Genomic DNA, 72,089 nt, shown 5'->3' on the forward strand with positions numbered 1-72,089 from the left:
ATAGATCAAAAGGGTCCTCCAACTGTGGAAGAGAAAGGTAGAAGATTTGGAGTCACATAGAGATTTTGAGATGTTAAGTTGCTGACTTTGAAGATAAAGGGAGGGCACATGAGTCAGGGTTTAAAGGTGGCTCTACAGCTGGGACAGGTGAGAAAACCTCTTCTCCCCAGACCTCCAGAATGAACTCTTCTCTACAGACAGAGTGATTTTAGCCCAGGGAGACCTATTTCAGACTTGTGAGTTTCAGAACTATCAGAAAATAAACAAATTGTTTTCAATCAGCAACATGGTCATTTGTTACAAGCACAATAAAAATCTAATCCAGACATAAATCCAATAACACTTTGTTCAAGGGAAATAATTCAGCCTTGGTTTTATTTATTTATATTCTCTTGGATAAGGATATACCATGTTGATGTCCTACTTTGAGTAAAAAAAGGAATCTGAGATCACTTTCAAGTTGTTCAACCCCAGGAGCTGGTGCAGAAAATTTCCCATGCCATGAGCCATGCTGACTTGCAGCTATTAACATAGAAAAAGTGAATCCTTAAGGCAATTTGTTCTATCTTAAATCTTGGTGTCTAACTTTTTACATACTTTAGCTTTCACACTAATTTAAATGTTCATTATTTTCATTCATATCCTCTCCCAATTTCTCTCAAGTTTACCTGTGACAGAAAAGATCACCAATAATGGGTCTGTGTGTATGTGTGCAGATGAGTGCCCATATGTATAAAAATGCACATTACATACACCTCCCATGGAAGATTTTTGTAGGGATCTGCAAAATATGAACACACCATTGTTTATTAGTCACAATATCTCTCTGAAATTAGTTTTACTATCCCCATATTATCTTCAGAAATAAGAAAACTGAGGCTCAGAGGCATTAAATTTTAATTAGTTATGGAACAAAGCAGTTAAAGCTTATTGTGCACTCTCTGGAGTTATATAGACACAGAATTATTTAGTATTTCCTCTATGCATAAAATGGTATACTTTTTTAAGTTAATTAATTAATTTATTTATTTTTAGTGTAACAGTATTCATTGTTTTTGCACCCCACCCAGTGCTCCATGCAATCCGTGCCCTCTCTAATACCCACCACCTGGTTCCCCCAACCTCCCACCCCTGCCCCTTCAAAACACTCAGATTGTTTTTCAGAGTCCATAGTCTCTCATGGTTCACCTCCCCTTCCAATTTACCTCAACTCCCTTCTCCTCTCCATCTCCCCTTGTCCTCCATGCTATTTGTTATGCTCCACAAATAAGTGAAACAATATGATAATCAACTCTCTCTGCTTGACTTATTTCATTCAGCACAATCTCTTCCAGTCCTGTCCATGTTGCTACAAAAGTTGGGTATTCATCTTTTCTGATGGAGGCATAATACTGCATAGTGTATATGGACCACATCTTCCTTATCCATTCGTCCGTTGAAGGGCATCTTGGTTCTTTCCACAGTTTGGCAACCATGGCCATTGCTGCTATAAACATTGGGGTACAGATGGCCCTCCTTTTCACTACATCTGTATCTTTGGGGTAAATACCCAAGAGTGCAATGGCAGGGTCATAGGGAAGCTCTAATTTGAATTTCTTGAGCAATCTCCACACTGTTTTTCAAAGTGGCTGCACCAACTTGCATTCCCACCAACAGTGTAAGAGGCTTCCCCTTTCTCCACATCCTCTCCAAAACACATTGTTTCCTGTCTTGCTAATTTTGGCCATTCTAACTGGTGTAAATTGGTATCTCAATGTGGTAAAATGGTATACTTTTTTTTTAATTTTTTATTTTTTATAAACATATATTTTTATCCCCAGGGGTACAGGTCTGTGAATCACCAGGTTTACACACTTCACAGCACTCACCAAATCACATACCCTCCCCAATGTCCATAATCCCACCCCCTTCTCCCAAACCCCCTCCCCCCAGCAACCCTCAGTTTGTTTTGTGAGATTAAGACTTTTAAAAAATATTTTTTACTGAAGTGTAGTTGACAAAAATTTACATTTGTTTCTGGTGTGCAACTTAGTGTTCCAACAGACAACTCTTTATGTTACACTGTGTTCACCACAAATGTCAAGCTTATACTTTAAATAGGTGCTGCTTGTTATATACTATTAGACTTCAGTGATGTAGTTTAAAGGTAGGAGTCTAGAAAAGCATGGCTGATGGTAGGATCTAGAGCACTGGTATAGCTGATTCACACTGAACAGGGATGGACAATATCCTTACTAACAAGAAAGAAAGCAAAGTGTCTATAAGGATATGGGAAAAATGAAATTAAATTAAGGCAATTCACCTTGGGTATGCCTGCTCTAAATCAATATCTGGTGTTAATTGTATATTCAAAGTTGGGCATTGAACAATGCCCAACGTGAGTAGAAGATAGGAAATCATTAAAAAAAAAAAAGAAGTGTTTGTGTTGTAATAAGAAGAAGGTTTTGAAATTTTGCTTCATTGTATTTATGGTTATCCTGACACCAACAATATACCTGGTCCATCTGTTTGTTCAAACTTGGAGATACAAGTTGGGTATCGGGCTTCACCAGGAGATACAAACTTGCTCATCAGTGTTTGTAGTTGCTGTGGTAGGCTTTCTGGACAGGAAGCTGACTGACAGAATAAAAGCAGGAAACAGGTTCAAAAACACAAGTTTCTTTGTTGAGTAACTGCCTGACTTTAAGCTTTTTGGTTGTAATGTAACTGCCTGACCTGAAGCTTTTAATTTCTGAGGCATGCATTTCAAAGGCAGTCAGTTTGAGTAACCACACTATCCTGTGTGGGACACAATTAGCAGATAAGCCCTCATGCTGCCCAGTCCCAAAGGACCTCTTCAAAAAGCCCTGGGTAACCTCCACACTGACACATGATTGACCCTGATTTTACACATTTAGCACCCAAATTCTAATCATATAAAAATCTCCAATAAAGTATGAACCCACAAACCCTCACCAATATGGCCATGGATCCTAATAAATGTTGATCCCTCAGAGGGTCTCTGCCTCTCCCTGTCAAAGCATCTGTCCACCTCTGAGACCTCCCTGAATGGGCTTTGAGATCCCTCGTGCCCTCTAGGACCTGTGATTAATAAACCTGGTTTTGTTAGAGTTATCTGATGGGTGTTGCTGGGGTGTGTCTTGCAGTCACAGTAAGAACCCAAGGTCTGGTCCAGCGAGAGCAGAGGGTCTGGTCAGGAAAGCATCTGTGGGAATGTCCACAAGCGCAGGGGTGTGGGAGAGTGCCTGGGCTTTCCTAGCCTGAGCATCCCTGCCAGGATCCTGACACTTAAACCAAACAGTGTTAAAATCTACATTATCAGGAAGAGGATTGAGGATAGTGATGTAAAAAGCCTGACAGACTCAAGATGAAAACTATGGTTTTGTATTTTCATCTACAAAAATGCTATGAGAAGGGCTTAGTGGCCAAGTGAAGTTATTTCCAGATGAAGAATGTAACTCATGATTATTCTTGAGGGAAATCTAGGGAAAATTTACTTGGCATGACATAAGTCATTTGAAATAGAATTACTTTTAAGAAATCCAACTTGTACCATGTAAGATACAGAAATTTCCAGGCATTTGTGACCAAGGTTCAGGAAAATATTGGGATTGTATAAAAATGGAAAAATTATGGATGCCTGGGTAGCTCAGTGGGTTAAGCCTCTGCCTTTCGCTCTGATCATGATCCCAGGGTCCTGGGATCTAGCCTCACATCGGGCTTTCTGCTCAGTGGGGACCCTGCTTCCCCCTCTCTCTATGCCTGCCTCTCTGCTCAGTCTCTCGTATAAATAAATAAAATCTTTAAGAAAAAATGGACAAAGTGGAATACTGTCTACATCAGACAGAACAGAAAGTTAATAAGTGAGTTACTTAAATGTATGGAAAAGTTGAATTCAAATAATTAGAAATTCCAAGAAACAAACAGAAGGTGAAGAATCAACTTTCCTAGTCAGATAAAAGAATATCAGTTCCTGGCTATGAGATATGAGGCCTGAAATCATGGGCACTGCTTCAACACAAGGACCATTGGCCTTTACATCACTGGAATCCCAGTGATTCTTTTCAGAGCCCTCTTTATGTCTCTGTTCCTCAGGCTGTAGATGAAGGGGTTCAGCATGGGTGTGACCACTGTGTACATCACTGAGGCTACTGCACCTGAGTGTGAGCTCTGGGTTGCAGCAGAGTTAAGGTATACTCCTAGGCTTGTACAATAAAATAAGGAGACAACAGAGAGGTGAGATGTACAGGTGGAAAATGCTTTATACTTGCCCTGAGCTGATGATATTCTAAGTATGGAAGAAACAATCTTAGAGTAAGAATAAAGGATCCCAGCAAGGGGAGCACCACCCAGCAGGAGTGTTGCAAAATTCATCACCATGTCATTAAGAAAGGTATCAGAACAGGCATGCCCGACTACCTGGTTGAGTTCACAGAAAAAATGGGGGATTTCCACCTCTGTACAGAAGGACAGCCGCAACACGATTAAGCTCTGCAATGTGGAATTGAGAACACTCAGGATCCAGGACATGAGAACCAGCAGTCCACAGAACTGGGGGTTCATGATGACCTTGTAGTGTAGGGGGTGACAGATGGCCACAAAGCGGTCATAAGCCATCACAGCCAGGAGAAAGTCATCCCAGCCTGCAAAGATTATGAAAAAGTACATCTGCGTGATGCAGCCTGCATAAGTTATGACTTTGTTCTGAGTCTGGATATTCCACAGCATCTTGGGGATGGTGGTAGAGGTGAAACAGATGTCTACAAAGGACAGGTTGACCAGGAAGAAGTACATGGGAGTGTGGAGGTGGGAGTCAGAGCTGACAGCCAGGATGATGAGCAGGTTTCCAAACACAGTGATCAAGTACATGGAGAGGAAAAGCCCAAATATTAGGGGCTGCAGTTCTGGGTCCTCTGAAAATCCCAGGAGAATAAATTCTGAAATTCCTGTATCATTGCCTGTTTCCATGTGTTAAAGGTAACTACAAGGAAAGAAACAACAACAAAAAAAGAACATAAAATTATCCAAGTAAATAGGCTTCATTTATTTATTCTATACTTTTTTTTTCATTTTCTAAACGTGTACTTTAAATGTCAGTTAGTTAAGCTACAGTGTAAATTTTGTTTCAACTGGACAATAGAGTGATTCAACACTTCCTTGCATCACCCAATTCTCATCACAAATGCAGTCCTTAATCTCCATCATCTACTTCACCCACCCATCCCCACCATCTCCCTTCTGATAAACATCAGTGTGTTCTCTGTAGTTAAGATTCTGTTTCTTGGTTTGTCTCTCTTTCTCTCTTTTTTTCCCAATGCTTATTTGTTTTGTTTCTTAAATTCTACATATTACTGAAATCATATGGCACTTGTTTTTCTCCGACTTATTTTATTAGTCTAAAACTCTCTAGCTCCACCCATGTCATTGCAAATAGCACTACTTCATTTTGTTTTATGAATTATACACACACACACACACACACACACACACACACCACATCATATATATATATATATATATATATATGCACATATATATATATATATATATATATATATATATATGCACACACCACATCTTATTTATCCATTCATGTATTGCCAGAAGCCCGGGCTGTTTCTGTAGTTTGGCTATTGTAGATAATGCTGTTAAAATCATCCCAATGCATGTATCCCTTTAAATTAATAGTTTTGTATTCTTTGGGTAAATACCCTGGCAGTGAAATTGCTGGATCGTAGGCCAGTTGTTTTTTTGTTTTGTTTGCTTTTTTTTTTTTACTTTTTGAGGAAACTCCATGGTATTTTCCAGCGTGGCTGCTCCTTTTTGTATTCCCACCAATAAGGCACGAGTGTTCCCTTTCTCCATATCCTCACCAATGACTCTTGTTTCTTTTTCTTTTTCTTTTTTTTAATTTTGTTATGTTAGTCACCATAAAATACATCATTAGTTTATGATGTAGTTTTCCCATGCATTGCTTAGGTATAACCCCCAGTGCTTCATGCAATATCTGACTTATTGTATACCCACCTCTTGTTTTTTGTGTTGCTTTTAGCCATTCTGACAGGTGTGAGGTAATACTGCATTATACTTTTGATTAGGAGCAAATGGGCATTATTAACAGAATGACATGGTACAATTTATATTTTGCCATCAAGAAAGAAATACTTTTTGTATAGATCTGATCCCATTTAAGAGAAGCTACTTGACATCTCTGATTAGGAATTCCCATCCATTCAGTCCCATCCCTAAGAGGACAGGTGTTACAGTTTTTTATTTTTAATAATTTTATTTATTTGACAGATATTACAAGGAGGCAGAGAGGCAGGCAGGGAGAGAGGGGTAAGCAAGCTCCCTGCTGAGCAGAGAGCCCCATGCAGTGCTCTATCCCAGAATCCTGGGATCATGACTGAGCAGAAGAAAGAGGATTTAAGCCACTGAGCCACCCAGGCACCCCATGGTGTTACAGTTTTTTTTTTTTTTTTGATTTCTTGTTTTTATTAAGATGAGTTTTCTAATTATTATATAACACATTTAGGCACATTCTTGTTCTAATGCAACATTTTTTTAACTTAGTTTTTTTTTTTTAATTTTTTCAGCATAACAGTATTTACTATTTTTGCACCATACCCAATGCTCCATGCAATCCATGCCCTCTCTTATACCCACCACCTGATTCCCCCAACCTCCCACCTCCCCACCACTTCTAACCCCTCAGATTGTTTTTCAGAGTCCATAGTCTCTCATGGTTCACCTCCCCTTCCAATTTCCCCCAACTCCCTTGTCCTCTCCATCTCCCCATGTCCTCCATGCTATTTGTTATGTTCCACGAATAAGTGAAAACATATGATAATTGACTCTCTCTGCTTGACTTATTTCACTCAGCATAATCTCTTTCAGTACCGTCCATGTTGCCACAAAAGTTGGTATTCATCCTTTCTTATGGAGGCATAATTGATGTTACAGTTTTAATGAGAAATGCTTTCCTGCATTTGGGTAATATATGTTGAGTACTGACCTCTAGACAAAGATCGTAGTGTTCCAAGATACAAAAGTCCATACATCTTTTGGGTAAATATATAGTAGCTCATTTTCTGGGTTGTAGGGTAGCTCTATTTTTAACATTTAAAGGAACTTTTATATTGTTTTCCACAGTGGCAGGACGAGTGTACATTCCCAACAAAAATGGAAGAGGTTTCCCTTTCCTCCATATGCCCAATAATAGTTATTTTTTTCTTGTGTTTTAATTTTAGCTATTCTGACCTCTGTATGGTTGTATCTCATTGTAGTTTTTTTTTTGAAGAATAAAATAATTTTAATAATAAACCACTTTTTAAAAAAGTTTTTTGTTTCAAGTTCTTTTTTTTAATAAATTTATTTATTTTCAGCATACCAGTATTCATTATTTTTTCACCACACCCAGGGCTCCATGCAATCCGTGCCCTCTCCAATACCCACCACCTGGTACCCCAGCCTCCCATGCCCCATCCCTTCAAAACCCTCAGATTGTTTTTCAGAGTCTATAGTCTCTCACGATTCACCTCCCCTTCCAATTTCCCCCAAGTCCCTTATCCTCTCTAACTCCCCATGTTCTCCATGTTATTTGTTATGCTCCACAAATAAGTGAAACCATATGATAACTGACTCTCTCTGCTTGACTTATTTCACTCAGCATAATCTCTTCCAGTCCGTCCATGTTGCTACAAAAGTTGGGTATTCCTCCTTTCTGATGGAGGCATAATACTCCATAGTGTATATGGACCACATCTTCCTTTTCAAACTCCAGTTAGTTAATATACATTATAATATTAGTTTCAGGAGTATAATTTAATGATTCATCACTCAAATATAATGCCCAATGCTCATCACAAGTTGCCCCTCTTTTTTAAAATTTATTTAATTTATTTCCAGCATAACAGTATTCATTGTTTTTATACCACACCTAGTGCTCCATGCAATCCGTGCCCTCTCCAATACCCACCACCTGGTTCCCCCAACCTCCCACCTCCCCACCACTTAAAACCCCTCAGATTGTTTTTCTCATTGTAGTTTTGATGTGTATTGCCTTGATGATGAGTGATGCTGAACAATTTTTCACGTGTCTCTTGTCCGTATGCCTTCTTTGGAAAAATGCCTATTCATGTCTTTGCCCTTTTATTAACTGGTTTGTTTTGGGGGGGTGTTGAGTTTGATAAGTTCTTTATAGATTTTGGATGCTAATTCTCTATGAGATATGTCACTTGAAAATATCTTCTTCCATGCTATAGGTTGCACTACTAGGTATTTACCCAAAGAATAGAAAAATAATACTAATACTAATACTAATACTAATACTAATACTAATTTGAAAGAGTAATGCACCCTAAGGTTTGTAGCAGCAATATCAACAATAGCCAAGCTATGGTGAGAGCCCAAATATCCAATGACTAATAAAAGAAGAGTGGTATGTACATGATGAAATACTACTCAGCTGTCAAAAGGAATGTAATTCTGTCAGTTGCAATGACCTACATGGAGGTAGAGTGTATTATGCTAAGTGAAATAAGTCAGTCAGAGAAAGATAATTGCCATATGATTTCAGTCATTGTGGAATATAAGAAACTTAACAAACAGACTAGGAGGAAAAAACTGAGGTAAACCTGGAAACAGATTCTTGGGTATAGAGCACAAACTGAGGGTTGTTGGAGGGAGGTGGATGGGGGATGGGTGAATAGAAGATGGGGATTAAGGAGAGCACTTGTGATGAGCATCCAGTGTTTATGGAGGTGTTAAGTTACTAAATTCTACAATTGAAACTAATATTGCACTGTATGTTAACTAATTGGAATTTAAATAGAAACACGGAGGGAAAAAATTTCCATACAATGCACGGATGGAGAAAGAATATATATATGATAACACATAAAAATAATATACTAATGTTAGACAGTTACAGCTATGAAGGGAAAAAAGCTAGGTTAGGTATAAAATGGAGTGGTTGGAGAGGGGGCTACTTTTTTGTTGTTGTTTGTTTTTAGATTTTATTTATTTATTTGACAGAGAGAGAGGGATCACAAGTAGGCAGAGATGGAGGCAGAGGGAGAGGGAGAAGCAGGCCTCCTGCAGAGCAGAGAGCCTCATGTGGGGCTTGATTCCAGGACCCTGAGATCATGACCTGAGCCAAAGGCAGAGGCTTAACCCACTAAGCCAGCCAGGTGTCCCAGGAGGGTACATTTTAAAGAGAATTCAGGAGGACCTGTCAAGAAGGTGAGATTTTTAGCAAAGACTTCCAGAAAGACTAAGCAGGAGGCAGAAGGATATCTGGGGCAGGTGTGTACCCAGCAGGGAAAACATAGCAGAAGACGTTTATTTCAGCTATGAAACTCTCAAAATGAAGTCAGTGTGGTGAGAGAATGAATAAGAGGGAGACAGATGAGAGGTGGTGGCAAAGAATATTGAGGAAGGAGGTGTTTTTCTTGCCACTGATGGGACTTTAAGGTGTAGGGAGTCTTTCTTTCACATGGCGTTCTTTGCATCTTATTGTGTTCTAAGATATTCTGTGAATAGAGCTAGATCCCTTCATTACTTCTATCTGTTGGTTAACATTCTGGATTTTAAAGGTCATGTATTAGAGTATATGAACTCAGGTACCATTGCTCTGAGGAGTGTTCATGTCCCACGAGACACACGCATACACACACACACAGAGCACTCTGGCCTTCTGGCACTGCATTACTGCCATGCTTGTCTTATTCTCAGCCACAATAATGCTGAAAGAAATGGTACAAGGCAAGCTGTCAACATCAGATTATCTTCACCCTGAGTAATGTGTAAATGGTACTTAAATTCTAGTTAGTAAGTCTCCCATAGTCAAGGAAACATGTGGTTCCATCTTAATATGATCGCACTGTGTCCTATATTTACATAAACATAAGAAAAGAGTTTCATAGAACACAGGAAAGAAATGGACAGAAGGGGTAAAGGAGATCTAATAAGTTCAGGGGGTTCCTGAGAGACTGTGATGAGCAGAAATCATCCTTGGTTCTGGCAGCATTCCAGTCCCAGGCCACATGCCCTGATGCCCAGAATATTTAACAAAGCTGGAAAATAACAATGTATCTAAACAAGAAAGGAGTGGTATTTTTATGATGTCAAGATATTTTCCTGATTACCTATCCCTTTAGAAAAATGTGCAAGGTGGGCACCTGGGTGGCTCAGTGGGTTAAGCCGTTGCCTTCGGCTCAAGTCATGATCTCAGGGTCCTGGGATCCAGTCCCGCATTGGGTTCTCTGCTCAGTGGGGAGCCTGCTTCCCTCTATCTCTATCTCTCTGCCTGCCTCTCCGTCTACTTGTGATCTCTCTCTGTCAAATAAATAAATAAAATCTTAAAAAAAAAAAGAGAGAAAAATGTGCATGGGAATAAACCTGCAATTTACAAGAGAAAATATACAATGTAGGACAATAGAAGGGGATTTTTAAAGATGAAATAATAAAATACTTTTCTGAATGAATTTAAGTGCAAAAATTTTGGAATCAGAAAACAGGTTTAAACATCAGATCTATCACATATAAGACGTTTGAACTTGGGAGAGACAACCAATCCATTCCAAATGTGAATGTGCTCACTCAAATAGTGGGGATAGCAGTATCCGTCCCCCTAGGGTGGCAGACAGCATTAGTCACTACATGCAAGAAGCCTACAGTACAGTTCCTCCCTGAGAGTAAATGAGTTATTTTCACCAATGAACAGATCTGGCCACGCTTTCTCTTCTTTTCACGAATGTCTACATCATGTGCACTCCTCTTGGTAATGAAATAATACAAAGTAAAGCTAGTGAGCATACCCCTTTTTGCATACGAAGTGCACATTTTTCATGTAAATACTCAGATTGAGAGAAGATTCTGAGAAATGTGTGTCTCCAGAACAGCTGTTGCAAGGGAATAGTTACCTGCATGGTTCTGGGTCTTTCTATAAATACAGAACACATTCAAAATCACCTCATCTTAAAAGTTCTCCACACACATGTCCAATCCTAATACTCTGTTTCTTGCTCCCCTCAACTGCAAAACTCCTTGGTTATGTTCTAATTTCAATGGAACCACATTAGGCTCCCCAGTCTCTTCCCCAATTTCATCCAACGAGTCTTCCACTCCCACCACATATTGTCAACAATGTCTGTATTGCTGAGTCCAATGGACACTTCTCTTTTGAACACACTACATAAATTCATCACAAATGAGTCTACCAAGTCTCAGGTGACCTCAAGTAAGAGTTCTCAGATTCCATTTTCTCAGATCCTTTCTTGAAATACCTACTGACTCACCTGGTGTGGTCTACAAGATGAAGGTCTGTGTGGAGGCCTGAATTCCTCTCTGGAAAGTTGATGATGGACACCCAAGCTCTGTTCCCAGACAGGACAGCAGGAAGCAGTGAAGCATGAGTCTGCCAGCCAGACTGAGGAACACAAAAGCAATAACCATGTCCCGGCCAGTCCAAGGCTTTGCTTGCTAAAGTTCTGCTGCAGAGGAAATACTTGGAACTCTCTATATCTGCTCATTAGGCACCGTTTCCATTGTTATTCCCACCTCTGAGCACTTCATTCCCAGTGGACCACTGGTCTGGACATAAAGGAAACTTTTCCTGCTGAGACTTTGTTCCTGAGAGATCAGATTAAAAGTCAGGTGAATCCAGTTCTGTATTCCTTTTCTCATGACCTTCCAGTGTTCTAACCTCCTGGCACTTTCCCTTAACTTTGGGATGATACTGAATTTTTTTGGTTAAGGGTTTGCTTTACATTTTATAGCTTTGGGGTGATGTTAATGAATGAGCCATGTGTACCTCTTCATGTGTAGTTTGGAGAGAAATGTCTAAGGACTCACCCTACAGTCTGAAGTAAATTTCCTGTTTGATTCTCCAGAGTGTGGGCCCCTGAGTTGACATCACATACACCTCTGAAAAAGACTTTAAGGAGGCAGATTAAAATCACCAAAATATTTCCACATTTTAATCTACAGAATCTTTGGATATGTCTTGTGTCATGGCAAGGGATAATTAAAGTTGCAAATGGTATTAACATTGCTAGTCAGCTGACCTTAGGATATAGTTATTCTGATTATTCAGGTGGTCCTGATAGATCACAAGGGTCCTCCAATGTGTGAAGAGGGAGATAGAAGACTCAGAGTCAGAGAGAGATTTTGAGATGCTATTTTGCTGGCTTGAAGATAAAGGGAGGAAACATGAGCCAGAGAATTTAGGTGTGTTTCTAAAGCTGGAATAGTCAAGAACAAACCTATTCCTCCCAGACCTCCAGAATGAAATTTTATAGGCAGACAGAGTGATTTTAGTCCAAGGAAACCTATTTCAGACTTCTGACCTCCAGAACTATCAGAAAATAAATAGGTTTATTTTAAAGCAGCAGCACTGTCATGTGTTACAACTGCAATAAAAATCTAATCCAGGTATTAATCCAATAACACTGTTCAAGGGAAATTAATTCAGCCTTGGATTTTGTTTATTTATATTCTCATGGATAATGATATACTGTGTTGGTGCCCTACTTCAAGTAGAAAAGGGAATCTGAAGTAACTTTGGAGTTGTTCAGCCTCTATAGCTGGTACAGAAACTCTTCCATACCACGAGCCATGCTGACTTGCATGTACTAACATAGAAAAAGTGAATCCTTAAGGCGATTTGTTTTATCTTAAATCTTTGTGTCCAAATGTTTACATATTTAACTTTCACGCTGATCTAAATATTCATTATTTTCATTCTTATCCTCTCCAGCTTACTCTCAAGTCTATTTGTGACAGGAAAGATTGTCTAATAATGATTCTGTGTGGGTGCATGTGAATACTGATGTTTACTTCAGAGAAAAATGTGTATGAACACGCATACACACATATCATACCCATCACTCTCCTTTGAATATTTTAGGGTCCTACAAAATATGATCACAACTTTGTTTATTAGCCACAATGTCTCCCTGAAATTAGTTTTATTATCTCCATGCTATATATATATTTTTAAAGATTCTATTTATTTATTTGACAGAGAGAAATCACAAGTAGTCAGAGAGACAGAGAGAGGAGGAAACAGGCCCCCTGCGGAGCAGAGAGCCCAATGGGGGACTCAATCCCAGAACCTTGATATCATGACCTGAGCTGAAGACAGAGGCTTAACCCACTGAGCTACCCAGGCACCCACTTCCATGTGGAAATAAGAAAATTGAAGCTCAGGGGCATTACATTTTAATAAATTACAGAACAAAGTAGTTAAAGGTTATTGTGCACTTTCTGGAACTGTATAGAAGCAGAATCATTCAGAATGTCCTCCTAAACTTTGTACAAATCCTTTATGCAGCAAACTATATACTTTTTAAAAAAATTTTTTTTATTGCAGTGTAGCTGACACACAAAGTTACATTTGTTTCTGGTATGAAACATAACTCTTTATGTTATGCTGTGTTTACCACAAATATCAAGCTTATACTTTTAAAAAATATTTTATTTATTTATTTGACAGGCAGAGATTACAAGTAGACAGAGAGGCAGGCAGAGAGAGAGAGAGGAGGAGGAAGCAGGCTATCCACTGAGAAGAGAGCCCGACATGGGGCTCGACCTCAGGACCCTGGGATCATGACCTGAGCTGAAGGCAGAGGCTTTAACCCACTAAGCCACTCAGAGGCCCCAAGCTTATACTTTAATAGGTGCTATTTGTTATATAAAGTTATACTTCATTGATACAGTTGAAAGGAAGGAGTCTAGCAGAGCATGATTGATGGTCGGATCTAGAGCACTGGTATAGCTGATTCACACTGAACAGAGATGGACAGTATCTTTCCTAACAAGAAAGAAAGCAGAGTGTCTATAAGGATATGGGAAAAATGAAATTAAATTAAGACAATTCACCTTGGGCATGTCTGCTCTAAAATAGAAAATGGAATACTGTCTACATTAGACAGAGTAGAAGATTAATAAGTGAGTTACCTAAATGTGTGGAAAAGTTAAATTCAGACAATTGGAAATTCAAGGAAACAAACAGAAGACACAGATTCCACTTTCCTGGTCAGATAGAAAAATAGTTCCTGGCTATGAGACTGTGAACCCTGAAATCATGGGCACTTCTTCAACACAAGGACCATTGGCCTTTACATCACTGGAATCCCAGTGATTCTTCTCAGAGCCCTCTTTATGTCTCTGTTCCTCAGGCTGTAGATGAAGGGGTTCAGCATGGGTGTGACCACTGTGTACATCACTGAGGCTACTGCACCTGATTGTGAGCTCTGGGTTGCAGCAGAGCTAAGGTATACTCCTAGGCTCGTACAATAAAATAAGGAGACAACGGAGAGGTGAGATGTACAGGTGGAAAATGCTTTATACTTGCCCTGAGCTGATGATATTCTAAGTATGGAAGAAACAATCTTAGAGTAAGAATAAAGGATCCCAGCAAGGGGAGCACCACCCAGCAGGAAAGTTGCAAAATTCATCACCATGTCATTAAGAAAGGTATCAGAACAGGCATGCCCGACTACCTGGTTGAGTTCACAGAAAAAATGGGGGATTTCCACCTCTGTACAGAAGGACAGCCGCAACACGATTAAGCTCTGCAATGTGGAATTGAGAACACTCAGGATCCAGGACATGAGAACCAGCAGTCCACAGAACTGGGGGTTCATGATGACCTTGTAGTGTAGGGGGTGACAGATGGCCACAAAGCGGTCATAAGCCATCACAGCCAGGAGAAAGTCATCCCAGTCTATAAAGAGTATGAAAAAATACATCTGAATGATGCAGCCTGCATAAGTTATGACTTTGTTCTGAGTCTGGATGTTCCACAGCATCTTGGGGATGGTGGTAGAGGTGAAGCAGATGTCTACAAAGGACAGGTTGGCCAGGAAGTAATACATGGGTGTGTGGAGGTGGGAGTCAGAGCTGACAGCCAGAATGATGAGCAGGTTTCCAACTACAGTGGTCAGGTACATGGAGAGGAAAAGTCCAAATATTAGGGGCTGCAGTTCTGGGTCCTCTGATAATCCCAGAAGAAGAAAATCTGAAATTCCTGTATCATTGCCTGCTTCCATGTAGTGGTGGTAACTACAAGAAAAGAAGGAAGAAAAAAAAAAAAAAAGAAGCATAAAATTTTTCAAGTAAATTGGCGTCTTTTATGTATTTATTAAACTTTATTTTTCATTTTCAAAATTTTTCTTTAAGTGTAAGTTAGTTAACCAGAAATGTAGCATTTGTTTCAAGTGGGCAATACAGTGATTCAGCACTTTCATACCATGCCAGGTGTTCATCACAAGTCCCCTCTTCAATGCCCATCTCCCATGTTACCCATGCACCCCCCCTCCCCTCTGGTAACCAGAAGGGTGTTCTCTATAGTTAAGAATTTATTTCTTGCTTTTTCTCCTTTCTTTTATTTCCCCTATTCTTATTTGTTTTGTGTCTTAAATTCCACATATGACCAAAACCTTGTGGCACTTATCTTTCTCTGACTGACTCCTTTCACTTAGCATAAGACTCCCTAACTTCATCCATGTCCTTGCAAATGGCAAGATTTCATTTTGTTTCATGAATGAGTAGTATTGCAAGGATGTTTATATCTCCCACATCTTCTTCATCATTCATCTACTGACTAACACCTGGGTTGTTTCTGTAATTTGGCTATTGTAGATACTGCTGCTAAAAACATTCCATGCATGTTTCCCTTTGAATTAGTATTTTGTATTCTTTGGATAAATACCTGGCATTGAAAGTGCTAGATCATAGGGCAGTTCTATTTGTAACGATTTGTATTTGCATGCTGTTTTCTTGAATGGCTACACCTTTTTGCATTCCCAAAAAAAGGCAAGAGTGTTCCCTTTTTCTATATTCTCACCAATGACTCTTATCTCTTGTTGTTGATTTTAGCCATTCTGACAGGTGTGAGGTGATACTGCATTGTAGTTTTCATTAGTAGAAAATGGGAATAATTAACAGTGACATGCTACAATTTATATTTTGCTATTAAAAAAGAAATATAATTTTTTGAATAGATTTCATCCCATTTAAGTGAAGTTGTTACCTGACATCTCTGATTAGGAACTCCTGTCCATTCAGCCCTTTCCCTAAGAGGATATGTATTACAGTGTTAAGTGCTTTCCTACATTTGAGGAATATATTTTGAGAACTTATGTCTTTTATGCAAAGACCAGAGGGTTCTGAGATACAAAAGGGCCTACAACCTTCAGGAAAATACATAGTAGCACATTTGCTGGGTTGTAGGGTAGCTCTACTTTTAACATTTTGTGCAACTTCCATACTGTTTTCCAGAGTGGCTGCATAAGTTTACATTCCCACCACTAATGCAAGAGGATTCCCCTTTCTTCACATCCTCAACAGCCTCTGTTGCTTCTTGTGGTGTTAATTTTAGCCATTCTGACTGGTGTGAGGATTTATCTCATTGTGGTTTTGATGTGCATTTGCATTTCCCTGATGATGAGTGATGTTGAATATCTCTTCCTGTGTCTGTAGGCCATCTGCATCTCTTCTTTAGAAAAGTGTCTATTCATGTCTTCAGCCCATATCTTAACTGGTTTATTTTGGGGGGGGGGGGATGTTGTGATTGATAAGTTCTTTTTAGATTTCGGACATTAATTCTTTATGAGACATGTGACTTGCGAATATCTTCTCCCACAGTGTATGTTGTACTTCTAGGTATTTACTCATTCATAAAATTATGAATGAAAGGGGAGATATGATGATTACTAACACCAAGGAAATAGAACAATTATTAGAAATTATTATCAACAAGTATATGCCAAAAAATTAACCAACCTGGAAGAAACTGATGCTTTCCTAGAAATCTATAAAGTACTTTCAAGTCTGAAACAGGAGGAAATCAACAACCTGAATAGACCAATAATCAGCAATGAAATTGAAACAGTGATCCAAAACATCCCAAATCTCCCAGGGTCAGATGGCTTCCCAGGGGAATTCTTCCAAACATTTGGGGAAGAAATCTTGCCAGTTCTACTGAAGCTGTTTCAAAAAATATAAACAGAAGGAAAACTTCTAGACTCTTCCTATTGAGGTCAGGATTACTCTGACCCCCAAACCAGACAAAGATCTCATTAAAAAGGAGAATTACAGACCAATATCCCTTATTAACATGGATGCCAAAATACTCAACAAGATCCCAGCTAATAAGATCCAACTATATTAAAAAAAAAAAAAAAAAAGGATTATTCAATGACCAGTGGGATTTATTCCTGGAATACAAGGGTGGTTTAACATCAGAAAATCAATCCATATGGATAGAGCACATCAATACAAGAGAAAACAAGAACCAAGTGACCCTCTCAATAAATGCAGATAAAACATTTCAGAAAATACGGCATGCTTTCCTGATTAAAACTCTTTAGAGTATAGGGATAGAGGGAACATACTACAATATCATAAGAGCCATCTATGAAAAGCCCAAAGTGAATGTCATTCTCAATGGGAAAAAGCTGAGAGCCTTCTGATTGAGATCAGAAACATGGCAGGAATCCCCACTCTCACCATTATTGTTCAAAGCAAAGCAAAAACTGGCATTCAAATTCGCAAAGAAGAAATCTAACTCTGCGCAGTTGACATGACACTTTATGTGGAAAACCCAAAAGACTCCACCCCAAGGTATTAGAACTCATACAGCAATTCAGCAAGGTGGCAGGATAAAAAAATCAATGCACAGGGGCACCTGGGTGGCTCAGTGAGTTAAAGCCTCTGCCTTTGGCTCAGGTCATGATCCCAGGGTCCTGGGATCGAACCTCGTATTGGGCTCTCTCCTCAGTGTGAAGCCTGCTTCTCCCACTCTCTCTCTGCCTGCCTCTCTGCCTGCTTGTGATCTCTGTCTGTCAAATAAATAAATAAAATTAGAAAAAAATCAATGCACAGAAATCAGTTGTACTTCTATACACTAACAATGTACCTGAAGAAGGAGAAATTAAAGAATCAATTCCATTTACAACAGCTCCAAACCATAAGATACCTAAGAATAAACCTAACAAAAGAGATAAAGGGTCTATACTCTAGGAACACTTATGAAAGAAATTGAAGAAGACAGAAAAAGATGGAAAAAATAATCCAAGCTCATAGTTTGGAAGAATAAGCATTGTGAAAATGTCTATGCTGCCCAGAGAAATTTATACTTTCATTGCCATCCCTATTAAAATACCATTTTCATTTTTCAAAAATCTGGAACAAACAATCCTAAAATTTGTATGAAACCAGAAAAGATACTTAATTGCCAAGGGAATGATGAAAAAGAAAAACAAAGCAGGGGGCATCATGTTGCCTGATTTAAAGCTACATTCCAAAGCTTTGATCAACAATACAGCATGGTGCTGGCACAAAAACAGACACAGAGACCAATGGAATAGAATAGACAGCCCAGGAATGGACCCTTAACTTTATGTTCAGATAATCTTCAACAAAGAAGGAAAAAATATACAGTGGGAAAAAGACAGTCTCTTTAATAAATGGTGTTGGGAAAATTGGACAGCTATATACAGAATAATGAAACCAGACCATTCTCTTACACCATACACAAAGATAAATTCTAAATGGATAAAAGACTCCAGTGTCAGATAGGAATCTGTTAAAATCCTAGAGGAGAACTTAGGCCATAACCTCTTTGACCTTGGCCACAGCAACTTCTTTCAAGACACGTCTCTAAAAGCAAGGGAAACAAAAGCAAAAATGAACTTTTGGGATTTCCTCAAGATCAAAAGCTTTTGCACAGGAAAGGAAACAGTCAACAAACCTAAGAGGCAATTCACAGAATGTGAAAAGTTATTTGCAGATGACATTTCAGATAAAGGGCTGGTGTCTAAGATCTAGATCTCTACAGAGAATGTTGAGGAAGGAAGTGGCTTTTCTGCCACTGATGGGACTTCAAGACCAGGAGTCCTTCCTTCATATGTTGTTCTTAGCATCTTATTAATTGTGTTCCAAGGTATTCTGTGAATACACCTGTTGGTGAACATTCTGGCATTTAAGGTTCACATATTTGGGTATAAGAACTCAAGTATCATTGCCCTGAGCACTGTTCATACCCCCAGAACACACAGGCACACACAAATGTACACATAAACCACACACACACACACACACACACACACACACACACACACACACACTATGGTTGCCTGGCACTGCATTATTATGCTTTTCTAGCCCCTAGCAGCAATATTGTTGAAAGAAATGGTAAAGGCAAGCTGTCAATATCATATTACCTTCACCCTGAGGAATGTGTAACTCATACTTAAATTCTAATTAGTAATTCCATGGACATGGAAACATAGGCCTCCATTTTAATAAGATAACCTTGTATCCTGTATTTAAAGAAAGACAAAAAGCAGTTCAAAAATCAGAGAAGAAAGCAATGGACACAAGGGGTAAAAGAGATCTAATGAGCTCAGGCATCCCTGCGAGACTGTCATGAGCAGAAATCTTCCCTGGTTCTGGCAGCATTCTAGCCCCAGCTCATATTCCCTGATGCCCAGAATAATTAAAAACGCAGAAAACAAATAAGAGTGGAGTGATATTTTTATGATGTCAAGACATTTTACTGGTTGAATATTCCTCCAGAAAAATGAGTGAAGGGATTAAACCTGCAATTTTTAAAAATATTTTATTTATTGGTTTGACAGAGAAAGATCACAAATAGGCAGAGGGGCAGGCAGAGAGAGAGAAAGACACGGGCTTCCCACTGAACAAGGAGCTCAATTCAGGGCTTGATCCCAGGGCCATGATATCAAAACCTGAGCTGAAGGCAGCAACTTAACCCACTGAGCCTCCCAGGTACCCCATAAACCTGCAGTTTACAACGAAAATATACAATGTATGACAATAGAATTTTTATTTTTTACAATTTTTAAAAGTATTTTATTTGGGGCACCTGGGTGGCTCAGTGGTTAAAGCCTCTACCTTCAGCTCAGGTCATGATTCTAGGGTCCTGGGATCGAGCCACACATTGGGCTCTCTGCTCAGCAGGGAGGCTGTTTCCTCCTCTCTCTCTCTGCCTGCTTCTCTGCCTACTTGTGATATATATTTGTCAGATAAATAAACAAATTTTTAAATAAATATATATATATATATATATATACATATATATATATATATATATATATATATATATAATTTATTTGTGTATTTGAGAGTGAGTGAGAGATAGAGAGAGAGCAAGCATCAGAGTGCAAGCTCCAGAGAGCACCAGCAGCAGGGTGGGGAGAGGGAGAGGGAGAATCATGTTCCCAGCAGAGTAGGGAGTCTGACATGAGGCTAGATCCCAGGACCTTGGGATCATGACCTGGATTGAAGGCAGATGCTTAGCCTACTGAACCATCCAGACACCCCAAGAGGATTTTTAAAGATTAAATAATGAAAGACTTTTTTGAATGATTTTAAATGCAAAATGTTTGGATACAGAAAACCAGGCTTTGAATATCAGATCTACCAAAACACAATGTTTGAAACTTGGGAGAGACAACTAGTCCATTCCAAATGTGAATACCCTTACTCAAATAGTGGGGATAGCAATATCCACCTTCCTAGGGTGGCTGACAGTGTTAGTCACTACATGTAAGAAGCTTAAAGTACAGTTCCTCCCTGTGAGTAAATGAATTACTTTCACCATTGAACAGATTGATCTGAGTTTTCTCTTCTACCTCATTGATGGCATCATCATTTACACACCTCTTTGTAATGAAGTATTACAGAGTAAAGCTAGTTAGCTGACCCCTTTTTACTATGAAACACAAGATTTTTATTCGAATCTCACTTTGAGAGAAGATGCTGAGAAATGTATGTCTCAAGAACAGCTTCTGCAACAGATCAATAAGAGAAGAGAGAAAAACCACATGGTCCTCTCAATTGATGCAGAAAAAGCATTTGACAAAATCCAGCATCTGCTCCTGATTAAAATGCCTCAAAGTATAGGGATAGAGGGAACATACCTGAACTTCATAAAATCTATCTAGAAAAACCCAGAGCAAATATCATCCTCAATGGGAAAAAGCTCACAGCCTTCCCATTGAGATCAGGAACACGACAAGGATGCCCACTCTCACCACTCTTGTTCAATATAGTATTAGAAGTCCTAGCAACAGCAATCAAACATCAAAGAGAAATAAAATGTATCCACATTGGCCATGAAAAAGTCAAACTCTCTCTTCACAGATGACATGATGCTTTATAGGGAATACCCAAAAGACTCCACCCCCAAACTATGTCGTTCTCGGCCCGCAAGGACGACAAGAAGCCTGGTTCGGTGTTAATGCTTCATTCCGTTTATTTCATCAACTTCCTTAGTTTATATGCAGCAGGGTGATTAATAAGGGGCCAAGCAATGGGGAGAGCCAATGAGAGTCTTGTTACTATGCTGATTAAATTTGAAACAGCCAATGACTATGTCCTCCTTTAGGCGGGCTTCACCAGAAAGTTCGTTGTTTACTTGCAGTGTATTTTGCTGGCAGGGAGACAAGCGCCATCTTGTAATGGTGGGGACTTTCCCGACTGGAGGCGGTCCCCGACAAAAGTATTAGAACTCATACAGCAATTCAGTAACGTGGCAGGATACAAAATCAATGTACAGAAATCAGTGGTTTTCTTATACACTAACAATGAAAATACTGAAAGGGAAATTAGAGAATCGATTCCATTTACTATAGCACCAAGAACCGTAAGATACCTGGGAATAAACCTAACCAAAGAGGTAAAGGATCTGTACTTGAGGAACTACAGAATGCTCATGAAAGAAACTGAAGAAGACACAAAAAGATGGAAGACCATTCCATGCTCTTGGATTGGAAGAATAAACATTGCTAAAATGTCTATACTGCCTAGAGCAATCTATACTTTTAATGCCATTCCAATCAAAATTCCACCGGTATTCTTCAAAGACCTGGAGCAAATTATCCTAAAATTTGTATGGAATCAGAAGAGACCCTGAATCGCTAAGGAAATGTTGAAAAACAAAAATAAAACTGGCTGCATCATTTTACCTGATTTCAAGCTTTGTTACAAAGCTGTGATCACCAAGACAGCACGGTACTGGCATAAAAACAGACACATAGACCAGTGGAACAGAGTAGAGAGCCCAGATATGGACCCTCAACTCTATGGTCAATTTATCTTCGACAAAACAGGAAAAAAAATATATAGTGGAAAAAAGACAGTCTCTTCAATAAATGGTGGTGGGAAAATTGGACAGATATATGAAGAAAAATGAAACTGGATCATTCTCTTACACCGTACACAAAGATCAACTCAAAATGGATAAAAGACCTCAACATGAGACAGAAATCCATCAGAATCCTAGAGGAGAACATAGGCAGTAACCTCTTTGACATCAGCCACAGCAACTTTTTTCAAGATATGTCTCCAAAGGCAAAGGAAACAAAAGTGAAAATGAACTTTTGTGATTCATCAAGATCAAAAGCTTCTGCACAGCAAAGGAAACAGTCAAGAAAACAAAGAGGCAACCCACAGAATGGGAGAAGATATTTGCAAATAACAGTACAGACAAAAGGTTGATCTCTAGGATCTATCAAGAACTCCTCAAACTCAACAGTCAAAAAACAGACAGTCATATCAAAAAATGGGCAAAAGGTATGAACAGACACTTCTCCCATGAAGACATACAAATGGCTATCAGACACATGAAGAAAATGTTCATCATCACGAGCCCTCAGGGAGATTCAAATTAAAACCACACTGAGATATCCCCTTAAACCAGTTAGAATGACCAAAATTAGCAAGACAGGAAACAACATGTATTGGAGAGGAAGTGGAGAAAGGGGAACCCTCTTACACTGTTGTTGGGAATGCAAGTTGGTGCAGCCTCTTTGGAGAACAGGGTGGAGATTCCTCAAGAAATTAAAAATAGAGCTTCCCTATGACCCTGCCATTGCACTCCTGGGAATTTACCCCAAATATACAGATGTAGTGAAAAGAAGGGTCATCTGTACCCCAATGTTTATAGCAGCAATGGCCATGGTCGCCAAACTGTGGAAAGAACCAAGATGCCCTTCAATGGATGAACGGATAAGGAAGATGTAGTCCATATACACTATGAAGTATTATGCCTCCATCAGAAAGGTCGAATATCCAACTTTTGTAGCAACATGGACGGGGCTGGAAGAGATTATGCTGAGTGAAATAAGTCAAGTAGAGAGAGTCAATTATCATATGGTTTCACTTATTTGTGAAGCATGAGAAATAACATGGAGGACAAAAGGGATGGAGAGAAGAAAGGTGGTGAGGAAAATTGGAGGGGGAGGTGAACCCTGAGAGATTATGGAGTCTGAAAAACTATCTGAGTGTTTTGAAGGGGTGGGGTGTGGGAGGTTGGAGGAGCCTGGTGGTGGGTATTATAGAGGGCACGGATTGCATGGAGCACTGGGTGTGGTAATAAACAGTGAATTCTCTTACACTGCAAAGAAATTAAATGTTAAGAAAAGGACTTTGTGATGGTAGAAATTAAGGGTTTGTTTCAAGGAAAACAGTGGGTGGGAATTCAAACGGTAGACTCAGATCTGAAGGGGAGGTCTTGGACTTCTATTACAATTTTGGCAAATAAATGTTTTAACTTGAATAAGTATATAAAATCTGAAAGAAAAAAAAAGAATATCCATTGCAAGGGAATAGCTACATGCGTGGGTCTGGCTCCTTCTGTAAATGCAGAACACACTCAAAACCACCACATCTCAAAAAGTTTACTGGAAACATCTCCAATTCTAATACTGTGTTTTCCTGCTCCTCTCTGTTGCAAAACTCTTGGGTTATGTTCTAATTTTACTGGAAGCATTTTAGTTTGTTCATTCTTTCCTCCGTCTCATCCAAAGGGACTTCTGTTTACATCATGTATTGTCAACAATGATGCCTGTATGGTGAGTCCAATGAAAATTTTTCTTTTGAACACATTATATAAATAAATTTAAATGAGTTTGCATAATCTCAGGTGACCTCAGGTAGAAGTTCTCAGACTCCTTTCTCCCTGCTCCTTTCTTGAAATACCTGCTAAGATCTGAGATTTACCTGGTGGGGCCTCTATGATGAAAATATCTTTGGAGATTTGAATTCCTCCCTGGATAATTGATAATGGAGACCAAAGCTCTGTTCTCAAACAGGCCAGCAGGGAGCAGTGCAACATGGGTCCCTCAGCCAGACTAAGGAAGAGAAAAATAACCATGTCCTGGCCAGTCCAAGGTTTCACATGCTGAGGTTTTGCAGCTGGACGTATATTTATAGCATCCCTGGTCTGCTCATTAGGCACTGTTTCCACTGATAATCCCACCTCAGAGCATGTCATTCTCTGCGGGACACTGGTTGGGACAGAAAGGAAACTTTCCTTGCTGATCCACTTTTCGTGGGAGAACAAAGTAGAAGTTGGGTGAATTCAGTTATATATGCACATTCTCATGAACTTGCCTGACTTCCAGAGGTCTGATCTCTGCATTTTACCTTAACGTTGAGATGATATTTTTTATTATCCACAATATCTTTCTGAAAGCAAAGTGTCTATTTGGATATACGACCAATGAAATTAAATCAATACAATTCACATTTAGTATGCCTGATCTAAATCATTTCCAAGTACCAATTTTGTGTTCAAAAGAACATCCAAAGAACAAACAAAGCCCAACATGAGTAAAGGAAAGGAAATAATAAAGATCAGAGCAGAAACACATGACACAGAGACTAAGAAAAGCAATGGAAAAGGTTCAAAGCAACCAAGACTTGGTTCTTGGAAAAGTTATATACGTTAGATGAATTGGACCACTCTCTAAAGAAAAATGATGAATTTTCATTAAAATGAAAATTTTCAGAAAAGAAAAGAGAAATGACACAAATAAAACAAAAAATGAGGAAGGAGAAGTAACAACTGATCCACAGAAATATAAACAATAATGAGATTACCATGAAAAAGTGTATGCCAAAACCTGGATAACCTAGAACAATGGATAAAGTCCTAGAAACATATAATCTTCCAAAACAGAACCAAGAAGAAATAGAAAATCTCAACAGATCAATTATAAGTAATAAAATTGAATTGATAATCAAAAAACCACCCAGAAGTACAAGTTTAAGGCCAGATAGATCCACAGGGGAAGTCTACCAGACATTTAAAGAAGAATTAATACCTACTGATGTCAAAAATTCCAAAAAACTAGAGGAAAGAAAGTTTACAAATATATTAGGAAACAAACTGAGGGTTGCTCAGGGCTGGTGGGCAAAGGGTAGGATGGTTGGGTTATGAACATCAGGGAGGGTATGGACTATGGTGTGTGCTGTGAACTGTGTAAGACTGATGATTCGCAGACCTGTAGCCCTGAAACAAATAATCCATTATGTATTAACTAAGAAAAGCAAATATATTGTATAAGGCCAGCCTTATTCTGATAGCAGAACAAGACTAAGATGCCTCAAAAAAAGAAAACTATAGACCAACATTCCTGATGAAGATGCAAAAATCCTCAACAAAATTTTAGTAACCACATATAGCAATACATTAGAAGGAATCTTCACCATGATCAGGTGGGGTTTATTTCAAGAATGCAAGAATGTTTCAATATTTCTGAATCAATCAGTGTCATATATCACATCAACACAATGAAGGCTGAAAAGTATATGATAATCTCAGTAGATTTAGAAAAAGCATTGGAGAAGATTTAACTTTCATTCATGATAAAAACTGTCAACAAATAGGGATAGATAGAACATACCTCAACAAAATAAAGGCCTTATATGATAATCCCACAGCTAACAACATGCACAATGGTGAAAAACTGAGACCTTTTCTGATAATATCAAGCACGAGACAAAGATATCCTCCCTCACCACTTTTATTCACATGTTACTAGAAGTCCTAGCCATAGCAATCAGACAAAAAAAAAAAAAAAAAAAAAAAAAAAAAAAGGAATAAGGGTATCTATATTTGGAAACAAAGAAGTAAAACTGTCACTATTTGCACATGATATGATTATTATGCATTGAAAATCCTAAAGATCCTACCAAGAAACTACTAGAAGTAATAAACTAGTTCAGTAAAATACAAGTTCCAAAATCAATATTCAGAAAAAAGTAACATTTTTATACTGTAACAATGAAGGAGCAGAGAGAAAAATAATTTTAAAAGTTACATTTACAATTGCACCAAACAAAATAAAATATTTAGGAATAAATTTAACCAAAGAGTTAAAAGACCTATACTCCAAAAACTGTAACATAATAATGAAAGAAACTGAAGATGACATGAACAAGATGACAACGATAGGAATACCATGCTCACTAATTGAAAGAGTTAATATTAATTCTTAATTAAGTTTATATAATATTAATATAATTATTTAAAAAAATATTGTGAAAATGTCCATATCACTCAAAGCAATCTACAGATTTAATGCAAACTCTATCAGAATACCAACAGTGGTTTTCATAAAACTGGAACAAATACTAAAATTTGTATGGAACCCTAAGAAAACCCTGAATAACCAAAGACATTCTGAGAAAGAATGGAGCTATAACAATACCAGATTCCAAGATCTGTTACAAAGTTGTAGTAATCAAAACAGTATGGGACTGACACAAAAATTGAAACAATGGAACAGACTAGAGACCCCAGATAGAAGCCTATGATTATATGGTCAATTAATCTATGACAACAGAAGCAAGAATATGGAGAGAAGACCAACTTTTTACTAAATGGTATTGGGACAAATTGGGCAGCTACATGTCAAAAATAGAATTGGACCACTCTTTAATTACATACACATACATAAACTCAAAATGGATTAAAGATCTAAATGTGAGAACTGCAAACATAAAAATCCTAGAAGAGAGTATAGGCAGTAATTTGTCGGACATCGACCACAGCAACATTTTTCTAGATAAGTCTCTTAAGGTTATAGAAACAAAAGCAAAATTTAACCATTGGGACAACATAAAAATTAAAAGCCCTTACATAGCAAAGGAAACAATAAAGCAAAAAGACAAGCTACTGAATGGGAGAAAATATTTGCAAATGATATCTCTGATAAGGGGTTAATATCTAGAATGCATAAAAAACTCACAAAACCCAACAAAAAGAAAATTTCATAAAAAAATTCAATATAAAGTGGGCAGAGGATCTGAGAAGATATTTCTCTAAAGAAGACATACATATAGCCAATAGACACATGAAATGATGTTCAACATGACTCATCCTGAGGGAAATACAAATCAAAACCACAATGAGAGATTACTTCACACCTGTCAAAATGGCTAAAATCAGCAATACAAGAAACAACCAGCGTTGGTGAAGAGTGTCGAGAAAGGGGAGTCCTTCTGCACTGTTTCTGTGAATGCAAACTGGTGCAGTCACTCAGAAAACATTATGGGGGTTCCTCAAAAACTTATTTGTGGAGCATAACAAATAGCATGGTGGACATGAGGAGTTAGGAGAAAGGAGTTGGGGGAAACTGGAAGGGAAGGTGAACCATGAGAGACTATGGTCTCTGAAAAACAATCTGAGGGGTTTTAAGTGGTGGGGGCTTGGGAGGTTGGGGGAACCAGGTGGTGGGTATTAATGAGGGCACGGATTGCATGGAGCACTGGGGGTGGTACAAAAACAATGAATACTGTTATGCTGAAAATAAATAAAAAATAAATTTAAAAAAAACTTAAAAATAGAACTACCATTTGATCCAATGTTTCCATGACTGTTTCCAAAGAAAACAAAAACAAAAAGTTGAGAAAAAAGTATATGTAGACCTATGTTTCCTGCTGCATTATATATAAGCCAAGATATGGAAGAAACCTAAATGTCTATCAATAGGTAAATGGTTAAGGAAAATGTGGTACACCCTTCCCCAACACACAGGAATATTTCTTAGACATAGCAAATAATGAGATCGTGCCATTTGAGACAATATGGATGGACCTAGAGGATATTATGCTAAGTGAAATAAGTCAGGCTGAGAAAGACAAATACCTATGATTCCCCTTGTTAATGGAATCTAAAAAAAAAAAAAAAAATGAGCAAAAGAACCAGAATCAGACCTATAAATGCAGAGAACAAACTGAGGGTTTTTAGAGAAAGGAGTGTGGTGGGATGGGCAGAGTGGGTGAAGGAGACACGGAAGTACAGACTTCCGCTTATGGAAGGAATAACTCATGAGACTAAAAGGCACAGCATAAGGAAAGCAGTCAATGATACTGTAACAGTTCCGTACAGATGGTAGTTACACTTGGGGTGCACATAACATAGTGTATAAACTTGTCAAATCCCTCCCTTGTATATTCGAAGATAATGTGACAATGTGCGTCAGCTATACTCAAATATACACAACAAGAACAAGAAAACACAGGAATTACTCTTTCCCATTAGAAAGGAATGTTCTGAATAACCTACCTGGGTATATAGTCAGAAAAAAAAAAAATCCCTATGTGTGTTTAAAGATGTGAATGTTTTTATCCCGGATAAAAAACCTGAATAACTGGATCTGGGGAACATATATGAAGAAAACTCTACCTCTGTAGCCAAAATATTTACCATCCATCAAATGTAAGGATCTGTCCATTTTCTTCAGAATCTGTCTGAAGTGTTCTAAATAGAAATCAGGGCGACGGTCCTGGGAGGGTCCTAGTTGGGATGGATGTGGTCAGGAGACATAGGTATATCTCTGAGTCATACACTGGAGAATGTCACTCCTAATGTTGCAGCAGCTCAGAGGCTCACAGGGTGGTCTTTTTCAAGTGCCTACAAGAGAGGTTAGATACATTGAAAAGATGTCCATTCCAGGGGAGATGGAGTCATTGGGAGAAACAGAATATGCAACTGGCTCCCAAGTGGAGACACAGGGACTGAAGTAGCAGAAAACTTTCCTGTATTTATCATCCCTTGGCTTAAGGAGAGCTGAATTGCTTAGAGAATTGAGTAACAGGAAGGGAGTTTATTTAATAAGGAGCTCTGACAATTCAGCCTGTGAATCCCCCTCTGGGGAGGGGGAACTCACCTGCTCCTCATCAGCTGCAGCCTAACAGCATCTTCTCCATGCCTCCCTGAGATGTCCACCCACAACAAAGAACAAGCACCTGACCCCGACTTCTTGTCCTTTCTATATCAATTGTCCTTGAAAGGAGGCCCATAGATACAAATCCATTGAGTAAGGGATTGGGGGAAGGCAGAGCAGTCCAGTAAGTACTCTGGGAAAATGGTATGGAGTGAAGTAAAGCTTTTATTAACCATGTCTTCTGGGGTAACTGTTAGGTTGATGAAATACTGAAATGGGATTGGTTCAGAATTTTGCAAATTTCGTGTCTGAAGAGGATTCCTGCTCCTCACTACATCTCAGTTTTCTTGTTTCTCTCTTCAGAGCATCATTGCAAGGACCCTCTCCTCCTGCAGCAGGAATCCACCACCCCTTATGTCTGCTCACCTCTCTGGTTCTGCTTCAGTTCAACGTTAGCCTTTCCTCTTATTTGTGAAGCACATCCTGAGGCAGCCCTGCACAGTGAGAAGAGCCTTGACTTGGAGTCATAAAATGTGCAGGATTTGGAATCCTAAACTTAAAAAAAGTTATAAAAAGTTAAAAAAATAAAAGTTAAAAAAGTTATAAAAGTAAAATATAACATCAGTGTAATATGTTTATTTATTTACTTTTAAAAATGATGCTTAACCATATTCTACTCAAAGATAAAAGAAGGAATAATGGCAGGCTTTCCAATGACATAGAATAGAGAGTCACAAAATGAACATGCAAAATAATATAATCTGGTCATGTAAGCAATACAGATCATTGTGAAAGTCATAGATATTTGCTCTGAAAAACTAAAGGTAGGATTCATACACAGTGTTTGGAATAATGAAAACCAAAGTATGCAAATTGTTGCCTCCACACAGATGGCAGAAAACAGCCCTAATTATCGAGTCCTGTTTTTGCCTACATATGAAGTAAGTTTGTTTGAGGGAAGGTGTAGAGGGAAATAAAAGTGAGGAGATAAAAGGTGAAGTACTGAAAGTCAGAGATGGCCTAAACCAGTACTATTCAGTCATGAATGAGCAGGGGGATGCCTGGAATCTTGTCACAATGTCGATTCAGATTCAGCAAGTCTGAATGTGGCCAGGAACTCTGCATTCAAAGAAGCTCTGGGCCATGCTGCTTTCTCTGGTTCATGGACCATACTGAGCAGCTGAGCTACAATGGGCACAACTGCTTTGGAACCAAGACTACATATCCAGATAGTAATGGCAGCACAGGGAAGGATGGAAGCATTTCAAATACTCCAACTGAGGTAGTTACAACAGGGTAATACATTATGAATCCATTTTCTGAAAATTAAAGGCAATTACATTTCTGTGCTGTCAATGTGATGGTCATTGAATGTTGATTTTTTCCTGGCTTCTTCTAGTTATTCCACCCACAAGGAATCAGGAAATCAAACCCATGCTTCAGCATTTCTCCTTCTGGAGTTTTCAATGACATTGGAGGTTCAGGTCATGCTCTTTGGGCTGTTCCTGTTCATATACTTGGTCATGTTCACTGGGAACCTACTCATCATCCTGGCCATCTGCTCAGACTACCACCTCACACACCCATGTACTTCTTCCTCTCCAACTTGTCCTCTGCTGACATCTGTTTCACCTCTACCACTGTCCCTAAGATGCTGCTTACATCTTGCTCACAGCAAAGCCATAACATATGAAAGATGACTCAGCCAGACATATATTTTTTTTTTTTTTGCATATGAGTTTGGATGCCTGGACAATTTGCTCCTGATCATGATGACTTATGACCATCATGTGGCCATCTTTCCCCCCCAGGTCATTATGAACCCCTAGCTCTGTGGGCTGCTGGTCTTACAGTACTGGTGTCACAGGCTCCCTGCTGAAGACCTTGAGCATTTTGAGGCTGTCCTTCTGCACAATCATGGAAATCTGACACTTTTTTTGTGATCTTCCTGAAATCCTGAAGCTTGCCTCTTCTGACACCCTCATCAGTAACATAGTGTTGTATTCTGCAACTGGTCTTCTGGCCATGATTCCTTTCTAAGGAATACTTTTTTTTTTTTTTAACTATCAAATTATTTCTTCCATACCCAGTACTTCCTCAGCTGCAGGCAAATACAAAGCCATTTCTACATTGAGGTCCCACTTTTCAGTGTTCTCCTTGTTCTATGGCACTGGCCTTGGGGTGGATCTCAGTTCTACAGAAACTTTATCCATGAGAATGGGTCTGGTGATCTCGGTAATGTGCACCCCCCATGGAGAACCCTTTCATCTACAGCATGAGGAACAGGAACATGAAGGGGGCCTTGAATAGGCTCCTTGATAGGATGTTTCCTCTCGGTATCAGAACTGTTATAGGACTCTCCTGAGTAACTGGACTTCCAGAGATCCTGGCTTTCTTCATCCAATATTTTTATTTTTTTTCTCCAGGTGTACACAGCGTAAAGCAGTTCTTGTCAAGGAAGGCAAGGGTCTTCCTTGTCTTCTCTATTTTTCTTCAGGTTATAACCTGGTTTCTGTTTTCACTTTATAACCAGTTATTTTCACTTGGGATGAATACAAGCTGTTATTTTCTCAGTAATCTTTGGTAATGGCTTGGATTTCTTAAAACAATAAGTCAAATCTCGTGTATTTAATATATATACTGAGTGATGGATATGTGCCTGTTTTGGAAATGTCCTAAAAACTCACTTACAGAGATGTTTTCTCCAATCATGTGAATCAACTAAAAAATTTGCTTCCCTCCTTTTATTTTTTCCTGATTTGATTCACTTTCCTTCGAGTGACATCAACTTTACTAAATTTCTCAACTGTTCACAATATAGATTCTTTGAATTTCAGAACCGTGTCTACCTATCTTTGAAAGTGCAGTGCCCAATAAAGTTCTCAGTATGGAGTTTATGTTCAGTGAGAATTTGTTGAGTGAAAAATGGATAGGTGGGTGGTTAAATACAGTGAGGACCAGAAAAAAATGCACATACTTAATGAAAGCTTTTGAACTAGAAAATAAATTTGTTGGGGTTATGTGTTTTTTTGTTTTGTTTTAAGATTTTATGTATTTATTTGAGAGAGAGACTGCACATGGTGGAGGAGAGGGAGAGGGAGGAGCAGACTACCTGCTAAGCAGGCACCTCCACATGCCCTGAGCTGAATGCAGAGGCTTAACTGACTGAGCCACTAGGATGCCCAAGAAATTTGGTTATTGATATGGATCTTGATAACAGAAAATAATAATAGCAGTCTTCCAGCACTGTTTAATGTGTTTATACACACTATCTCATGTAAGTTTTAAAAAAAATACTCATGTGATTAGTATCATTCCCTGCTTATTATGGAGGGGGAGGTATAGCTTATGGTATGTAGCTGACTCACTCAAGGTCAAGGCTGTAGTGAAAAAGCTCACACCTTCTGAGTTCTATGAAGGGCTGCCTGATTCTGAGGCTCTCTCAGGCATCAGGTTATGTTGCCTCCAGTCAAATCTTATTATAACAGTTTAATGCCTAAAATATAAACGCCCACTTTGAGAAGTCAGCAATCCAGCTAAGAAGTGTTCTGTCTCTGGGGGCCTGCAGCCTTAGAAATAAATCACAGCCTACAGTGAGACTGACTAAGGTTTCCTTAGTATTAAATTTTCACTTCATTAGATTGTTACAAAGTTTAGTACATTAGCATGTATTCTTCCCATGTTTTTGGTTTCCATACTCAGATCTTTTCACATCTTAGGTATTTTTATTCTAATTGTTTTAAAATATCTTTTTTCATGTCTACATTTTATTTTTTGTAATATCAAATCTGCTGTATATATTCTCTATACATTTACACTTCTTTTTAAATTTTCTTAGAATTTACATCATCTGTATTCTAGCCTGAGTAACTAGAAAAATACAGAAATAATGTCCTAGAATCCATTAATTATATTCTCAGTTCTTTATTTTTATGTTGTTAGTCACCATACAGTATATCATTAGATTTTGATGTAGTGTCCCATGATTCATTGTTTGTGTATAACACCCAATTCTCCATGCAATCCTCATGCCCTCCTTAATACCTGTCACTAAGCTCATCTATCCCCCCACCCCTCTCCCTTCCCAAACCCTCATTTTGATTCCCAGAGTCCATAGTTTCTCATGGTTCATCTCCTCCTCTGATTTCTTCCCCTTCATTTTTCTCTTCCTTCTTTTAATGTTCTCCATGCTATTCTTTATGTTCCACCAGTAAGTAAAACCATATGATATTGACCTTCTCTGCTTGACTATTTAACTCAATATAATCTCCTCCACTCCCATCCATGTCGATTCAAAAGCTGGGTATTCGGGACACCTGTGTGGCTCGGTGGGTTAAAGCCTCTGCCTTCGGCTCAGGTCATGATCCCAGGGTCCTGGGATTCAGCCCCACATCAGGCTCTCTGCTCAGCAGGGAGCCTGCTTCCTCCTCTCTCTCTGCCTACCTCTCTGCCTACTTGTAATCTCTGTCTGTCAAACAAATAAATAAAATATTAAAAAAAAAGCAATGGCCAAAATTAACAAGACAGAAAACAACATGTGTTGGAGGGGATGTGGAAAAAGGGGAACCCTCCTCCACTGTTGGTGGGAATGCAAGTTGGTGCAGCCACTTTGGAGAACAGGGTGGAGATTCCTCAAGAAATTAAAAATAGAACTTCCCTATGACCCTGCCATTGCACTACTGGGTATTTACCCCAAAGATACAGAAGGAGTGAAAAGAAGGGCCATCTGTATCCCAATGTTTATAGCAGCAATGACCACGGTCGCCAAACTGTGGAAAGAACCAAGATGCCCTTCAACGGACGAATGGATAAGGAAGATATGGTCCATATACACTATGGAGTATTATGCCTTCATCAGAAATGATGAATACCCAATTTTTGTAACAACATGGATGGGACTGGAAGAGATTATGTATGCTGAGTGAAATCAGTCAAGCAGAGAGGGTCAATTATCATATGGTTTCACTTATTTGTGGAGCATAACAGATAGCATGGAGGACATGGGGAGTTAGAGAAGAGAAGGGAGTTGGGGGAAATTGGAAGGGGAGGTGAGTCCATGTGAGACTATGGACTTTAAAAAACAATCTGAGGGGTTTGAAGTGGGGGGAGGGGTGGGAGGTTGGGGTACCAGGTGGTGGGTATTATAGAGGGCATGGATTGCTTGGAGCACTGGGTGTGGTGCAAAAATAATAAATACTGTTTTCCAGAGTGGCTGCACCAGCTTGCATTCCCACCAACAATGTAGGAGGGTTCCCCTTTCTCCACATCCTCGCCAGCATCTGTCATTTCCTGACTTGTTGATTTTAGCCATTCTGACTGGTGTGAGGTGATATCTCATTGTGGTTTTGATTTGTATTTCCCTGATGCCGAGTGATATGGAGCACTTTTTCATGTGTCTGTTGGCCATCTGGATGTCTTCTTTGCAGAAATGTCTGTTCATGTCCTCTGCCCATTTCTTGATTGGATTATTTGTTCTTTGGGTGTTGAGTTTGCTAAGTTCTTTATAGATTCTGGACACTAGTCCTTTATCTGATATGTCGTTTGCAAATATCTTCTCCCATTCTGTCAGTTGTCTTTTGATTTTGTTAACTGTTTCCTTTGCTGTGCAAAAGCTTTTGATCTTGATGAAAATAGAACTGCCCTATGACCCAGCAATTGCACTATTGGGTATTTACCCTAAAGATACAAATGTAGTGATCCAAAGGGGCACATGCACCCGAATGTTTATAGCAGCAATGTCCACAATAGCCAAACTATGGAAAGAACCTAGATGTCCATCAACAGATGAATGGATCAAGAAGATGTGGTATATATACACAATGGAATACTATGCAGCCATCAAAAGAAATGAAATCTTGCCATTTGCGACAACATGGATGGAACTAGAGCGAATCATGCTTAGGGAAATAAGTCAAGCAGAGAAAGACAACTATCATATGATCTCCCTGATATGAGGAAGTGGTGATGCAACATGGAGGCTTAAGTGGGTAGGAGAAGAATAAATGAAACAAGATGGGATTGGGAGGGAGACAAACCATAAGTGACTCTTAATCTCACAAAACAAACTGAGGGTTGCTGGGGGGAGGGGGTTTGGGAGAAGAGGGTGGGATTATGGACATTGGGGAGGGTATGTGCTTTGGTGAGTGCTGTGAAGTGTGTAAACCTGGTGATTCACAGACCTGTACCCCTGGGGATAAAAATATATGGTTATAAAAAATAAAAATTAAAAAAAATAATAAATAAAAAAAATAATGAATACTGTTAGGCTGAAAATAAATAAAAAATAAATTAAAAAAAAAACTGGGTATTCATACTTTCTGATGGCTGAGTAATATTCCATTGTATATATGGGTCACATCTTCTTTATCCATTCATCTGTCGAGGGTCATCTTGGCTCTTTCTACAGTTTGGTTGTTACAGACATTGCTGTTATGAACATTGTGGTGCATATGGCCCTTCTTTCACTGTATCTGTATCTTTGGGATAAATACCCAAGAGTGCAATTGCCAGGTAATAGGGTAGTTCTATTTTTAATTTTTTGAGGAAACTCCACACTGTTTTCCAAAGTGGCTACACCAATTTGCACTCCCACCAACAGTATAGGAGAGTTTGTCTTTCTCCACAGCCTCTCCAACACTTGTCCTTTCTTGCCTTATTAATTTTTGCCATTCTAACTGGTGTAAGGTGGTATCTCACTTAATTTGCATTTGAATTTCCCTGATGACTAATGATGATAAACATAGTTTCATGTTAGCCATTTAGACAAAGAAGCCATGTCTTCTTTGGAGAAGTGTTTGTTCATGTCTTCTGCCAATTTTTTGACTTGATTATTTTTGGGGTGTTGAGTTTGAGAAGTTCCTTCTAGATCTTGGCTACCAGCCCTTTGTCTGTAGTGTCATTTGCAAATATCTTCTTCCATTCTGTCCATTGCCTCTTTGTTTTGTTGACTGTTTCCTTTGTTGTGCAGCAGCTTTTATCTTGATGAAGTCCAAAAAGTTCATTTTGCTTTTGTTTTCCTTGCCTTTGGGGATGTGTCTTGAAAGAAGTTGCTGTTGTCAAGTTTAAAGAGGTTACTGTCTATGTTCTCCTCTAGATTTTTGATGTCTTCCTGTCTCACATTGAGGTCTCATCCATTTTGAGTTTATTTTTGTGTATAGTGTAAGGGAATGGTATACCTTCATTCTTCTATATATACTAGTCCAATTTTCCCAGCAACATTAACTGAAGAGACTGTCTTTTTCCCATTAGGTATTTTATCCTACATTGTTGAAGATTATTTGACAATATAGCTGAGCGTCCATATCTGAGCTCTCTATTCTGATCATTGGTCTATGTGTCTGTTTTTGTGCCAGTAACATGCTATCTTGGTAATCACAGCTTTGTAATATAGCTTGAAATCAAGCAATGTGATGCCTCCTAGCTTTGTTTTTCTTTTTCAATAATTCCTGGGTTATTCAGGGTCTTTTCTGTTTCCATACAAATTCTGGAATGCACATGGAACTTTCTCCAGAATAGACCACATACTGGGTCACAAATCAGGTCTCAACTGATACTAAAAGATTGAGATTATTCCTTGTCTATTCTCATAACACAATGCTTTGAAACTGAAACTCAATCACAAGAAAAAGTTTGGAAGAAATTCAAGCACTTGGAAGATAAAGACTGTCTTGTTGAAAGCTATTTGGGTAAACCAGGAAATCAAAGAACTTAAAGAATTCATGGAAATAAATGAGAATAAAGACAAATCAGTCCAAAACCTATGGGATATGGCAAAGGTGGTCCTAAGGAAGAAATATATAGCTATCCAATCCTCATTTCAAAACAGTAGAAAAATCCTGAATACACAAACTGTCACTCTACCTTAAAGATCTGTAGTATCAACAACAAATTAAGACTACCCCACACACGAGAAGGGAAATAATTAAGATTAGAGGAAAGATCAATGAATTAGAAACCAGAAATATAGTAGAATACATCAATGCATTGCCCTGCATCCCTGTTCTTGTGGACATTCCCACAGACACTTCCCTGTCCAAAGTCTCTGCTGTGGCTGCACCAGCCCTTGGATTCTTATTGTGATTGCAGTACCCACCTCAGTGATGCCCATCAGAGAACTCTAACAAAACCAGGATTATTACTTATTACTGGGGGGGTAGAGTAAGAACAGTCTGAGGGGTGGTATAGAGATTCAGCGCACATGAGAGAAAACCCATAACTAAGGGTCCTGCCTTTATTGGGGCCCATGAGCAGAGTGGCTATGGGTTTGCAACTTCAGTCTCTATTGACAAGTTTAAAACATAAGAGTGAAATTATGACATGGAGGGAAAACATTGTCACTCACATATCATATTGAGGTTATCCAGATCTTTCTGAAGAGTACTTACATCTAGTGTAGTCTGAGTGCTTCTCTGGTAATTGTGTCCTACACCTGACAATATGTTCATTCAGCATGGTTGTCCTTGAAATGCATACCTTATAAATCAAAAGCTTCAAGTCAGGTGCTTTCCCTGAAAACATGCTACTGTGTTTTAAAATCATGTTCACTCATATGTGGAATATAAGAAGTAGCACAGAGGATCATAGGGGAAGGGAGGAAAAACTGAATGGGAAGCAATCAGAGAGGGAGCCAAACCAAGAGACTCTTGACTCCAGGAAACAAACTGAAGGTTGTGGAAACTGGCAAGAATAGGAGGATGGATGGGCATTAAGGAGGGCATGTGATATGAGGAGCACCGGGAGTTACACAAAATCAATGAATAATTGAATACTACACCAAAAAATAATGATGTACTCTATGATGGCTAATCGTTTTTATTTATTATTATTATCATCTATTTATTATCACTTATATAATATATAATGTATTATATTTATATATTATTTTATTATTTCTTATATATGAGATATTTTATTATTTATCATTTTTATTATGTTCAGTTAGCGAATGTGTGTTCGTGTGTGGTGTGTGTGTGTGGTGTGTGTGTGTGTGTGTGTGTGTGTTTGTGTACGGAATTCCTTGCTTTCCCGTATGATCCTCTGTGCTATATTGCTTATGTTCTACCTATGAGTGAAACCATATGATAATTATCTTTCTTGGCTTGACTTAATTTACTTAGCATAAGCCCCTCCAGTTCCATCAATGTTGACGCAAATGGTGGGGATTCATCATTTCTGATGGCTGAGTATTATTCCCTTGTGTATAGGTAACACATCTTTATCAATTCATCTATTGAAGGGCACTGCTGCTCCTTCCACAGTTTGGTTATTATGGACATTGCTGCTATGAACATTGGAGAACATGTACACCTCCTTTTCACTACATCTGTATATTTGGGATAAATACCTAGTAGTTTTATTGCTGGGTCTTAGGGTAGCTCTATTCTTTTTTATTTAATTTTTTTATTTCTATTCAGTGTAACAGTATTCACTGTTTTTTCACCACAACCAGTGCTTCATGCAATACGTGCCCTCTCCAATACCCAACACCTGGTTCCCCAAACCTCCCATCCCCGCCTCTTCAAAACCCTCAGATTGTTTTTCAGAGTCCATAGTCTCTCATGGTTCACATCCCCTTCCAATTTTCCTCAACTCCCTTCTCCTTTCCATCTCCCCTTGTCCTTCAGGCTATTTGTTATACTCCGCAAATAAGTGAAACCATATGATAATTGACTCTTTCTGCTTGACTTATTCACTAAGCATAATATCTTCCAGTCCTGTCATTGTCGCTACAAAAGTTGGGTATTCATCCTTTCTGATGAAGGCATAATACACCATAGTGTATACAGACCACATCTTCCTTATCCATTCATCCATTGAAGGGCATCTTGGTTCTTTCCACAGTTTGGCGACCGTGGCCATTGCTGCTATAAACATTGGGGTACAGATGGCCCTTCTTTTCACTCCATCTGTATCTTTGGGGTAAATACCCAGTAGTGCAATTGCCGGGTCATAGGGAAGCTCTATTTTTAATTTCTTTTTTTTTTTTTTTAATTTCGTTTCAGGGTAACAGTATTCATTGTTTTTGCACCACATCCAGTGCTCCATGCAATCCGTGCCCTCTCCAATACCCACCACCTGGTTCCCCCAACCTCCCACTCCCTACCCCTTCAAAACCTCAGATTGTTTTTCAGAGTCCATAGTCTCTCATGGTTCACCTCCCCTTCCAATTTCCCTCAACTCCCTTCTCCTCTCCATCTCCCATTGTCATCCATGCTATTTGTTATGCTACACAAATAAGTGAAACCATATGATAATTGACTCTCTCTGCTTGACTTATTTCACTCAGCATAATCTCTCCCAGTCCTGTCCATGTTGCTACAAAAGTTAAGTATTCATTCTTTCTGATGGAGGCATAATACTCCACAGTGTAGATGGACCACATCTTCCTTATAAATTCGTACATTGAAGGGCATCTTGGTTCTTTCCACTGTTTGGTGACCATGGCCATTGCTGCTATAAACATTGGGGTACACATGGCCCTTCTTTTCACTCCATCTGTATCTTTGGGGTAAATGCTCAGTAGTGCAATGGCAGGATCAAAGGGAAGCTCTATTTTTAATTTCTTGAGGAATGTCCACACTGTTCTCCAAAGAGGCTGCACCAACTTGCATTTCCACCAACAGTGGAAGAGGGTTCCCCTTCCTCCACATCCTCTCCAACACATGTTGTTTCCTGTCTTGCTAATTTTGGGCATTCTAACTGGTGTAAGGTGGTATCTCAATGTGGTTTTAATTTGAATATCCCTGATGGCTAGGGATGATGAACATTTTTCCATGTGTCTGATAGCCATTTGTATGTCTTTATGGGAGAAGTGTCTGTCCATATCTTCTGCTCATTTTTTGATGTGATTGTCTGTTTTGTGTGTGTTGAGTTTCAGGAGTTCATTATAGATCCTGGATATCAACATTTTGTCTGTACTGTCATTTGCAAATATCTTTTTCCATTCCATGGGTTGCCTCTTTGTTTTCTTGATTGTTTCCTTTGCTGTGCAGAAGCTTTTGATCATTCTTAAAGGGACTATCCACCAAGATGATCTGACAATTGATCCAAGCATTCTTAAGCAAGGTGGCCTTTAGCTTCCAGGTGTTTGAGTTCCATCCGTACTTTTCATTGTGATTGAGCTCCAGCTTCAAAGCCTTGTGATCTGAGAATATGCACGGAATAATCTCAGTCTTTTGGTATCGGTTTGGTCTTGATTGTGACCCAGTACATGGTCTATTCTGTAGAAGGTTCCATGTGCACTTGAGAAGAATAAGTATTTTATTGTTTTAGGGTAGAATGTTCTGTATATATCTATGAGGTCTATCTGGTCCAATGTGTCATTCAATACCTTTGTTTCTTTATTGATTTTCTGCTTTGATGATCTGTCTATTTCTGAGACAGGCATGTTAAGATCTCTTACTATTAATGTATTCATATCAATATGACTCTTTATCTTGATTAACAGTTTTCTTATGTATTTGGCTGCTCCCATATTGGGGGCATAGGTATTTACACTTATTAGATCATCTTGGTGGATTGTCCCTTTAAGAATGATGTAGTGTATTATGTTCCACATCTTCCTTATCCATTCGTCCGTTGAAGGGCATCTTGGTTCTTTCCACAGTTTGGCGACCGTGGCCGTTGCTGCTATAAACATTGGGGTACAGATGACCCTTCTTTTCACTACATCTGTATCTTTGGGGTAAATACCCAGGAGTGCAATGGCAGAGTCATAGGTAAGTTCTATTTTTAATTTCTTAAGGAATCTCCACACTACACTATGTAGTATTATGCCTCCATCAGAAAGGACGAATACCCAACTTTTGTAGCAACATGGACAGGACTGGAAGAGATTATGCTGAGTGAAATCAGTCAAGCAGAGAGAGTCAGTTATCATAAGGTTTCACTTATTTGTGGAGCATAACAAAAAGCATGGAGGACATGGGGAGTTAGAGAGAAGGGAGTTGGGGTAAATTGGAAGGGGAAGTGAATCATGAGAGACTATGGACTCTGAAAAACAATCTGAGGAGTTTGAAGTGGCAGGGGGGGTGGGGTGTTGGGGTACCAGGTGGTGGGTATTATAGAGGGCACGGATTGCATGGAGCACTGGGTGTGGTGAAAAAATAATGATACTGTTATGCTGAAAATAAATAAATAAATAAAAAGAAAAGGAAAATAAAAAAGGAATAAACTAGGTTAAAATAAACTAAAATAAAACAAATAGAAATGCAAAAGAAAAATACAGGTGTATGAATCAAAAAGTTCTAGTTAGAAGGTTATTTTTTTATTTTTATTTTTTTAACTGGACATCTCACTGTGATGGTAAATAGGTTAAAAGACTATCTATATTTAAAAAAATGAACCAGAGTAGTGATAACGAGTTAAAAATAAGACTTATCCTATGAAGTAGTGCTGGTTGTTCTCTTTTCTTTCTTTCCCCCACCCCTGTTGGTTTTCTGGGGGAGGGGCCTGCCACATGGGTTTTCAGTCAATGATGTTCCCTGAGATAAGTCCTCCTGCCCCCCTCAAGGAGGTGGGCTCTGAGGAAACTGTTTTTTTCAGGCTTTTGTTCTCTGGAGGTTTTTATGTTTGTTCACTTTTTTTTTTTCTTTGCCTTGACCACTTTTGATGCTTTTTGTAGGTTTAGAGGAAAGCAAACTGCACCCTGACCTCCCTCTGAGAGAGAAACCTCAGTCTGGCTGCAGAGTCCAAGTAAATTCCCCCTTGGCCACTGGCAGAGAAGGTTCCGAATCGAGGTCCCTGGGGACACAGGGTCTTCTGTTTGTACCCAAGACCATGGCAGCAGCGGCTGTCTGGGCAGCTCCAGACTGTCAGAGATGTTCCAAGCAGCTATCACACACTGAGATTTTCCTGCTGGTCCGGGCTGGGAGTGCCTGGTCTTTCTGGGTCTAAGAGCACTGGGCTTGGGAGCACCTCTCTCAGGGGAGTGTGTGGGGTGCGCGTGCACCCGTCTCAGGCTCTGGTGGAATGGTGCGGGTCCAAGAGCATGGGAGAGAGTGCATCTCAGGCTCTGCAGCACCTGCCCTCAGGCTCTGGAGACTCTACCTTCAGGTGAAGCCCTCAGCCCCTCATGGGAGCCAGACCCCACGTGATCTGGGGCACGCTGGCGGCTCAGGACCAAGACCTAGTTTCTCTGCTGCACTCTTTCTGGCTCAGCACCAGGGGAGACTGTCCTGGGACAGGGGACTTAAGCCCCTGTCCCTAGGCGCCCCAATTGCCGCAAATTCCCCCCGTGATCCTTTGCTCTCTTTGAGTGCTTTCAACCAGACTCCAAGTTAATGCTGGTCCCCAGACGCAGGGCACTCCTGGATTGGGGTATTACTTTCCAATCGCTTGCCTCTGGTGGCTCCCTCACCCTTTTGTTTCTCTTCCAATATCAGTCCGAAGCTCTCACTCTGCTTTACCTGCCCACTGGCATCTTCTGTCCCTGTAGAGATCCAGACATGTATAATTCTGATCTCAGGCTGTTTTCATGGGTGATCGGAATTCTTTGGTAGGTAATCAGCTCACTTTAGGGTACAGATTGAAAAGGGGCCTCCTCCTACTTCCCACCATCTTGTCAAGCTGAATGGCTGTTTTTGAAATGTATGCTTCAGAAATCAAAAGCTTAATGTCAGGCACTCACTCTACAAACATGCATCTATGTTTCCTAACTGATGTCCTGGTTTTATTCTGTGATTCATCTCAGGGTCCAGAAAACCTACCATAGCCCCCCAAAAACTGCTTTGCATGTATATTTCTCCCAGTGGAGTCTACAAAGAAAGATAAATTTGGATAAATTGATCTAATACTTTCCTGGATCAGAGACAACCATAAATATGAGGAAGCAAAATTTTATTAAACTCATTTTCTCACTGTGCAAAATATTTCTTTTTCATGTTGTGAATGTATTTGTAGAAATATTGAGCACTTGTCAGTAACACTGAGGGTGTTACTTCCTTAAGATGAAATGTCAGTTAATTTCATATACATTTATTAACAAATTATCTTCTGTTCTTTACTTGAAATTTTCCAATGCTACCTGCTAATAAGCCCTATGTCCTAACATTTGTCACAAGTGCTAAGGGGCAGTGAAGAAAACAATACCAGCATCATGCACTTTGTGCCTCTTTCCTGTTCAGAAAGTTCTTCCACCTGCTTAATCAGAGGATGCTTCACAGGAGAGCTGGATGTCCTGCCGGTCATGTGGTTCAGGGTCACCAGTTTTCTGCACAAATGTGTACATCCTTCAAACTCTCCTAGTAACCCAGAATGGAGCCCACATATATGACCTGGTCATAAAATCACTGGAAGCAACCTTGAATTACAGAATGATCATGACCAGTATCCTCATTTGTCAGATTGTATGCCACAAATAGAAAGCAGCACATATTCTAACTGCCTCAGATCTATTAACTTAGATTATTGTGTCAGTCAGCTCTTGCTGTGTAACAGGCTGTCCTTGACAAATTGGATATCAGAATACCTTTATAGTCAAATGAAATTATATGCTATGGAACATTTCTGATCTCTGCTGGGCCCTCATGTGTCTAGAGTCAGGTGTGAATTTCTATGCTGTGTTTCTAAGGCTCATTCACAGTGCTGTGTGTACTTGTAGTGCTCTTCTCTCTCATCCAATTCATAATCCCTTATTACGAGCTTAATTTTCTATTTATAGATAAAGTTTAGTTTATCATGTGAATTAGATTTCATTGTTCATACATCCATATTAACACTTGTCTTTCTTCCCCATTGAAGTGCTATCTCCCACTCCCCTTACGGGAGAGTCAGTTACCTGTGCTCTAGATCTTACCTGTATCCATGCAGCATTAGATTTATTCCACTGAATAAATCATTGGGTTGTAATTATCCATACTAGTCTGCATATATAAGGTGTACACTTTGGTGAACTAAAGGGTCTACGCAAAAATGAAGAGTATATAGTGAAGTGTCTATTTGTGTATAATTAAGACTGTCACATAAGTTTGAAATTTTTTTTAGGTATTTTTTTTAATAGGGTCTACACTCAGTATAACACCCAATGTGGGACTTGAACTCACAACACTAATATCACTACCTGAGCTAAGATCAAGAGTTAGACACTTAACTGACTGAGCCAGCCAGGTACCCTATTGCATGACTAGGTAATCTCTAAAAATGTAAGCCTCCTCAGCTTTGGTTTCCCAATTTCTAAAGGCAGTGTTGCATATTTAACATAACTTCATGTGGATGTTGTGAGGATGAATAACATGTGTGGGATTTCCTTTTTTATCTCAAAGAAAACACTTCAGGGTAAAAGTTGTGTATTGTGTATGTGTTGTTTTTGTACATTTTCTTTCCCATAAGCTCACTCACATAGGTACATACACATTTATGATTTTGTCACTGATGTTGAAAGGAAGCTACAAGAAGCTGGAAAGGGTACCATGAAGAGAATGGACATTTGAATCAAGGTGAAATGAAAGGATGCAGAAATATAGACAAAGATGTAAATTACAATGGGCGACCTTCATTTTTATGTTGAGCTCCTTTCTTATGTCACTGCCTCAAAGGTCTCAGAGTCAGACCACACTCACATTTATGCCACAAGGAATTCACTGAACCAGCTGATGGAGCAGAAGGTCTCCAAATCAAATTAAAATTTCCTTTCTACCTACTGTGGGTTTTATCTTAAAATGCCCATTCCTAAGAGAAGCTGAGAATAACTTGAAAAGATTACACTAATTTTTCCCAAATAATTTTATGACCATGTCCATATGAGATTCCTCCTACAGATGCATATTGTCCCCCTACTAGTTACTTAAAATAAACACATACATGTTCTTACAGTTCTAGAACTAGAAGATTAGAAGGAGTCTCAACTGGTAATAGTAGGATGTCTGCAGGGTTGAGTTCCCTCTAGAAGGTCAGGGGAGAATCTGTTTTTGTTCTCATTCCAGTCTCTCTTGCTGGCAGCCTGCATTCCTGGGCTCCTGTCTCTTCCTCCACCTTCAGAGCCAGCAGAGCAGCATTTTCCAAGTCTCTCTGACACCAACTCTTATGGCTCCCTTGTCAACATTTGGAGGACTGTTGTGACCACCTTTGTCCCATGTGGACAATCATAGTTAATCTCTTTATCTTAATGGAAGCTGATTAGCAACCCTGTTCAATCTGTTCCTGAATTTTCTTGTGCTCTAGAAAAATAACATTTTCGTAAGTACTGATTAGGATGTGGACATACTTAGGAGGCCCTTATTCTGTCTTTATTCTGTCTTCTAAAACACTTACACAACTAATGAATTGTTGAACATTACAATAAAAGCTGCAATGCACTATATGTTGACCAACTTAACCTATTAATAAAAAATAAATTAATTAACCCATAAAAAAGTCTTTTTAATATTTTATTTAATTTCAATTAACATATAATGCATTATTGGTTTCAGTGGTAGAAGTCAGTGATTTATACATATTACATAATACACAGTGCTTATTACATCACGTGCACTCCTTAATGCCCATCACCCAATCACCCCATCTCCCTACTCTTCTACCCTCCAGCAACCCCCAGCTTGTTTCCCAGATTTAGTCTCTTACAGTTTTCCCCCTCTATGATTTCACCTTGTTTAATTTTTCCTCCTTTCTTCTATGATTCTCTGTTTTGTTTCTTATATTCCACATATTAGTGAGATCATATGATAATTTTCTTTCTCTGATTGTCTTAGTTCACTTAGCATTAGAGACTTTAGTTCCATCATTGGAAATGGCAAGATCCATATATATATATATATATACACATATATATATATATGTGTATATATATACAGTCTAGATATATCTAGATATATACCAAATCTTTATCCATTCATTTGCAATGGAAATCCCAGCTCTTTCCACAGTTTGGCTATTGTGGACATTGCTGCTATAAACCATGGCATGCAGGTGCCCCTTTGAATCACTACATTTGTTTATTTTGGATGCATACCCAGTAGTGAAATTGCTGGGTCAGAAGGTAGCTCCATTTTTAACTTCTCTTTTTTTAAAAATTAAATTAATTAATTTATTTTCAGAAAAACAGTATTCATTATTTTTTCACCACACCCAGTACTCCATGCAATCCGTGCCCTCAATAATACCCACCACCTGGTACCCCAACCTCCCACGCCCCACCACTTCAAACCCTCAGATTGTTTTTCAAAGTCCATAGTCTCTCATGATACTCCTCCCCTTCCAATTTACCCCAACTCCCTTCTCCTCTCTAACACCCCTTGTCCTCCATAATATTTGTTATGCTCCACAAATAAGTGAAACCATATGATAGTTGACTCTCTCTGCTTGACTTATTTCACTCAGCATAATCTCTTTCAGTCCGGTCCATGTTGCTACAAAAGTTGGGGATTCATCCTTTCTGATGGAGGCATAATACTCCATAGTGTATATGGACCACATCTTCCTTATCCATTCGTCTGTTGAAGGGCATCTTGGTTCTTTCCATAGTTTGACGACTGTGGCCATTGCTACTATAAACATTGGGGCACAGATGGCCCTTCTTGAGGAAACTTTATGCTGTTTTCCAGAGTGCCTGTACCAGATTGCATTCCCATCAACAGTGTAAGAGGATTCCCTTTGCTCTGCATCCTTGCCAACATAGGTTGTTTCCTGACTCGTTAATTTTAGCTGTTCAGACTGGTTTGACATGGTATCTCATTGTCGTTTTGATTTGTATTTCCCTGATGCCAGGTGATGTAGAGCACTTTTTCATGTGTCTGTTGGCCATTTGGATGTCTTCTTCTTCTTTTTTTTTTCTGATTCTTATATTACACTCTTTTTAAAAATTATGTTCAGTTATTCAGCATATAGTCCGTCATTAGGTCTGTTCATGTTTTCTGCACATTTCTTGACTGGATTATTTAGTCTTTGGGTGTTAAGTTTGATAAGTTCTTTATACATTTTGGATATCCTTAATCTTTTCAAAAGTGTGTTATTTCAGGAGGGCAACATAGTGATTTGACAAATTTATATATTACGTTCTGCTCACTATAAGTATAGATACCATCTATCCCATATAGAGCTGTCACAACGTATTGACTGTAGTCTATATGTTGTGACTTTTATTCCTATGACTTATTCATTCCATAACTGGAAACCTGTATATCTCACTGTTGTACTCCATAAATTAATGAAAGCTTGTGTATCAAATCTACCAGAAGCTAAAATATAAATATATTAAAAAAAAACAAGTGTATTATTTTTTGTCACTCAAGATCCTATATATAAAAGAAACATCAAATTTACATAGCCTATGGAATGAGTGAACACCCTGTTCTTTCAAAATTACATACAGTGATAATTTTTGTTGTGAAAGACCTAAAACTTCTTACACCGAACTCTAACACACGATCACAGCCTTGCTAATCAAAGGGTGGTCCACAGAACAGAATCCTAACATCAGCATCACCTGGGAGCTTGCTAGAAATGCAGAATATGGACCACACGGGACCACGATCAGATTCAGCATTTGTAATGGTATCCATGTGCATCCATGGATACCTTGTAGACAATTGGAAGTTGAAGAAGTGCTGGTCCAGAAAAGGTTTTCTTACTTATTCCCTTTGACATTTGGGGCAGCATAATTCTATTTTTGGAGGCTTCTTTCTTATGGATGTAGGTGTTTAGAGCATTTGACATTACTAGGCATCCTCAGGAGAAAATTCATTCCTGGTTGATAACCACTGCCTCAGAGCTTGAGAACTAGAAGTATTCTGAGAGGATGACACTCAAGGGCCACCACATACTTCAACATGAAGTTGGGGAAGATCATTGGATGCCACCAAGCACCATTCCTGCATGTGGAATGGAGCTGAGAAATGTATTTGCTCGTGCTAAAATAAAATCAAACAATCCCTCTAAGATGCTCAGTACAGGTGATATCATATACAAAAGACCTAGGTATAGCACCCATAATTAACAAATGTTTTATAATGAGGGACTAAATGAGAGCTCTAAACATGTGATAAAGTAAGAAATTCTATTTGCAATGACAGAAGTACTTTCTTCCTTTTTATTTATTTATTTATTTTTTAGTAGGCTCCCCACCCAGCTTGTAGCCCATTGTAGGGCTTGAACTCAGGACCCTGACATTAAAGGTTGGATGTTTAACCCATTGAGCCACCCAGTAGTGACAAAACTGTCTTGATGTCAGTGTGTGCAGTGCCCAATGTTTATTTTCAAGTCTAAAACCAATGAAAAGCAAAAAGCTGAGCAAAAATCCAAATGGCTGTACTAATGCTTCCACAAAGCTCAATTTTAAAGTAACATTTTTCTTCTCTTCCACAAAGGTCATCTCCTCCCCTCTCAGCCTTTTCAGTACCAGACTGAAGATGTGACAAAGGAGGCTGGCAGCAAATAGGCAATTCCCATCAAAACCAGCTAGATCTTTCCTCCCAGATGGGCTTGCATTTTTTTTTCTTCTTGTTGTTGTTTGTTAGTTTAAAAATTTTATTTATTATTTGATAGAGAAAGACACAGTGAGAGAGGGAACACAAGCAGTGGAAGTGGGAGAGGGAGAAGCAGGCTTCCCACCGAGCAGGGAGCAATCCGAGGACCCTGGGATCATGACCAGAGCTGAAGGCAGATACTTAATGACTGAGCCACCCAAGCTCTCAATTGGGTGTGATTTTGTCCCCAGGTGGCCCATCGACTTGCATAGTTTTGAAGGGTCTAGCCTGCTTCAGCCTCCTCTGCCTGGCAAAGCAATAAAGTTAGTGCTCTTTATCCCAAACCCTGTCTTCCCACTACAGTTTGACTCTGAAACTAGTGGGTCAGTTTTTGACAAGTTGTCAGTTTCTCCACCTTAATGAAATAAATAACTAGTAAATAAATAAATAAATAAATAAATAAATGCTTTTTTGTCAGGAGATTGCAGGGCTGGGTTCCTACCACTTGAAAATGCTTTGAAGATAAAGAGACCTAAACCAGTCAGGTAACTTGAGCTTAGACTTGGAGAAAATTATAACTTTGAGCTGAGGTATGATGCCATGGAGAACTGGGTGTGAGACATAAACAATGAATCTTGGAACACTGAACAAATAAAATAAAGTTTTAAATAAATGATGTTAGGAGTTTCAACATCAGGAAGGAGGCAAGTTTACAGAAAGAGTGAAATAAAAATGACTGGAATTTAAATAAAAAATGTAAAAAATAAAAACCGTGGATTTACTACTTCTAAACATGTCCCTGGGGAACAGAGATTCATTACAGAAATTTTGTGTGTGGGAAAAACAGTTTTCCACTTGGGAATCAGACTGGAATCACAAGAGGGAAATATGCTTAATGATCAGATGCAGGGAGCTGTAAATACCTCCTTGTCCCCAGTCCATCAGCCAATGCAACCTTTGGACAGGAAGGGCCATGGTTCTTGTCTGTTTGTTCAGAGTCCTCATTCTGGCTGGGGACCAATGCTTCACTTATCCCTGCTGTCTCAGCTGAAGACAGAGATTTAATCCCTATCATCTATTGTCCAGGGAGGAATTCAGACTTCCACAAGGAAACCTTCCTGCCAGACACCCCAGCCAGGTGAGTCCAACATCTAAATGGAATGTTAATGAGAAGGTCAGAGAGAATGGAAGCCAGAACATTGGCTCTTACAAAAACCTCTGGTTTTTGTAAGAGCCATCACCACCTGAGAGCCAATTCAACATAGCCTAGAGCAAGAGATCACCGTGCTTGCTTGGTTAAGTAATTAACTCAGTGCTAATGTCAATTTCACAGAGTGACTGCTACTCACACATTTGATGGCTTTTCATATTCTTTTTCATTAAGTTGCTATTATAGCAATGCTAGAAAAAGTATGGTGAGATTGTTAAACTCAATGTGTGGTTCTAATTGGGTGTGATTTTGTCCCCTGGGAGTCACTGATTAGCTGGATCCAGCTTTGCCTGTCACAATGGAGAGGGGTATGTAGAGGCCAAGGGATGACCTAAACACCCCCCAGTGCCCAGGATATCCCCTATGCCAGGCAGGCTCTGGCCAGAATGTCCATGTGCAGAGACAAAGAAACCCTGGGATAAAGAATAACAGTATTGAATCACACCTGCCTTCAGGTTCTGCCTTCAATCTTGTAACACTTAACTTTCCTACCAAAAAATTCAGAGTACCCTTGGCCACCAGTTTAAAAGTTCCAGCTACAATGTAACAACTCTGTAAGTTTGTTGGCCAAGCTGCTGGGTGATAGAAAATGTTTCTTGATTTCTTAAACTATATTTCAGTTTCAGCAAACTTCAGATATTTAATGAACATTCTGATTGGCCTTTATTATCATGCCCATATATTGTTCTCTTTTTCTCTAAAACATTATCAGAATTTCAAATGATATCCTCAGATCATTGTTTCTCAAGTAGTGTTTGAGGCATAGTTTGACCAGAAAAGTTTTAAACTTTATTTAAATATATCAACCCTTTTCCTTCTGAGTTTTTTGGCTTCTTTAAGTGGTGTTGCCCACCTGTACATTTTTTTAATTTTATTTATTTATTTGACAGATCACAAGTAGGCAGAGAGGCAGGCAGAGAGAGAGAGAGAGAGAAGCAGGCTCCCTGCTGAGCAGAGAGCCCAATGCAGGACTCGATCCCAGGACCCTGAGATCATGACCTGAGCCGAAGGCAGCGGCTTAACCCACTGAGCCACCCAGGTGCCCCCCACCTGTACATTTTATATGTAGTTTTCTTTTTTTCTATGATTCTATTTATTTGAGAGAGAGGGTGTGTGTGTTTGTGTGAGCAGGGGGAAGGGCAGGCAGAGGGAGAGAGAGAAGCAGACTTCAGGCTGAGCAGGCAGCCAGATGCAGGATTCCATCCTAGGACCCTGAGATCATTACTTGAGCTGAAGGCAAACACTTAGCTGACTTCCCCACCCAGGAACCCTATGTGTAGGTTTTTGTTTTGTTTTGTTTTGTTCTTTTATGTTCTAGTATACTGTATGGTTACACTTACACTGAGGTCAAAATCCCTCTGGTTTTTGTAAGATCCGAGGGAGGGGATCAATTTTATATTATTCCAGATATATATTCCTTTAAGCCAGCATTTATTTAGCAATTTGGACTTTCCCACCAAAATGAAATACAACCTTGCCATGTGGTAACTATCCTTACACACTGAGATCTAGTTCCTGACTCATTTAACAGAAAACAAAACAAAAAATCTGACCATTCTAGGAACATTACATATTATATTCATCTGTGTGTAGGCCTTTGACAATTTAATGATTAACCCATGTTGATATCATTAATGATTACTATTTCATATCCTATTTCATTTAGCTTTTAGCTTTCATATAATTTTGCCGACGACAGTCATTTTGAAGTTACTCATCTTAAACTGGTTTCATTATACCTTTATTTTTGTATTCTATAACATTTCATCTTCTTAGATTTTTTTAAAAAATATTCTATTTATTTATTTGACAGACAGAGATCACAAGTAGACAGAGAGGCAGGTGGGAGGGGGGAGGGAAGCAGGATCCCCGTTGAGCAGAGAGCCCAATGGCGGGATCGATCCCAGGAACCTGAGATCATGACCTGAGCCAAAGGCAGAGGCTTAACCCACTGACCTACCCAGTCAGTCTTTAGATTTTGTTATGCTAAACAGATATAGTCACATAACTTGTGAGAAAAACAAAAATAAAGAAGGTAAAGTCCCTTTTCTTTTACATGTTGCAGTATAGCATTGAAGACAGAGTACAAAAATAAAAATGAATGTATGGATGACACAATGCTCTCAAACATAACCATATGAATCAAGCTATTTGGTATAAAAAGATAGACTGTCATTAAGCAGCAGGATTTATAGAGCATGATCTGGCTGTAGCTTTGCACATTGGATGGAATCCAGAATGAGGATTTGAATGTGCCCATTGGGTTTGTCAAAGGAGAGATCAATACCCAAAACCCAATTACATCAAGGAAAGGATGCCACATAAGAAAGGGAGAAAGGGGATAACCTCATCCCCTATTAGATTACATAGAAATGAATTTGCCAGTTATAGAGGAGGTACATAAAAAATAAGTCTTCTATGCTTGATATTTCAAATAACCACCTTTTGTTGTGTTGTGTATACTTCCTCTGAGAAGTGTTGGTTTTCCCGTTGCTCATTTTTTGGGGAGATCTATCATATATGTAAGATTTCTGATTTTATAAATATATCACTACTTTTGTCTTTGGGATGAGTTTAATTTGTTCAAATACTATTATTGTTGGGCATCAGAGGATGTACTCAAGGGTGCAAAAGAGGAGGTCATTCTTCCTCACAGTCTCTCAGGGATAACTGGCTTATTGTTCTCTTTCATTCATTTTGTTCTTCCTTCTCTTTCATCATTTGTCATTCCACTTATGAAACAGATTCCTTTTTTTTTAATGTTGATGAAATATACAGAAAACTCCCATCCCAATATGGAGCCCCAAATCTATTTGTCTATGGGAGGAGTAGGAATTGACATTATTAGTAGCCATTTCTGCATTTGCAGGGGAAAGACCACTGGCCTGGCCTAGTTGGGTTGGATCCATTCCTGGCATAACCAGGATGGCAGGGGCTGAGAAAGACAGGGGAATAACACAACCCATGAAACCATGCTGTCCTGTGTGTATATGACTTGAGGAGTGTGAGCAGTCCCCACAAGAAGATGCCAGGACTCATAAATCTCACAGTGACACAACATGGGGACCAGAACTTGATCGAGAGAGGCCACTAAGGGGATTTGGTTCAATTTATGGAATATCTTTGCAACAGGATGAATACAGTGGGAGAGGCAGTGGGGACAAGGAAGTGCCTGTGCCTTGAGGGTTTAGATGCAGCACAGAGGCCACTTTCCTCCTCAGCATGTCTGACAGGGTATGTCCTCAAACTCCCTCCCACTCATTCCCCTTGCAGCACCACCTTTGCTTCTCTTACTTGAACATTAGAAACAAGTACATTCATTTAAAGTAGAAACAAGAAGATAATACAATGATAAAACATATAAAACATATAAGACAAGAAAACAAAGAGGCAACCCACGGAATGGGAGAAGATATTTGCAAATGAGAGTACAGACAAAAGGTTGATATCCAGGATCTATAATGAACTCCTCAAACTCAACACACACAAAACAGACAAGCATATCAAAAAATGGGCAGAAGATATGGACAGACACTTCTCCAATAAAGACATACAAATGGCTATGAGACACATGAAAAAATATTCATCATCACTAGCCATTAGGGAGATTCAAATTAAAACTACTTTGAGATATCACCTTACAGCATTTAGAATGGCCAAAATTAGCAAGACAGGAAACAACATGTGTTGGAGAGGATGTGGAGAAAGGGGAAGCCTCTTCCACTGTTGGTGGGAATGCAAGTTGGTCCAGCCACTTTGGAGAACAGTGTGGAGATTCCTCAAGAAATTAAAAATAGAATTTCCCTATGACCCTGCCATTGCACTCCTGTGTATTTACCCCAAAGATACAGATGTTGTGAAAAGAAGGGCCATCTGTATCCCAATGTTTATAGCAGCAATGGCCACGGTGGCCAAACTGTGGAAAGAACCAAGATGCCCTTCAACGGACAAATGGATAAGGAAGATGTAGTCCATATACACTATGGAGTATTATGCCTCCATCAGAAAGGACGAATACCCAACTTTTGTAGCAACATGAACGGGACTGGAAGAGATTATGCTGAGTGAAATCAGTCAAGCAGAGAGAGTCAATTATCATATGGTTTCACTTATTTGTGGAGCATAACAAAAATAAGCATGGAGGACATGGGGAGTTAGAGAAAAGGGAGTTGGGGTAATTTGGAAGGGGAGGTGAATCATGAGAGGCTATGGACTCTGAAAAACAATCTGAGGGGTTTGAGGTGGCGGGAGAGTGGGAGGTCGGGGTACCAGGTGGTGGGTATTATAGAGGGCACGGATTGCATGGAGCACTGGATGTGGTGAAAAAAAATAATGATACTGTTATGCTGAAAATAAATAAATGAAGAAAAAAATAAATTAAAAAAAATAAAAATACAACATATAAGACACTAACCAAAGCGCATTTGCACTGGTCATTCCTTCTGCCAAGCATACACTTCTACCCAACAATGAAAATAGAAGGTTCTATTCAATCTCAGATTTATCCGTTTATTTTTGTTTGTTTGTTTTGTTTCTGTTTTGTTTTGTTTTATATATATATATATATAACAAAACAAAAAATATATATATTATATATATAAAAAAATATAATATATATATATATGTATATATATATAATTTAATTTTTCAGTGGAACAGAATTCATTGTCTATGCATCACACCCAGTGCTCCATGCAATACATGGAATTCATGCTCTCCATAATACCCACCACCAGGATCCCCCAGCTTCCCACCCCCTGCCCCTTCAAAACCCTCAGATTGTTTTTTCAGAGTCCATAGTCTCTCATGGTTCATCTCCGCCTCCAATTTCCCTCAACTCCCTTCTCTTCTCCATCTCCCCATGTCCTCTGTGTTATTTGTTATGCTCCACAAATAAGTGAAACCATATGATAACTGACTCTCTCTGCTTGACTTGTTTTATTTTTTATTCCTAGCACCACTCACCATCTGCAAAGGTATGGAATTCTCTTATTTGATTTACATTCTTTCACCATCTCTGAAGGGACTCTTGTTCTTAAATAGCCTATGCTCATTGCTTAGATAGTGCCTGAAATGCCAGCATCAGTCAATTTATACACCTGAAATATTTGAAGAATTTCTTAGGAAACTATAAAATACATGATTTCTTAGAAAAGAAGCTAATTAAAAAATATATACCAGATGTGGTAGAGGAGTTCCTCTAAAGGGGACCATATCCAAATACAACTTTTTAAAATTTTTTTCAGAGGACATATGTTTGGTTAGATCCAATAAGCATCTGACTCTTGATCTTAACTCGGTTTTATTTGTTGTTGTTGTTCTGTTTTGTTTTTTTGTTTGTTTGTTTGTGTGTTTTTTGTTTTGTTTTTAAGATTTTATTTATTTAGTTGAGAGAGAGAGAGAGTACGATCCAAGGGTCTGGATGAGAGAAGCAGATTCCCCGCTGAGCAGGGAGCCCAAAGCAGGGCTTGGTCCAGAACACTGGGAACAGGACCAGAACTGAAGGCAAAAGCTTAATTTACCGAGTCACCCAGGCACCCCCAGCTCAGCTTTTATCTGGGATCCTGAGTACAAGAACCACCTTGGGCTCCATGCCCAGCATGGAACCTACTTAAAAACAACTACAACAACAACAACAACAAATAGGGGCACCTGGGTGGCTCAGTGGGTTATGCCTCTGCCTTTGGCTCAGGTCATGATCTCAGGGTCCTGGGATTGTGCCCTGCATTGGGCTCTCTGCTCAGCAGGGAGCCTGCTTCCCCCTCTCTCTCTGCCTACTGTGATCTCTGTCTGTCAAATAAATAAATTAAAAAAAACAATAAGCAATAAACAAAATAAAAAGTATGTTTGGACTGAAAAATATAAAATGTGGCATTTCAAATCTGTGAGTAGTGCAAGTTTGTGTGAATATCAGTCATATTATTTCCTCTTTTTCAGAACTCACATACACCACATGGAACCAGAAAATGATACACAAATTTCTGAATTTTTTCTCCTGGGATTTTCAGACAAACCAGAATTACAGCCTCTCATATTTGGGCTTTTCCTCTCCATGTACCTGATCACTGTGTTTGGAAACCTGCTTATCATCCTGGCCATTAGCACAGACCCTAACCTCCACACCCCCATGTACTTCTTCCTGGCCAACCTATCCTTTGTAGACATCTGCTTCACCTCCACCACCATCCCCAAGATGCTGTGGAACATCCAGACTCAGAGTAAAGTCATAACCTACACAGGCTGTGTTACTCAGATTTATTTCCTTATACTTTTTGCTGTGTTGGATGTCTTTCTCCTGAGTGTGATGGCCTATGACCGCTTTGTGGCCATCTGTCACCCCCTGCACTACACGGTCATCATGAACCCTAAGCTCTGTGGACTGCTGGTTCTGATGTCCTGGGTCATGTGTATCCTGAATTCCTTGCTACAAAGTTTAATGATGTTACGGCTTTCCTTCTGTTCAAACTTGCATATCCCCCACTTTTTTTGTGAACTCAATGAGATGGTCCAGCTTGCCTGTTCTGATACTTTTCTCAATAACTTGGTGATGTATTTTGCAGCTGTCCTTCTGGGTGGGGGTCCTTTTGCTGGGATCCTTTACTCTTATTCTAAGATAGTTTCCTCCATACGTAGAATCTCATCAGCTCAGGGCAAGTATAAAGCATTTTCCACCTGTGCATCTCACCTTTCTGTTGTCTGTTTATTTTATTGTACAATGCTTGGTGTGTACCTTAGCTCTGCTGCTACCCAGAGCTCCCATGCAAGTGCAGTGGCCTCAGTAATGTACACGGTGGTCACGCCCATGTTGAACCCCTTCATCTACAGTCTGAGGAACAGAGACATAAAGAGTGGTCTGAGAAGAATCATTGGGGTTCCAGTGATGTAAGGGCCAATCATTCTGGGGCTGAAGAAGTGCCCATGGTTGCATAATTCACAGCCTCAGAGCCCATAACTCTCATTCTTTGATAAAGTTTTGGAAATAGAATTGGATCCTACCATTTATTTCCTGGATTTTTCATTCGTTTGTATTCAATTATCTTCATAGTTGTCAGGTACTCATTTTAAGGGTCTGATCTTTCTAATATAGAGACAATGTCCCTTTTCTCCATTTTACAAAGAATTCCAATGTTTTCCACAATCATGGATCATAAAAGCCTGGAAATTTATTATCTTGTATTGGACATGCTGGATTTCTTAAAAATAATTTCATTTCAGATGTCTTATACCATGTCAAGTATATTTTCCCTAGCTCTTCTAAAATAATAATAATTTCTAAAATAATAATCATGAGTTGTACTCTTCATTTGGAAGGGCCAAAAAGCACTTCACATAACTATACTGTGGAGGAAAATACAAAATCCTAGTTTTCACCTTGAGTCTGTACATCTTTTTACATCACTAACTTAATTCTTCTTCTTGATAATGTGTATTGTAGCACTGTTCCCATTATGTCTCAGGCTCCTGACAGGGGTGCTCAGGCTGAACATCCCAGGCACTCCCCTGTGCCCCTGTGCTTGTGGACATTTCCACAGATGCTTCACTGACCAGATATTCTGCCATGTCTTCACCAGCCCTGGGTTCTTATTGTGATTGCAAGACACACCTCAGCAACACCCATCAGAGAAGCCTACCTCTTACGTCCTGAAGGGCACAAAAAGTGATGAAAGGCTTTTGGAGAGTTCTCAAAGGGAGAGAGAAACATTGAGAGGGAGAGAGAGAATGAGCTCCCCTGAGAGATATGCCTTTATTAGTGTCTATGGTCAGAGTGGTTAGGTGTTTGTGTGATTACCCTTTTGTAGAATTTTATATTGGTAGACATTGGATGCTGAAGAATCAGGGTCACTCATGTGTCAGTGTGGAGGTTACCCAGGGCTTCCTGAAGGGGTAGTTTTTGCTGGGGCCACCTGAGTTCCTCTCTGGTAGTTGTGTCCCACCTGACAATATGTTTATTCACCATGGTTGTCTTTGAAATCGATGCCTCAGAAATCTGATGCTTGATATCAAGCAGTTACACAACAGGCTCCTGTGTTACCTAATCAGTCTCCTGCTTTGACTCTGTTATTTGGCTTGTGTCCAGGGAGCCTGCCATAGTCCCTGGCAAGCACTCATTAACAAGCATATCCTCCCAGTGAAGTATACATGGAAAGACAATTTTGAGTAAATAGATGAACCTGATATGTTCTTAGTGTCAGGATCATTGTAAATATGAGGAAAGAAATGTTCAAAACCATCATTTTGTTACTATACAAAATGTTTCATTTTTTTCTTTCTTTCTTTTTTTAATTTTTTTCACACCAAATTCATACTGTGCATCATTTATTGAAGCATGGAAGATTGATGTCCACACCTGAGGGGGTTTATTTATTCATTGGGGTGAAGAGTTGGTTAGTGTCTTATATATTTTATCACTGAATTATCTTCTTGTTTCTATTTTAACACTTCCACTGCTACATGCTAATATGACTCTCTCTATTGGAACAGGAAATGGCTCCCTTTTCCTACTATTTGCCACAGATTCTAAGGGATGGAGAATGAACAGTATCAACATCATTCATTTTGTAAACACTTCCTGCTCAGAAATATCTTCCCCTGCATTACCAGCTGACACTGCACAGGAGAGCTGGACATGCTGTGGGTCCTGTGGGTCAGGGTCACCAGTTCTTCCACACAAATTGGATATCCTTCAATGGATATGCTAGTGACATGGGAGGGAGCCCAAATATAGTCACTTGTTCATAAAGTCACCAGAAATATCTTGACTAACAGAATTATCATGGCTGCTCTCTTCATTTGTCAGATAATGAGCCACAAATAAAAAGCAGCACATGTTCTCTTTGCCTCATGTCTGTTTACTTGGATTGTTGTGTCAGTCATCTCTTGCTGTATAACAGGCTGTTCTTGTCAAATGGGATGCCATTATGATGTGGGTCCCCAGTTGTAAAGGTTAAGACAGAATTCTTGAGCCATTTTATGATGCACAAATGTGCTTTTATTATAGCAAGGTCTGTACCCATGGACTTAAAGAGATGCATGGGACTGTGAGGATGACTGGTTATATACATTTGAGTTTATGGAGGAAGGAGGTAAAAATAATGTAAGTTTCTAAAGAATTTGTGTACACTGAACATGAGGCTTACAAGACCTCAGAGGTCTGGTTATTGTCAAGATAAGCTTTCTTTTAGTATCTAATAAAACATTAATGCTAAGGCAGCCATGAATTCCTGTGGAATGTAAACCTCTGCATGTCTCAGGAATTCATCAAGGGCTGTAATTTGTAAGAAGATTGACTTTTAGCTACATTTCTCTTGCCTTTGTCTCCTCATCAGTAATACCTTTACAATCCAGTAGCATTATATTCTGGGAAGCAATTCTGATCCCTGCTGGTCTCCTCATGGGTCTGGAATCAACTGTGAATCTCTAAATTGTATTTTCCATTTTAAAAAAACATTATTTTTTATTATGTTATGTTAGTCACCAAACAGTTTGTCATTAGCTTTTGATGTAGGGTTCCAAGATTCATTGTTTATGTATAACACACAGTGCTCAATGCAATATGTGCCCTCCTTAATTCCCATCATCAGACCAACCTGTCTCTACATCCATCTCCCCCTAAAATGCTGTTTGTTTCTCAGAGTCCAGTCTCTCATGGTTCAGTTCTTCCTTTGATTCACCCCACTTCATTTTTCCCTTCCTTCTCTTAATGTCCTTCATGCTATTCCTTATGTTCCATAAGTATGTGAAACCATATGATAATTGACTTTCTCTGCTTGACTTATTTCACTCAGCATAATCTCCTCCAGTCCCATCCATGTTGATGCAAAAGTTGGGTATTCTTTCTGGTGGCTGAGTAATATTCCATTGTATGGATGGACCACATCTTCTCTATCCATTCATCTGTTGAAGGTCATCTTGACTCTTTCCACAGTTTAGCCATTGTGAACATTGCTGCTTCCTTCCTATAGCCTTCCTTTTCACTACATCTGTATCTTTGGTGTAAATACCCAGTAGTGCAATTGCGAGTTCATAGGGTAAGTCTATTTTTATTTTTTGGAGGAAACTTCACACTGTTTTCCAAAGTGGCTGCAACATCTTGCATTCTCACCAACACTGTAAGAGGGTTCCCCTTTCTCCACATCCTCTCCAACAGTTTTTGCTTCATGCTTTGTTAATTTTTGCCATTCTAACTGGTGTAAGTTGGTATCTCAATGTGGTTTTGATTTGAATTTCCCTGATGGCTAATGATGACCCTCATCTCTATGGTCAAATCATCTTTGACAAAGATGGGAAAAAATTGGAAAAACTGGAAAAAATCTAATGGAAAAAAGCCTCTTCCATAAATGGTGCTGATAAAATTAGACAGCTATATATAGATGAATGGAACTTAAACATTCTTTTACAGCATACACAAATATAACTCAAAATGGATGTGATACCTCAATGTGAGATAGGAATCCATCTAAATCCCTGAGGAGACCAGACAGTAACCACTTTAACATGAGCCACAGCAACTTCTTTCAAGGACAAATCTCCAAAGGCAAAGGAAACAAAAGCAAAAATCAAATTTTGGGACTTCATCAAGATAAAAAGCTTCTGCACAGGAAACTAAACTGTCATCAAAATAAAGAGGCAACCCACGGAATGGGAGAAGACATTGCAAATCACACTAAAGACAAAGGGTTGATACCCATGATCTCTAAAGAGCTTCCCAAACTCAACATCCAAAAAACAAATAATCATGTCAAAACAATGGGCAGAAGGCATGAACAGACACGTCTTCAAAGAAGACATACAAATGGTTAACAGACATGTGAAACAATGTTCATCATCATTAGCCATTAGGGAAATTCAAATCAAAACCACACTGAGATACCATCTATTGTTTTGTCTTTATGTTGAAAGGAAACTTGAGGGAGAGTGGAGAGGATAGCTCTGAAAAAGATGAATGATTGAATCAACATAAAATAAAAGTATGCAAAATATTGGCCCAAGTTTTCAAATAACAATGGGTAACGTTAACTTTGATCATGAGTTCCTTTCCCATGTCACTGCCTCAAAGGCCTCAGAATCAGACCACACTCACATTTAAGCCAGGAGGAATTTGCCATACCAGCTGATGGAGAAGAATATCTCTAAATACAGTAAATATATTTTGTACTAAGTGTGGGTTCTTAAAATGCATTTGCCCTTGTGACACAGCCTGATCAAATGTATAGATGAACTGTCCCTTGGCATTACTATTATTGTTTGTTGTTGATGTTGTTAACATAAAATTGATATCAGTGCTTGCTTCCGTAGCACATATACTAAAACTGGAACGAAACAGCGAAATTAGCATAGCCCCTGCACAAGGATGACACGCAAATTCGTGAAGTGTTCCATATTTTTTCTTCTCAAGTGCACATGGAACTTTCTCCAGAATAGACACATACTGGGTCACAAATAAGGAATCAACCAATACCAAAAGACTGAGATTATTTCCTGCACATACTCAGATCACAAATCTTTGAAACTGGAGCTCAATCAAAAGGAAAGTTCAGAAGGAACTCAAACACCAGGAAGCTAAAGACCACCTTGCTTAAGAATGCTTGGATCAACCAGGAGATCAAGAAAGAATTGAAACAATTCATGGAAACCAATGACAATGAACACACTTCGATCCAAAACCTATGGGATACAACAAAGGCAGTCCTAGGGGGGAAATACATAGCCATCCAAGCCTCCTTCAAAAAAATTGAAAAATCCAGAACACAGCAGATGTCTCTACACCTTAAAGAAATGCAGAATCAACAACAAATCAAACCAACTCCACACATAAGAAGGGAAATAATCAAGATTAGAGCTGAGATGGATGAGGTAAAAACCAGAGATACAGTAGAATGTATCAATGAAACTAGAAGCTGGTTTTTTAAAAGAATCAATATGATCGATAAACCATTGCTGACTCTCATCCAAAAGAAAAGAGAGAAAGCTCAAATACATAAAATTATGAATGAAAAGGGAGAGATCACAACGAAAACCAGGAAGTAGAAACAAACATCAGAAGTTATTATCAACAGTTATATGCCAATAAGCTAAGAAACCTAGATAAAATGAATGCATTCCTGGAAAACTATAAACTCCCAAAATTGAACCAGGAAGAAATTGACAACCTTAATAGAACAATATCTAGTAACGAGATTAAAGCAGTGATAAAAAACCTTCCAAAAAACAAGAGCCCAGGATCTGATGGATTACCTGGGGAATTCTACCAAACTTTCAAAGAAGAAATAACACCTATTCTCCTGAAGCAGTTTCAAAATATTGAAGCAGAAGAAAAACTTCCAGACTCTTTCTATGAAGCCAGCCTTACCCTGATCCCAAAACCAGGCAAAGACCCTACCAAAAAGGAGAATTTCAGACCAATATCACTGATGAATATGGATGCTGAGATTCTCAACAAGATCCTAGCCAACAGGATCCAAAAGCACATTAAAAAGATTATCCACCATGATCAGGTGGGATTCATCCCTGGGCTACAAGGATGGTTCAACATTCTCAAATCAATCAATGTGATACAACAAATTAATATGAGAAGAGAGAAGAACCACATGGTCCTCTCAATTGATGCAGAAAAAGCATTTGACAACATCCAGCATCCATTCCTGATTAAAACGCTTCAAAGTGTAGTGATAGAGGAAACATTCCTGAACTTCATCAAAGCTATCTATGAAAGACCCACAGCAAATATCATCCTCAATGGGAAAAAAGCTTGCAGCCTTCCTGTTGAGATCAGGAACACGACAAGGATGCCCACTCTCACCACTGTTGTTCAACACAGTAATAGAAGTCCTAGCAACAGCAATCAGACAACAAAGAGAAATAAAAGGTATCCAAATTGGCAATGAAGAAGTCAAACTCTCTCTCTTTGCGGATGACATGATTCTTTATATGGAAAACACAAAAGACTCCACCCCCAAACTACTAGAACTCACACAGCAATTCAGCAACATGGCAGGATACAAAGCCAATGTGCAGAAATCAGTTGTTTTCTTATACACTAACAATGAAAATACAGAAAGGGAAATTAGAGAATCTATTCCATTTACTATAGCACCAAGAACCATAAGATACCTGGAAATAAACCTAACCAAAGAGGTAAAGGATCTGTACTCGAGGAACTACAGAACACTCATGAAAGAAATTAAAGAAGACGCAAAAAGATGGAAGATCATCCCATGCTCTTGGATTGGAAGAATAAACATTGTTAAAATGTCTATACTGCCTAGAGAAATCTATACTTTTAATGCTATTCCGATCAAAATTCCACCGGTATTCTTTAAGGAGTTGGAGCAAATAATCCTAAAATTTTTATGGAATCAGAAGAGACCCTGAATCCCTAAGGAATTGTTGAAAAACAAAAATAAAATGGAAGGCATTACATTACCTTATTTCAAGCTTTACTACAAAGCTGTGATCACCAGGACAGCATGGTAGTAGCATAAAAACAGACACATAGACCAGTGGAACAGAGTAGAGAGCCCAGATATGGGCTCTCAACTCTATGGTCAAATAATCTTCAACAAAACAGGAAAAAAATACACAGTGAAAAAAGAACAGTCTCTTCAATAAATGGTGCTTGGAAAACTGGGCAGCTATATGTAGAAGAATGAAACTCGACCATTCTCTTACACCGTACACAAAGATAAACTCAAAATGGATAGAAGACCTCAATGTGAGACAGGAATCCATCAACATCCTAGAGGAGAACATAGGCAGTAATCTCTTCGATGTCAGCCACAGCAACTTTTTTCATGATATGTCTCCAAAGGCAAAGGAAACAAAAGCGAAGATGAACATTTAGGACTTCATCAAAATAAAAAGCTTCTTCCCAGGCAAGGAAACAGCCAAGAAAACATACAGGCAACCCACGGAATGGGAGAAGATATTTGCAAATGAGAGTACAGACAAAAGGTTGATATCCAGGATCTATAATGAACTCCTCAAACTCAACACACACAAAACAGACAATCATATCAAAAAATGGACAGAAGATATGGACAGACACTTCTCCAATGAAGACATACAAATGGCTATCAGACACATGAAAAAATATTCATCATCATTAGCCATCAGGGAGATTCAAATTAAAACCACTTTGAGATATCACCTTACACTAGTTAGAATGGCCAAAATTAGCAAGACAGGAAACAACATGTGTTGGAGAGGATGTGGAGAAAGGGGAAGCCTCTTCCACTGTTGGTGGGAATGCAAGTTGGTGCAGCCTTTTTGGAGAACAGTGTGGAGATTCCTCAAGAAATTAAAAATAGAACTTCCCTATGACCCTGCCATTGCACTCCTGGGTATTTACCACAAAGATACAGATGTTGTGAAAAGAAGGGCCATCTGTACCCCAATGTTTATAGCAGCAATGGCCACGGTGGCCAAACTGTGGAAAGAACGAAGATGCCCTTCAATGGACGAATGGATAAGAAAGATGTGGTCCATATGCACTATGGAGTATTATGCCTCTATCAGAAAGGACGGATACCCAACTTTTGTAGCAACATGGACGGGACTGGAAGAGATTATGCTGAGAGAAATAAGTCAAACAGAGTCAGTTATCATACGGTTTCACTTATTTGTGGAGCACAACAAATAGCATGAAAGACATGGGGAGTTGAGAGAGGAGAAGGGAGTTGGGGGAAATTGGAAGGGGAGGTGAATCATGAGAGACTATGAACTCTGAAAAACAATCTGAAGGTTTTGAAGGGGCGGGGGGGTGGGAGGTCAGGGTACCAAGTGGTGGGTATTATAGAGGGCACGGATTGCATGGAGCACTGGGTGTGGTTAAAAAATAATGAATACTCAGAGGAGTCAAGATGGCGGAGAAGTAGCAGGCCGAGACTACTTCAGCTAGCCGGAGATTAGCTAGATAGCTTATCTAAAGATTGCAAACACCTGCAAATCCATCGGCAGATCGAAGAGAAGAAGAACAGCAATTCTGGAAACAGAAAAACAACCACTTTCTGAAAGGTAGGACCGGCGGAGAAGTGAATCCAAAGCGACGGGAAGATAGACCCTGGGGGGAGGGGCCGGCTCCCGGCAAGCGGCGGAGCAACCGAGCACAAAATCAGGACTTTTAAAAGTCTGTTCCGCTGAGGGACATCGCTCCAGAGGCTAAACCGGGGCGAAGCCCAAACGGGGTCAGCGTGGCCTCAGGTCCTGGAGGGTCACAGAAGGATCGGGGGTGTCTGAGTGTCGCAGAGCTTGTGGGTATTGGAAAGGGAAAGCCGGCTACAGAGACAGAGCCGACAGTAAGCTCGCAGCTCGGGGTGACCTTGAACCGGTCGCAGGCTCGGTGAGCTCAGAGCGCGGCCGGAGGTCAGGCAGACGGGAGTAACTGAGCACGGTTCTCTGAGCGCACACTGAGGAGTGCGGCCCTGGGCTCTCGGCTCCTCTGGGCCGGAGACCAGGAGGCCGCCATTTGTATTCCCGTTCTCCCGAACTCTATGGAAAGCGCTCAGGGAACAAAAGCTCCTGAAAGCAAACCCAAGCGGATTACTCACGCCTGCCCCTGCTAAGGGCAGTGCAATTCCGCCTGGGGCAAAGACACTTGAGAATCACTACACCAGGCCCCTCCCCCAGAAGATCAACAAGAAATCCAGCCAAGACCAAATTCACCTACCAAGGAGTGCGGTTTCAATACCAAGGAGAGCAGCAGAATTCTAGAGGAGGAGAAAGCAAAGCACGGAACTCATGGCTTTTTCCCTGTGATTTTTTTTAGTCTTGTGGTTAATTTAATTTTTTTCTTTTTCATTTTTTTTTTTTTTTTTTTTTGCCTCCGGGTAAATTTTTTTTTTTTAACTGTTACCTTTTTCTTTTTTAACGATTTTTTACTAGTTTATCTAATACATATATTTTTTCTTTTTTATATTTTTCTTAGGTGTTTTCTTTTTTTTTTAATTCTTTTTTTTTCTTTTTTTTTTTCTCTTTTTTTTTTATTTCTTCCTTTTTGAACCCCTTTTTATCCCCTTTATCCCCCCTCACGATTTTGGATCTCTTCTAATTTGGTTAAAGCATATTTTCCTGGGGTTGTTGCCACCCTTTTAGTATTTTACTTGCCCCTTCATATACTCTTATCTAGACAAAATGACAAGACGGAAAAATTCAACACAAAAAAAAGAACAAGAGGCAGTACCGAAGGCTAGGGACCTAATCAATACAGACATTGGTAATATGTCAGATCTAGAGTTCAGAATGACAATTCTCAAGGTTCTAGCCGGGCTCAAAAAAGGTATGGAAGATATTAGAGAAACCCTCTCGACAGATATAAAAGCCCTTTATGGAGAAATAAAAGAACTAAAATCTAACCAAGTTGAAATCAAAAAAGCTATTAATGAGGTGCAATCAAAAACGGAGGCTCTCACTGCTAGGATAAATGAGGCAGAAGAAAGAATTAGTGATATAGAAGACCAAATGACAGAGAATAAAGAAGCTGAGCAAAAGAGGGACAAACAGCTACTGGACCACGAGGGGAGAATTCGAGAGATAAGTGACACCATAAGACGAAACAACATTAGAATAATTGGGATTCCAGAAGAAGAAGAAAGAGAGAGGGGAGCAGAAAGTATACTAGAGAGAATTATTGGGGAGAATTTCCCCAATATGGCAAAGGGAACGAGCATCAAAATTCAGGAGGTTCAGAGAACGCCCCTCAAAATCAATAAGAATAGGCCCACACCCCGTCACCTAATAGTAAAATTTACAAGTCTCAGTGACAAAGAGAAAATCCTGAAAGCAGCCCGGGAAAAGAAGTCTGTAACATACAATGGTAAAAATATTAGATTGGCAGCTGACTTATCCACAGAGACCTGGCAGGCCAGAAAGAGCTGGCATGATATTTTCAGAGCACTAAATGAGAAAAACATGCAGCCCAGAATACTATATCCAGCTAGGCTATCATTGAAAATAGAAGGAGAGATTAAAAGCTTCCAGGACAAACAACAACTGAAAGAATTTGCAAACACCAAACCAGCTCTACAGGAAATGTTGAAAGGGGTCCTCTAAGCAAAGAGAGATCCTACAAGTGGTAGATCAGAAAGGAACAGAGACCATATACAGTAACAGCCACCTTACAGGCAATACAATGGCCCTAAATTCATATCTCTCAATAGTTACCCTGAATGTTAATGGGCTAAATGCCCCTGTCAAAAGACACAGGGTATCAGAATGGATAAAAAAACAAAACACATCTATATGTTGCCTCCAAGAAACACATTTTAAGCCCGAAGACACCTCCAGATTTAAAGTGAGGGGGTGGAAAAGAATTTACCATGCTAATGGACATCAGAAGAAAGCAGGAGTGGCAATCCTTATATCAGATCAATTAGATTTTAAGCCAAAGACTATAATAAGAGATGAGGAAGGACACTATATCATACTCAAAGGGTCTGTCCAACAAGAAGATTGAACAATTTTAAATATCTATGCCCCCAACGTGGGAGCAGCCAACTATATAAACCAATTAATAACAAAATCAAAGAAACACATCAACAATAATACAATAATAGTAGGGGACTTTAAAACTCCCTTCACTGAACTGGACAGATCATCCAAGAAAAGATCAGCAAGGAAATAAAGGCCTTAAACGACACACTGGGCCAGATGGACATCACAGATATATTCAGAACATTTCATCCCAAAGCAACAGAATACACATTCTTCTCTAGTGCACATGGGACATTCTCCAGAATAGATCACATCCTCGGTCCTAAATCAGGACTCAATCGGTATCAAAAGATTGGGATCATTCCCTGCATATTTTCAAACCACAATGCTCTAAAGCTAGAACTCAACCACAAAAGGAAGTTTGAAAAGAACCCATATACATGGAGACTAAACAGCATCCTTCTAAAGAATGAATGGGTCAACCGGGAAATTAAAGAAGAATTGAAAAAAATCATGGAAACAAATGATAATGAAAATACAACAGTTCAAAATCTGTGGGACACAACAAAGGCAGTCCTGAGAGGAAAATATATAGCGGTACAAGCCTTTCTCAAGAAACAAGAAAGGTCTCAGGTACACAATCTAACCCTACACCTAAAGGAGCTGGAAAAAGAACAAGAAAGAAACCCTAAGCCTAGCAGGAGAAGAGAAATCATAAAGATCAGAGCAAAAATCAATGAAATAGAAACCAAAAAAACAATAGAACAAATCAACGAAAGTAGGAGCTGGTTCTTTGAAAGAATTAATAAAATTGATAAACCCTTGGCCCGACTTATCAAAAAGAAAAGAGAAAGGACCCAAATAAATAAAATCATGAATGAAAGAGGAGAGATCTGGGCGCCTGGGTGGCTCGGTGGGTAAGCCGCTGTCTTCGGCTCAGGTCATGATCTCAGGGTCCTGGGATTGAGTCCCGCATCGGGCTCTCTGCTCAGCAGGAGCCTGCTTCCTCCTCTCTCTCTCTCTGCCTGCCTCTCTGCCTACTTGTGATCTCTCTCTGTCAAATAAAAAAATAAAATCTTTAAAAAAACAAAAAAAAAGAAAGAAAGAGGAGAGATCACAACTAACACCAAAGAAATACAAACTATTATAAGAACATACTATGAGCAACTCTACGGCAATAAATTTGACAATCTGGAAGAAATGGATGCATTCCTAGAAACATATAAACTACCACAACTGAACCAGAAGAAATAGAAAGCCTGAACAGACCCATAACCAGTAAGGAGATTGAAACAGTCATTAAAAATCTCCAAACAAACAAAAGCCCAGGGCCAGACGGCTTCCCGGGGGAATTCTACCAAACATTTAAAGAAGAACTAATTCCTATTCTCCTGAAACTGTTCCAAAAAATAGAAATGGAAGGAAAACTTCCAAACTCATTTTATGAGGCCAGCATCACCTTGATCCCCAAACCAGGCAAGGATCCCACCAAAAAAGAGAGCTATAGACCAATATCCTTGATGAACACAGATGCGAAAATACTCAACAAAATACTAGCCAATAGGATTCAACAGTACATTAAAAGGATTATTCACCACGACCAAGTGGGATTTATTCCAGGGCTGCAAGGTTGGTTCAACATCCACAAATCAGTCAATGTGATACAACACATCAATAAAAGTAAGAACAAGAACCATATGATACTCTCAATAGATGCTGAAAAAGCATTTGACAAAGTACAGCATCCCTTCCTGATCAAAACTCTTCAAAGTGTAGGGATAGAGGGCACATACCTCAATATCATCAAAGTCATCTATGAAAAACCCACCGCAAATATCATTCTCAATGGAGAAAAACTGAAAGCTTTTCCGCTAAGGTCAGGAACACGGCAGGGATGTCCATTATCACCACTGCTATTCAACATAGTACTAGAGGTCCTAGCCTCAGCAATCAGACAACAAAAGGAAATTAAAGGCATCCAAATCGGCAAAGAAGAAGTCAAATTATCACTCTTCGCAGATGATATGATACTATATGTGGAAAACCCAAAAGACTCCACTCCAAAACTGCTAGAACTTATACAGGAATTCAGTAAAGTGTCAGGATATAAAATCAATGCACAGAAATCAGTTGCATTTCTCTACACCAACAGCAAGACAGAAGAAAGGGAAATTAAGGAGTCAATCCCATTTACAATTGCGCCCAAAATCATAAGATACCTAGGAATAAACCTAACCAAAGAGGCACAGAATCTATACTCAGAAAACTATAAAGTACTTATGAAAGAAATTGAGGAAGACACAAAGAAATGGAAAAATGTTCCATGCTCCTGGATTGGAAGAATAAATATTGTGAAAATGTCTATGTTACCTAAAGCAATCTAAACATTTAATGCAATTCCTATCAAAGTACCATCCATCTTTTTCAAAGAAATGGAACAAATAATTCTAAAATTTATATGGAACCAGAAAAGACCTCGAACAGCTAAAGGGATATTGAAAAAGAAAGCCAACATTGGTGGCATCACAATTCCGGACTTCAAGCTCTATTACAAAGCTGTCATCATCAAGACAGCATGGTACTGGCACAAAAACAGACCCATAGATCAATGGAACAGAATAGAGAGCCCAGAAATAGACTCTCAGCTCTATGGTCAACTAATCTTCGACAAAGCAGGAAAGAATGTCCAATGGAAAAAAACAGCCTCTTCAATAAATGGTGCTGGGAAAATTGGACAGCCACATGCAGAAAAATGAAATTGGACCATTTCCTTACACCACACACAAAAATAGACTCAAAATGGATGAAGGACCTCAATGTGCGAAAGGAATCCATCAAAATCCTTAAGGAGAACACAGGCAGCAACCTCTTCGACCTCTGCCGCAGCAACATCTTCCTTGGAACAACGCAAAAGGAAAGGGAAGCAAGGGCAAAAATGAACTATTGGGATTTCATCAAGATCAAAAGCTTTTGCACAGCAAAGGAAACAGTTAACAAAATCAAAAGACAACTGACAGAATGGGAGAAGATATTTGCAAATGACATATCAGATAAAGGACTAGTGTCCAGAATGTATAAAGAACTTAGCAAACTCAACACCCAAAGAACAAATAATCCAATCAAGAAATGGGCAGAGGACATGAACAGACATTTCTGCAAAGAAGACATCCAGATGGCCAACAGACACATGAAAAAGTGCTCCATATCACTCAGCATCAGGGAAATACAAATCAAAACCACAATGAGATATCACCTCACACCAGTCAGAATGGCTAAAATTAACAAGTCAGGAAATGACAGATGCTGGCGAGGATGCAGAGAAAGGGGAACCCTCCTACACTGTTGGTGGGAATGCAAGCTGGTGCAACCTCTCTGGAAAACAGCATGGAGGTTCCTCAAAATGTTGAAAATAGAACTGCCCTATGACCCAGCAATTGCACTATTGGGTATTTACCCTAAAGATACAAAGGTAGTGATCCAAAGAGGCACGTGTACTCGAATGTTTATAGCAGCAATGTCCACAATAGCCAAACTATGTAAAGAACCTAGATGTCCATCAACAGATGAATGGATCAAGAAGATGTGGTATATATACACAATGGAATACTATGCAACCATCAAAAGAAATGAAATCTTGCCATTTGCAACAACATGGATGGAACTAGAGCATATCATGCTTAGCGAAATAAGTCAAGCGGAGAAAGACAACTATCATATGATCTCCCTGATATGAGGAAGTGGTGATGCAACATGGGGGCTTAAGTCGGTACGAGAAGAATAAATGAAAGAAGATGGGATTGGGAGGGAGACAAACCATAAGTGATTCTTAATCTCACAAAACAAACTGAGGGTTGCTGGGGGGAGGGGGTTTGGGAGAAGGGGGTGGTATTATGGACATTGGGGAGGTTATGTGTTTTGGTGAGTGCTGTGAAGTGTGTAAACCTGGTGATTCACAGACCTGTACCCCTGGGGATAAAAATATATGTTTATAAAAAATAAAAAATTATATTAAAAAAAATGAATACTGTTATGCTGAAAATAAAAAATAAATTAAAAAATACATAAGAAAAGCTAAAAAAATCATATAATTGACATCATATTAAGCAATTTCATGTGTACAGTGCAATGACATTGTTGATATTGCAGAGTGATCAGAACAATTCAGTTATCATCCATCTCAATATACAGTTACAAACTCTCTCTCTTGGTGATAATTGTCAAGACCCTCTCTCTCAGCTACTTTCAAGACTACAATATTTTTTTTAGCTAGAATCGCCATGCTGGACATGCCATCCTCATGACTTACTCATCTTATAACTGGAAATGTGCACCTTTTCACACTTTCACCGACTCCCCAACCCCCTAGCTCAGGGTACTACCAATCTGTTCAGCATATCCACAAGCTTGGTTTGGTTTTGTTCTTGTTTTTAAGATTCCTTAAGTGGGATCATATAGTATTTATATTCCTCTGTCTGACTTATTTCGCTGAGTATAATGCCCTCAAGGTCCATCCATGCTGTCACAAATGACAACACTTCATTCACTTTTATGCTAATATATCTATATCTATATATACACACACACACACACAGATACAGGTTGATGGAGATAAAACATGTATGTATATATATGTATGTATACACACATATAAATTCTCACCAACCTCCCTCCAGCAACACTCTTGTTTCCTACAGTTAAGAGTCTCTACGGTTTTTCTCCCTCTTCAACTTCCCATTGATTTTTCCCTCCTTTCCCCTTCGATCCTCCGTGTTGTAGCTTATATTCCACATTTGAGTGAAACCATATGATAGTTATCTTTCTCTAATTGACTACTTTCATTTAGCATAATACCTTCCAGTTCCATCCACCTGGATGTAAATGGCAAAAATTCGTCTTTTCTCCACTTGATTTATTTCACTCAGCATAATTTCTTCCAGTCGCGTCCATGTTGCTACAAAAGTTGGGTATTCATCCTTTCTGATGGAGGCATAATACTCCATACTGTATATGGACCACATTTTCCTTATCCATTCGTCCATTGAAGGGCATCTTGGTTCTTTCCAC

General features: G+C 39.2%; 3 protein-coding genes across 3 annotated transcripts; 1 reads left to right on the forward strand and 2 right to left on the reverse strand.

Annotated features, from left to right (window-relative positions):
* Positions 1-4,035: 4,035 nt before the first annotated feature.
* On the reverse strand, positions 4,036-11,497 carry LOC309853033 (olfactory receptor 7A17-like; the record flags this gene model as incomplete). The annotated part of the gene is made up of 2 exons (XM_082710661.1): positions 11,301-11,497; positions 4,036-4,981 (listed from the first exon to the last, which is right to left on the reverse strand). Exon 2 carries the CDS (start codon positions 4,966-4,968, stop codon positions 4,036-4,038), a length of 933 nt encoding a protein of 310 aa, XP_082566787.1. The 5' UTR covers positions 4,969-4,981; positions 11,301-11,497.
* A 2,626-nt stretch (positions 11,498-14,123) lies between these two features.
* Positions 14,124-15,056, reverse strand: LOC309853039 (olfactory receptor 7A10-like; the record flags this gene model as incomplete). The annotated part of the gene is made up of 1 exon (XM_082710669.1): positions 14,124-15,056. The coding sequence occupies one exon, from the start codon at positions 15,054-15,056 to the stop codon at positions 14,124-14,126; it is 933 nt and encodes a 310-aa protein (XP_082566795.1).
* Positions 15,057-49,338: 34,282 nt separating this feature from the next.
* LOC309853047 (olfactory receptor-like protein OLF4) lies at positions 49,339-56,882 on the forward strand. Its single transcript, XM_082710681.1, has 2 exons — positions 49,339-49,526; positions 55,536-56,882. The coding sequence occupies exon 2, from the start codon at positions 55,552-55,554 to the stop codon at positions 56,482-56,484; it is 933 nt and encodes a 310-aa protein (XP_082566807.1). The 5' UTR covers positions 49,339-49,526; positions 55,536-55,551; the 3' UTR covers positions 56,485-56,882.
* The last annotated feature ends 15,207 nt before the right edge of the window (positions 56,883-72,089 follow it).

Source organism: Mustela nivalis (genome assembly GCF_964662115.1).
Source record: "Mustela nivalis genome assembly, chromosome: 1".
Classification (NCBI taxonomy): domain Eukaryota; kingdom Metazoa; phylum Chordata; class Mammalia; order Carnivora; family Mustelidae; genus Mustela; species Mustela nivalis.

What these genes read in the sequence shown, in the direction of transcription:
- LOC309853047 (XM_082710681.1), top strand. Translation starts at nt 55,552, where the DNA reads ATGGAACCAGAAAATGATACACAAATTTCTGAATTTTTTCTCCTGGGA.